A 72,089-nucleotide genomic window follows, 5' to 3' on the forward strand; every position below is an offset into this window, starting at 1 on the left:
TAAGTAGGAGTCATTTCCCATTGTATCAATAATATCAAAAATATTTGTAAAAAATTCGGGACTGTCAGAGTTCGTTCCATATATAGATGTCAGTGTGAGTATTGTTTCACCAATATTCAAATCCCCAAAAATATAGTTGCTGGATTCGTCACTTCGTACCTTATGTATTGTATACTCATTTTTTACAACAGTATTGCTACACCGCGCGAATTAGACGAGCCATAACTTAAGAAGCATTCTGATCACCATTCGGAGTAAATAGATTTAATTTGATCGTTAATCAAATGAGTATCTTGAAGGCGGTAAATATCGGGAGGCGGAAAACTACAACGGGCGAGGCATGGTATGATATTGCGCAAGGGGGGGGGGGGGTTAGAGGGTTAGGGTTTGGGTTAGTGTTAGGGGTCGGGTTACGGTTTGGGTTAGCCTAAACCCAACCCTAACCCTAACCCGACCCCTAACCCTAACCCTTACCCTAACCTTTTTTTGGGGTTATCACCCCTGACCATGCCTCGCCCGTTGTAGTTTTCCGCCTCCCGTAAATATCACATTTTGTTTCTTTCAGGTACTGAAAAACCTGTAATTGTTTCTTTTTCCCCTGAATACCTCTGCAGTTGACAGATAAAATTTTAAGCTTTCTCATGGAAAAGTAGTACTAAGAGAAAATTTAAAAGTAGCACTTGCATACATAGTAGCAACACAAAGGTACAGAACTGAAAATAGTACAAATTAATAGGAATCAAAAACAAGAAATATGAGATTAAAAAATAGGTGAACATTTTTGGGTATCTTTTTTACATCTGAAAATAACCGAATAAAAATACCATATACAAGTCAATAAATATAATCATAAATCACTATTTCAAGATAATATTCAATCCAAACAACTGAAGATACCATATACTTATTTATTTCTTTTTTTAGTAATATTTGAAGTTTTAACAATTAAATTTATCATAGTGTATTTTTATGTTCGTGTGTGTATGCATGTGTGCATAACTTTATTTCATTAAAATGATATTATGGGCATTTTCACTGTTGAATTGAGCTGAAAAGAATTAACAGGTCAAAAGAGTAAGTTAAAAGGTGGTAACTGACCAATTATCTACAACACATCTTGCTACCAGTTGTTTACAAAATATATATATTATATTCGATATTTTACATGACTCACCCAGTCCTCTAAGCCGAAATGATCCGTAAAACAAAAGTGTGTATTTGTGTCGTATGAACGAATCTGCATGAAAACTACATTTAGACTCACATCGTACATCGAATAATTTCTGTCGTCAGTTGTCAAAACGAAAGTACGGTTGATATTCAAATGAATTATTTTTTCTATTTCCTGGATATTGTTTTATTATGTTGATGCTACATTAACAAAAATAAGTGTATATGAAGTGAAAACACTAAAAATAAACAAGGGTTGCGATATACACCTATAAGCATAGCATATACTGTTAGATGCCCATAATATCACTAATAAAAAAAATCCCGTACATTGTGGCAACCTAGTGCAAGCTAGATTGCCGCTACGGTTACCAAGCAAAACAAGAAAATAATTATAACTGTTTAGTATGTATTAAGAGATGCCACTCTTTGGCAGTCTAAAACACGAAAATCGAAAGATTAGACAGCCATAATGACCTATTTTTAGTGGATGTGTCTATGTATGTAACAAAAATATGTTAAGTTTATGTGTCTATGTATGTTACAAAAATATGTTCAGTTGATGTGTCTATGTATGTTACAAAAATGGCAGTGCGTGTATGTGTCCGCGCGTGTGTGTGCGTGTGCTCTTAATTGTGTATGACTGTGTTTATTATAACATGCATACGCCCAATAGCTAATTTTTTTATTTCATTTTAAAGTATATATTGTATACATACATGTCTTTCATTTGCAAACAATGGTTTTAACAAATTATACAGAAATATGCCTTATAATGTTTTAGACCTTCGTTTAATTTCATTTCTATCAGTGAGAACAGGATGTGTTCTAATATATATATATATATAATCAATGATGTTATAAGATTTACAAAAAAACAAACTAAAAACAATATATGAAATGATAAACTAAAATTGAGAGAGAAGTATATGAAAGTGGACAAGCTAAAAAAATAAAAAGAATATATGAAATGATAAACTAACATTAAAAAGTAGTATATTTAAGTGGACAAGCATTGTGAAAATTTAATTCGATTAAATTTCTGTTAAAAAAATATGCAATGTATCATTACTGACGGCTAATAGCATATTGTCATCTCCTGAAATCTTATATATCTAATAGGATTGCACTACATAGTATACTATTAAATTTGACACGACTACTGTAGATCTACATAAAACATAATCTAATATAGCAAAAAATAATGTTTTCTTACAATCGCAACAATTAAAGTAAAAACACGTACAAGCCGTAACAACAACATTGTGTGCATAACTACAGTTCTAATATAGTCATACAGCCTGAGTGGTGCATTCGCTCAAGATATAATTAAGGTATTTTTTTAGTACCAATTAAATACATTTGTTCATATAACATTTGTTCAAACTTTAAGTATTTTACATATACTTTTTTTCCTTTAGTTAAATGTTTTAAAGGTTTGTACTGACACTTGTACCATACGTAAAATGATAATAAATAAATAAAAAAACTCAAATACATTGTTTTTCTAAATAGTCGCAAAATTAAGAAAAGAATATACATACAGAAATTATTTGCACAACAAAAATATTACTATTTCACAAACATAAAACAAAGCATAACAACTGTCAACTGTCGTGTGTTTTATAACCAGACGCACAATGCTTTTACCCAACGGATCCACATAACCCATTATATTATCAACTGTTTGCATTCAACTGTCTCATAATAAAAGCCCTTATTACCTGACTTCCACTTGTTTTAATCGTTAGTTGTGAACGGTTTATTACTCTAGATAATAGAAAGAGTACATAATTGTTGGTTGATGTACCGTGCGTTTAAAAAACTGTCAGTACAGCTTTAAATAGTACTTGTACATATTTTAGCGTAGCTTGTGTTTACGTTTACTTTTTATTAAAGTTCAAGTATCTTAAAAAATCATAATTTTTTTTGACATCGATCCCAAAATAGTCCTGACGAATAGTACTAACACGAATGAAGTATATAATCCAATATGTTTTCACAAACATTTATGTTATTTATGTTATCGTTTATTGGGCGTTATGTTATTAAACTACTGATATAGGAGAGATTGAATGTTTTTAGTTGGTCGCGTTAGCGGCCGACTAAATGTACAGACCATGTTGTGCAAATCAGTATGTGCTTAGAAGCCTTAGCTACGCTAAGAACCGTAACCCACTATGCTAGGAACGATTACCGCTGTCTGTTTGCACTGCATATAAGAATGCTTAGGAGCGTCTGCTCTACTACTCAGTGAGTGTATTTACCAGCTTGTAAGACGACATTGGCCAGTCTAGTGTTTATCATTGAAATCTGTACATATTAGCTGCTTTCAGGGAAAACGGGGTTTAATGCATTTCAAATAAGATTAGCCTGTGCACACTGATTAGCCTGTGCAATGCGCACAAGCTAATCATGTACGACAACAGCGAACAACTTCAGTGCCTTCAGCGCTTTGATTATGTATGAGCTTTTCACATAAAGTTTTAAACGCCTGCATACCAAACTAGTTTAAACAAGAGCTGTGTTTGTGAAACACAATGCCCCCTATTGCGTCGCATTGATTCCGATTTTTTGTTTCAACAATATTTAACCAGACTCTACATGTTCTGCATAACATAATAAATAGAAATAGAATTTATATTTCTTTCTTGATTACTTGAAACTACATAAACGCATAGGCGAATCCAGGGGGGGGGGCGGACGCGGCGTCCGCCCCCCCCCCCCTAAAAGCGCCAAAGTAAAGTCAATTCATTTGATGTTTCACACTTAACTAGATCTAAATCACCTATTTAAACTTGTCAATGCCTTCAAAATCACTTATATCGTGGAGCTTCCGGGGGGCTTTGCCCCCCTGAACCCCCCAAAACTATAAACTATGCACTTTTTTTGCATTATAAGAAGGTACTTTGATGAAAATATATAAGGCTTGACATGCTCGAGAAGTGGTTGTCAAAGCCTTCAAAATAATTAAAGTCGTGAAGCTTCGGACACCCTATACGATCAACTTTGAACTTTTTTTGGCATTATAAGAAGGTACTTTGATGAAAGTATATAAGGCGTGACATGCTCGAGAAGTGGTTGTCAAAGCCTTCAAAATCACTAAAATGGTGGAGCTTACGGGGGCTTCGCCCCCCTGGACTCCCTAGCAGGGCTTTGCCCTGCACCCACCAGGGGTCCTAGCGGCCCCTGGACCCCCAGCAAATCATTCAATATCCCGCCCCCCCCCCTAACCAGAAATCCTGATCCCGCCCCTGTAAACGGAAGACAAAAAGAAGCAGTATTGTGGCAAAATGTTAATGAATGATGCATTTTAAATATCATAAATTTGATATCAATACATATCAAAACACAAGTATACAAGGGAATTTACATGATATATCTATATAATATAATACAGATAAACTAGAAAAGTAATTATTTGTTTCTGCCTCATGTTTAAACAGTGAGAGGGGAAACAACAAGAGGCAGCCGATCCTGTACATATTTCCAGTAAATTAACACCTAAAACAATACTCAATACATACAGGGTTGTGATCAATATTTATACGAAAAATCCAATATGTAAATGTACATATTTACAAGTATATTTTTGTGTTTTGACCATGTTTATTGTATATAACAAGATAGAGAAAAACGTAGAGTGCAAACAATGCAGTATTTGTTTATAAAAGAAACATAATTGATTTTATCCTCAATTTTTTATACTGAATAACTTAATGATAAACTGACACGTCTGATTACAAGGGAAGTAACGGTGTTGATAAGTAGTGCACGGAAAGCTAGGACATAGCTTCAACATAAGTGCAATTGGTAAAAGATGAAAGAATTATATTTTTATTCTTTTACAAAAAGACGACCGCATTATATAGTAGAACAGCTTATAACTATACTTGATTTTCGTTCAATATGAACGTAACACCTGTTTGAGAAAAGGAATGCAAAAGATTAATTTTTCATAAATTCAGTGTAATTATACATTCATTTGACATCAATATATCATTCACATCGGTTTAAACTGTCAATTATTGCCTCTTGTTGGCCGTCTAGAGTTCGCCTGGGAAGAGGTGTTGAGAGATTGAGACTTTCGTGGCCAAGGCTTTGTTAACCAGTTTTTGTAATTCGCGTAAGCTATCTGTGTGGCGTGTTGGTTTCCTTTGAAATACGCGTAGATTTTGCCCTCAAAGGACCAGCATTTTTCAACGTTATCTCTATCTTAAAGTCGCACTGATGCCAGCACTTCTGAACTACCTGATTTCTGTTCAAAAATCAAATGTTCACATCTGCGTTTTTTATCTTAGAAGTAAACATACAAAGTTGAAACAAAGGGATTGGGATAAAATGTTTACTTCTGAATCCATACAAAAGTCTTGGATAATATTTAGAGACACTTTTGTATCAGTTTTGAATGAGATTGCTCCAATTAAAGAAGTGCGCTTAAAACAACGAACAGAACCCTGGGTTGACTCAAACATTTTAGATCTAATAAAAAATAGAGATCAATTTATTTATAAATACAAAAAATATGGTGAAAAAGATTTTTATAAACAATTTTGCTTTTATCGAAATAAAGTCCAAAAGGCAGTTAAAAAGGCAAAAGCAACCTATATCCACGAGCAGCTAGAAGAAAGTAAATCCAAATCACTCTGGGCTCATTTAAAATCGTTAGGATATAGTGACACAAGTAAATCTTCACCATATGTTTTCCTCAAAATAAATGGCCGTCTTTGTTTTGAAGCTAAAAATATATACGGTAGCGGCAAACTTCCAGCTGCTCAAAATTGTTTTCATGTAGCCTCTGATGCTTTTAAAGCTTTTTACACACAAAAAATCCTGAGTTAAAGTCATTTAAACTGCGTACAGTTTCCGAACAATTTGTTTACAAGGAATTACGTAAGTTAAATTGTTCGAAAAGAACGGGTTTAGCTGATGTACCTGTTCGATTTTTAAAAGACTCATCATCTTTTATTAAAATTCATATTACTTTTTTAATTAATAGCTCTATTGTAAATAATTCTGTTCCAGAAGCTATGAAAAGTGCCAAAGTTAAGCCTCTTTTTTTAAAGAATGATAGGTCTGATGTTTGTAATTATAGGCCAGTTAGTATCTTGACTTTAGTTTCAAAAATTCTTGAGCGCGCCGTATACAACCAGCTGGAGTCTTTTTTCGTCAGAAACAACATTTTGTACGAATATCAAAGTGGGTTTAGAGGGAGGTACTCTACTGACTCCTGCCGTATCCATCTTACAGATCACATTCGTGTACAGACCTCTAAGGGTATGTTCACGGGTATGATGATGCTTGACCTCCAGAAGGCTTTCGACACCGTGGACCATGATATAATGTGTCGAATGCTCCTGGAGATGGGCGTGGAGTCGGTGGAGTGGTTCCGCTCATATTTGTCTGGTAGGACTCAGTCTGTTCACGTTAATGATGCATGGTCGGACTTCCGGTCGGTTGTTTGCGGTGTCCCACAGGGCAGTATTCTTGGGCCTTTATTGTTCCTGGCATATATAAATGATATGAGCACAAGCATTAGTTCGTTTTGCAAACTTATTATTTATGCAGACGATAGTGCCATTTTGTTTTCTCACAAAGATCCATCTTATATCAGTCATGTTCTAGGCAACGAACTAGAAAATTGTAGTAAATGGCTAATTGATAACAAACTTTCTTTGCATCTTTGGAAAACAGAATGTATTCTTTTTGGATCCAAGAGAAAGTTAAGCAAAATCAAAAATTTTACTATTTCATGTAATGGCCAAGAAATAAAATCTACAAGTACAGTTAAATATCTCGGTTCATTTCTAGATGCAGTACATCTATTGTAGATAGTTTTTTAGGTAAAGTTAAATCAAGAACTAAATTTTTATATCGTCAGCAAAGTTTTTTTAAAATAAGTCCCTTAGGAAAACTTTTTGTAATTCCTTAATACAATGCCATCTAGACTACGCATCATCTTCCTGGTTCTATGGTCTTACACAAACGTTGAAAGAGAAACTGCAGGTGGCTCAAAACAAAGTGCTACGTTTTATTCATAACTACCATTGTAGAACATCACTTCCTGATGCAGATTTTAAGGATCTTACATTTTTGAATATTGAATATAGATGTAAACAATTGCGACTTAACCATGAATATAAGATTTTTAACAATATAGCTCCCAGTTATATGCGCAACAATTTTACTAAATGTAGTGATATCCACTCGTACGGGACTAGATCTAGTGATAAGGGTGATTATCACCTACATCCAGTTGATACTTTTACTTCCAAATCTTTTTTCCAGTATGCAATAAAAGACTGGAATGACTTGCCACAAAATATACGTTGTACAAAGTCTAAGAATACGTTCAAAAACTTGTTGAGAAGCATTTATTAGAAGAAATGGAAATAGTTGAGAAACTATAATATCTTTATTATTAGATTTTTATCATATTTTAGATTTGTAAACCATATTGTAATACATTTTTAAACTGTAAACCATAGTGTAATACATTTTTAAACTGTGTTTGTGCAATCCTGTCAATTTCATCATCATACGTCTTGTTATCTCATTTAACAATAAGAATAATTTTATTAATACTATAATATGACATTGAAAGACCGTTGTCACTTTATTCCATCATAGTATAGGTGTTTATTTCTATCCAATACGCCATAGTAGGCACATGAGGACAACATAAATTCACAATAAAATTAACAACAACGTAGGCAAAGCAAAATGCAAAAATAAATAAATAATAAAGATAATAATACACACGCACTCCCATACGCATACACCCATACTCACACACGCGCACACGAATACACCCACTCCCATACACACATGCCCACACTCACAAGTGAACTAAACATACATAAAACGTGCATGGACAACACAATAATCATGAAAACAAGCGGAGAAGCCCATTATGAGTGATAAATAATTATAATAAAAAAATACATTACAAAATAATATTATTCCCATAATTTCTGAAATGAGCTTAAAAGAGGCGATCAAGAAATAATTGCCGATCACAAGTAAACAAAACATACATAATTAGTACATAAACGGATGAGCCTTTAATAGAGGCGATCAAGATTTAATTGCCGATCACTCAGAATGAGTATATTTACGCATCATAATTTTCTGTGTACATTGGATACATGAAAACGTAAGAAAGAACAGTATTATGAACACCAGCAAAACATAGATAAGTTACTTTTCATATGAATATTTTAATTACCGGTAAACAGGATAAGCAACTTAAACAATTCGTAATGAAATATGTCAAGCTATAAATGCATGGAAGCTTTAATTTAATGTTAAGTTATACAATTCGTAATGAAATATGTCAAGCTATACATGTATAGGAGCTTTAGTTTAATGTTAAGTTAAACAATTCGTAATGAAATATGTCAGGCTATACATGTATAGGAGATTTAATTTAATGAATGACATTACTTATATAAAGGATTATTGTGTTAATTCTTAACTTTAAAACCAAGAAATGTAAAGGAAGCTAGTTTTCTTAATGTTAGTGCATTTTGTGAATTTATAAGTGCAATACATTTTTGCATGTTAGGTCGTAACCAATACTTTTTATCGATATATTTCTTTCTTAAGTCATTTAATAAAGAACATTCTAAAATAAAATGATATTCGTCATCAATTTTTTGACAATGTGTACATTTTCTTTCATTATAAGGAGTAGCAATGGGTTTATGCCAGCGGCCAGATTCAATTATTAAACGATGAGATGATACTCTGAGTTTAGAAAGAGCAATGCGATGGTTTTCATTTGAGATGCTTGTAAGGTACATTTTTAAATCATTGTTTATGTTAGAATATGTCGAATTTATGGCATACTTTTGAGTCACTTAGATAGATCTACAGATGACGGCTTTGGACCCCGTTGGAAATAAGTTTTGTACGATTTATCGTCAAAGCTTTACGGGTTATCCAGTGCACTTATATTTCTATAATTAAAGATAATGTAATATCGACAAATAGGTGTGATAAAATGTGATAGCGTTTGAACCATATATAGATGTTTAAATAGATCTCATGTAAACTGTCTGTGATATATATGAATTGTTAAAAATTGTGACTGTTGATTGTATTGATATGTTATGTGTACAAATAAAATTATTATTATTATTATTTTTATTATTGTATGCTTCGTATATAATTTAATATGCATATTATGTGATGTATTAGTATCAGTGCAAAATCATGTAGTCAATTTATTATAAAGTTACCCGAAAGCGATGGCACCCTACTTTACCCGAAGATATGCACATGAAATGTTGACGAATAAATGAATTAATAAACCAATGAGTTTAACGTGTTCTTTAAGAATTTACTGGTGTCACTGATTTGAAGTATTAAATTATATTCTATGATATTTTAATATATATATTTATATCAGCGAATCAACTTTCGTCATTCGCAAAATGTGATCTAATATTCTACCGTAATTGATGTGCGACAATTAATTTTATTTTATACTGTTGGTCTCAAAATAGTATCGTTTACAAATGACGAACGAACATTTTCCTGGCGAGTAGATAAATCATAGAATATCTACAAAAACATTTTTATAATTCACTATTATCTCAGTTATTATTCAGTGATTACAACAGTGAATTCCTAACTTTAAGTCACTAATTTTCAACTGTTATTCAATTATAAGAAGCCAGAGGGAGGCAAAGAATTAATAAAGTAAATTGATAATGATTATGATGATGATTTTCATGATGTCGATGATGATGGGGATGATTATGCTGATGCTGATTGTTATAATGATACTACTAATAATAATGATGGCATGGTGTATAATTCTGCTTTACAACATAACATTGTGGAAAATTTGTTTTCCATAACGTAAACAATCGTGTTCATAACAATTGTTTAGTATTTATAACGACAAGAACATTTCATTTATCAAGCATCGATCGTTTAAAGATTGAATATTGAATTTTATTCAAAACACAATCCTTCATTGTCATAGAAACATTAAATTAGTCAAATCACTTTCAGTTTTGTCGTTCAATATAAATAATAAGTTTATCATTATTATCATATATTAAACATGATTACAAACAAGGAATATTAACGCCTCAATAGACTTTCGAACATTTCAATAAATGTCTGTGTTCTACCTTTTATAGTATGAATTTCGCTCTGTGAAAACGGGGATAAATGCATGTGCGTAAAGTGTCGTCCCAGATTAGCCTGTGCAGTCCGCACAAGAAAATCTGTGACGACACTGTCCGCTTTAACTGCATTTTCGCTTTGAAGAGACTTCCTTTAAACGAAAAATACCATAAGTGGAAAGTGTCGTTCCTGATGAGCCTGTGTGCACTCCACATGTACATTCTTGACGAAACTGTGCGCACATGCATTAAGCCGCGTTTTCCCAGTGCACGGTTCATATGAGTCGTGTCCTGAGAAAACTGGGCATAATTCATGTGCGTAAAGTGTCGTCCCAGTTAGCCTGTGCAGTCCGCACATTCTAATCAAAGACGACACTTTCCGCCTAAATTTGATTTTTGCTATGAAGAGACTTCATTGAAATGTAAAATGTCATAAGAGCGGAAAGTGCCGTCCCTGATTAGCCTGTGCGGATTGCACAGGCTTATCTGGGACGGCACTTTACGCACATGCATTATGCCCAGTTTTCTCAGAACACGACTCATATAACCGAAAACTTGATTTGATGTGATAAATCCTGTACCTCCCATGTGTCCGAAGTTGAGTTTTACGACAGCTTTAGACGTACTCCCGTTATTTTATTTATTTTGTGTGACAAAGATTGTTTTTTCATTGGAAACAGAAATAGGTTAAATCTAAAATATGGATCCCTGCGACAACGTATACAGAACTTTAGCTGGGCTGATGCAAATCGGCATGTAGATAGAGGGTCCAATTTTCCGTATGCAAGGTATTTCAGTTTTTCTTCGACAGGCAACAAAATTGTTTCTATGTTTACTAAAATATTTGAAAACTAAAATTTGGTTATTCTAATAGCACAGAGAAATAAAGAATCTAACGAAGAAATGTGTCAAAGTGCAGACAGGCTCAAGTAGAGCTCGATTGGTGGCTCGGGTCCGACTTACATGTTCCCCGGGTACGGTAAATATACTTAAACGTACCCGGGAATTTTAACGCTAAATCGGTCGTTTTCAGCTATATTTTTTTCTAATTATTATGTTCACATTTATGTCAGTATTCTGTTAAATGGCCTCAATATTATCACAACTCAAACTCAAATAGCATTTTGATACAGTTTTTTAAAAGGTTTGTTTTAGATAAACAATATCGTTTTACGGTAATCGGTAGCGCGTTTTACGACATCGGAATTTGGGCGGAAATACAACTCGGGTACAGTCTAATATCGACCGGGTACGTTTAAGTAAATTTAACGTACCAGGGGTACATTTAGTATACTTAAGAGTACCCGGGGTACATGTAAGTAGTACCCAAGCCGACAATGACAAATCGAGCTGAAGTAGAGCGTTGGAATACACAACCGAAGATGGATGTCTTCATCCCCGGTCCGGACTGTTTACATATAAATGGTTGTTGATAATGAAATCAAACCTATTTCCATTCTCTCCTTTCCCCTGATCCAAGAAGGGCAAGGTGTCAGTTACAGGCATAGCCTTAAGTATTTATCTACTGGTTACTGGAATTGAGTACCCTTTAATGAGACAACCCATGAAAAATGTTATTTGATTAATTGATATGACAGAAACCGGTTGAAATTGGCAAAACCAACCGTCAAAACTTACTACCATAATGTTGAATCAATATGTTTACATAAATTATCATAGGCACCACTATCTTGAATGCTGTTTTAATTGTGTACACTATATGGTTAAAGAAATCTTTTCACGTTTTGGTAAATTGACAAAATAAAAATAAAATGTTTCAGATTCGCACATTTTGTTTCGTTGTAGTTATGATATTTGTGATGAAACAGTAATACTGAGCATTTACCATGCTCTCAAATATCCATTATATCCATCTTTTTACGATTTAAAAACCTGAAAATTAAAGCGTTGCAACGCGAAACGATTGAATAATTTGGAGAGTTCTGTAGCTGTCTTATATTTTGTAATACTACGATGATTGCTAATATAAAGTATAAAATACATCACTAATTGTGTGAGCCCGGATGGCCGAGTGGTCTAAGCGATAGACTTAGGGGTCATTGGTTTGAGCCTAGTTGAGAGATACTTTTTTCTTTCTTTAATTGTATTCTTGTTGTGTTAAGCTTTTAAGATCCAATGTTAACATTTATCAATATTTAGTGACAAACTTCAATAATATGTTCTATTCCGAGACGCAACCCTAAATGTACATACATGCGATTAAAGGTTTTGTCAATATTGGAAATGTGTCGAATGAAATAAATTCAGCCACAAAAAGATCTGATTGCATCAATTCAGTTCCTGATGATAAATAATTCCTTTCGACAGAGCGACACAAGATATTTCCAGCAAGCAGACAAAACAAATCGCGTGAATCACTAAGCAGTGAGTGGTAGTGGCAAATATTTGGTGCGCCGCTCGTATAAATCGCTCGGCTGTTCGCATATTCATACCACAGTGTGAATACTGCAACAGGGACTAAGACCACTTTAATTTGTGTGAATACGTTTCTTTACTGAAGAAAATATGTCGTGGAAAATTGTTCCGTTGCACACGAGGGATTTTGGGTTCTTCGACCGACAAAAAGACCTTTTCAACGATTGGGTCAAAGAGTTCGATGATGATTTTAAGACCATGGAGCTCCACGAATCGAGGAGCCGTTTCGATAGCGAGCTCGAGCGCATCCGGAGGGACTTGTTCAAGCTCGACACAGGATCGGGGACGCTCCAGGTGGACCAGCCCTTCGTAATGGACCGCACCGGTAACAAGAAGCTGGCGCTGCGCTTCGACTGCAGCCAATTTAAACCGGAAGAGATAGCCGTGAAAACGATGGACGGCCGCCTGTGCGTGCACGCCAAGCACACGGAAGAGTCCCCGGGTCGCAAGGTGTACCGGGAGTTTACGCGGGAATACACCCTGCCCGAAAAGGTGGACCCCCTGTTGCTGTCGTCAACGCTGTCACGTGACGGCGTTCTCCAGATTGAGGCTCCGGCGCCACACAGCGTCAGCGCTCACAAGGAATTCCTAATCCCCATTGAGAAGTTGCACCGATTTTAAGATACGCATTTGTAACACGTTTAAGCTGCTTAAAATGCCAATAAATGTTGGATTAAATTACTGAAATAGGAACATACTGGCAGCTTTATTGTGTATTTCAAAGCTATAAAAAAGGGTTCGTAACGAAAGTGCACGCTTTAGTGATATTAAATTGGACATAAATATCTACAAATACTTGTTGAATTTTGAAGTGAAGTTGTTTGTTCGATATACAATTTGAAATATACCTAGAATATATACTTAACGCTGTGCAACATCTACGGCACAATTGCATGTGACTCATTGAAAAATTAAAGCCATATGTAAAGTGATGGCACTACAATGAACCATGTTGCTTTAATAGAATCAATTGGTATAACCCTTAGTGACGATTGCCAAATATTTATTTTGAATATTTTGTTTTTAGATATGAATTGATGAAATATGTTTATCGTATATTTATTACTGTTAGCTTAGCAGCATTTAACTTTTAGCTAACATTATTTAAATTGCATTATTTGATTATTGTGCATTTCAGTAATGAAGTGTATATTTGTGTAAACATTATAATTAGGTAAGCACCTCGTGTTGGATGACATTTGTTTAATGCTAATATTAAAACGTTAACATATATTTTCTGTTTATTTATCCGTTATTTCACAAAATACCAAGAAGTGTACCAAACTTAAGTAAACTTTGTTATGCTTGTGAAAGTTGATTAAAATGTTGAATCGTTGTAAGACGTTTCTTTCAGTACATGGCTAAGGGCCATAAAACTTAATGGATGAAATGAGGGAGGGGGGGGGGGGGGGCTGGAACAACAACGACATGAGAAAACAAATAGCTCTCAAATAGGTAATGAGAGTCAAGTAGGTCGATAAGCGATCAGCCGCATTTTATTTGAATACGCTTCGTTTAATGAGAATGTTAGACTGTTTTACTTTTCAGCACGTAAATATCACGAAATTGCCTTATATAAACAAACAAACCTTGTGTTATACATAAAGTACTGCAATCACATGTTTTATTTGAACACGTAATACCTAAAATCCATTTTAGCTCTTTTTATGATCGTCAAGACAAGGCTAAATGTGTTCGACAATCAGAAACACTGAACTAATGTGTTAAATAAAGGTTAATACACCGGTAATCTGTATAGCTCGGAAACCTTTAAACCCATTTTATGCCTAGCGTCTAGCAAAAAGGCCTTGGCAAGCAGCGTAGACCCAGATGAGACGCCGCATGATGCGGCGTCTCATCAGGGTCTGCGCTGTTTGCTTAAAGGAACTTCTGTAAGAAATATTCTAAATATATAAATAAGTATACTAGACATCCCTAATTTTGGAAATAAATTGATCCAATTTAGAAGGATGGGAGAGTTCACTAGGCATAAATGGGTTCAAACCGAACGAATGCTTCGGTCCATGTCCCTAAACGTAATGTGATTACACAACTCATTGGAATGTTTGAGAACAAGAACGAACACGCAAACGCTCCTATAATTGTTCAGTCGAGAAGCATCGACAGGTTAAAACATCAACCTTTCGACTTGCCAGATAGGATATAGTTTCTCATTCAGACACCACGACTCATCCGAATAAGGTAGTAGCGATTTGTTTTCCATGATTCCGCAATGTATTATTGTTCAGAATTTAAATGGTTGTGTTTTTACCCGAGCAAGCGTGCGTTGGTTAACTGACCGCCATGATAATTATTACTGAAATACTGATGAAAACGGCAAAGAATCCACACACAAAACGCAAATTTTGATATGTGTTTCTTCAGTTAAGTGCATTAACTGTGAGTTTAAGTATCGACGTAATTCATCGGAGTATATTCCGATGTGAATGAAAGCGTATTCCGACAATGAGTATACCGTTAAACAATATAAATATAGATTTATAATTTTTATTAATTTTCTTACTTTGCAAAAACAACCTAGGCGCCAACTATTTTATCAATTGAGTCGCGTTCTGAGAAAACTGTGTTTAATGCATGTGCATAAAGTGCCGTCCAAGATCAGCCTGTGCAGTCCGCACAGGATAATCAGGGACGACACTTTTCGCCTTATCTTGATTTTCGTGTAGAAGAGACTTCCTTTAAACAAAAACAAAAAATACCATAAAAGCGGAAAATGTCGTCATTGATTAGCCTGTGCGGACTCCACAGGCTAATCTGGGACGACACTTTACACACATACATTAAGCCCCGTTTTCTCAGAACGCGACTCAATTGATCTTTTTAACTGCGGGTACAATTCATATTAAAACATATACAAACTTGAACCCATGACCGCTCGATAGTGCGCGAGTTCTACAAGGTGCGAAACAGATACCCGTCAAAGAATGTTATTATCCGGATCTCACACGAAATTCCACGGTAGCTACTAGTAACTGGAAATATATTTTCCTTCCGCTAGAGACGACTGGAATGCTTACGTCGGCAATAACAATTGCCTTGAGGCGAAAAGCACTTGCAGAGCATACCTGGTTAATTGCAGTTCGTTCTTATTATCGTCAAAAATCATTTTACTCACTGTTGGCATTTATTCGTTACATGCTAGTTCGGAACAGGGTTTATTCTTGTTTGCATATTCGTGTACTTTAATAGTAGAACAGTTAATTGTAAACAGTTGTCATAGTTATTCATTGAAGCAGTAACTCAGTCTAAATCTGAGTTTAAAACAACTATTGTACACATTAGATTTGACAATTGTATTACACATAATGTATCTCTTTCTTTTTTTATTTACGATTGATGAGGTCAAGTTTAAGATAGTCTTCCGATCATCTGTGTACACAGGATAAGCAGTTGATAAGCGAAACTTGAAACTAAACTATGATCAAATACGAATAATAAAAATTAACTTTGAATTTTATAAATGTTGTGTTACAATAATTATTAAATGTACAAGCTAATTTCCGAATTGATCGCTCAGTGACATAATTATGCAGCGGACAACAAATGAACAGTATTACTTCCGACGAAAGCAATGCTATACATAAAACAAGGTTTCGCAACAGCGTACTAGGGCTATTTGCTCGAGGGGTAGAGAACAAAACTTTCAGTAGCTACTCATTTCATGCTTGTTTGCCATAAATCTTTTTCAAATGTTTAAAAAAAAGATAATTATTTTTAAAAGCTATTAAATTCTACTTAAATAGAAATAAAATTCAATAAATAATTTTTTGACGTCACACATGGCCTTCCCCTCCCCTCCACCTGTCACAAAATGTAACACTGTCGTACACCCCTTCCTCCCGACTGGATCCTTTGTTTTATCCTTTATTTTATCCTAAAACTAAACAAAATTCAACATGTGCATCGAGCAAATATCGTTTAAAACATAAATAATTATTAAAAAAACAATATTCAAGTACGAATTAAAGCGTTAGTCACTGACTACAAAAAACACAATGCAGTCAACTCAGTAGTTATTGCATAAGAAAGCTAAATGCTCTGATGAGATAACACAAACAACGTGTGACATGATTTATTCCGTCATGTGTGAATCATGTTGGAAATAGCAACAGATGACATAACACAGTGCGTCAGCCATAATCTCAAGCAAAAGGATAGCCCTATTTGCCTTAAAGTGTGAATCGGCTAAATGTCGTTGTGATTTTTTCTTTTAGCCGAATATATACGAGCGATAAATAACTTCGATAAATTGCTAAAACAAAGTGAACGCTCATATAAACGTGCATTTGCATTTGAAATAGAAGATATGTCAACATCAAATCCGAATGAATTTTGGCGAAAAATGTAAATGTCGCCATCGTCATATCGCATTGTCGCCATGGTACTATCGTGTTGTCGCATTGTCGCCATCGTACTATCGCATTGTCGCCATCGTACTGTCGCATTGTCGCCATCGTACTATCGCACTATCGCATTGTCGCCCTCTGGATTTTAATGTGTAACCACGATGGCAATAACGGTATTCCGTAGGAAAGCTAATATATGCCCTATATTGAAAGACTCTACTACAGAGCATCGAATCCCAATAAATTATCGTGGAATAAGCTTGATATTGTGTATAAGTAAACTTTACGTCGTTCAACATACCTTGAACAAAATGACACGCTTTCTGATGAGCAAAACGGCTCTCGTAAATCAAAGCGCTGAAGGCACTGAAGATCTTCGCTATTGCAGAATCTTAGGCGCAACTCAGTTTTCAAAATTATGTTATAGCTTTTTATCTCGTACGTTTGAAATGAACACAACCTATTCAAATTTATAAAGAGTGTGTCTTAAAGCACAGGTCGAAATGTGTGTGCACTGTTTGTCCTCATATATATGTTATAGAGATAACAACAAAATAGCAACAATATGTCTCTTTTTTCGCAATTAGTTGCTGCGCTTGCAACCATCTTTAGAATTTGGTTGCTTTGCTAAAGAATAATAAGCCTAGAATCATGTACATGTTGTGTATCTAATACTTAAATTATTTTCTTTAAATTATTGAGCAACTTTTTTTACGACATAGCAGACTTTTAATGCATCATGTCTTGTTGTGAGCCGGCATTGAAACCTTTCCTAGGCCTAATTGATACACGATCGCCAATTTGTATTCTATGTTAAATTGGATTGAGTTGTTAAAGCTTTGAAAAGTTGCCCTGCTTTTTAGCCCAACTGTAGCCAAGTTTTGAAATTGAGTTTCCTGGGCTTAAATCTATTGGCCCCAGGCTAACAGGCAACCACTAAACCTGTAAATTATTCATGATGTAAGATCTGACAGTGTATTGAACTCATTCAATTTGCAAGTCTGAAGACATTAAATGGACCTTTTCACGTTTTGGTTAATTGACAAAATTAAACGATTTAATAATTTGGAGAGTGCTGTTGATGTCGTTATATTTTTTCATACTACGAGGATTTCTTATATAAAGTATAAAATACATCTCTCATTGTATGAGCAAGGATGTCCGAGTGGTCTAAACGATAGACTTTTATTCCAGGGGTCAGTGTTTCGAGCCCAGTTGAGGGTACCTTTTTTGTTTCTTTAATGTTATTCTTGTTTATTTTCTTAATGGAGCTTTTAAGATCCAATGTTTACATTTATCAATATTAAGAATTTAATTACAAACTGTGAAAGATCCCTTTAAGATGTTTACTAAAAATGACACAAGGTAAACATTTAGAACTCATTGGTTGTTTATTTGATTTAAAAGTGATTTGCCTTGTCAGCGAGGTTACACTGAAGTTATTATCACTTATATCCTTTTTTCAAATCATTAATAGAAAAGATAATTTAAGCTTCATTTTGGAAAAAACAGGGCTAAATGCATATGCATTAATTGTCATCCCAGTACCAGAGACTCTCTTTAAACGAAAAAAAACATAATACCAGAAAGTGTCCTCCTTGATAAGATAGTGTGCATTGCACAGGCTAATCAGTGTGCACAGGCTAATCTGAGACACCACTTATTTGACATGCATAAAGCCCCGTTTTCCCTGAGAGCAGCCAATATGTACAGATTTCAATGACAAACTGGCCAATGTTGTCCATCAAGCTGTTAAACACTATTGATTCCATACACACACTGCTGTCTGCAGTGTACCAGTGGTAGAATATAAACAGGCAGCTGTGGTTATCGTTCCTAGCGTAGTTAAGAGTAGACTGACTTGCAAAGCACACTCATAACCTTAGTCCTTCGCAAGCGGTCATGGTAGGATCATGCGTTTACTTTGCATAATAAAGAACAATAAGCAAGTGTTAACAGCCTTTATGGATCTCCGCCGTTGCATTGATTACATAGATCGGGATATGTTACTGTATAAACTTCTTTTGAATAAAACCGATGGAAAGCTAAACAACTCTATACAAATATATACCTAAGCACCGTATCAACTATACGCACCAACAATACACTTACCGACTGGTTTGATTGTGCAAACTGGCGTGAAACAAGGTTGCAACCTGGCGCCGACCTTGTTTGCAATTTTCGCGAACGACCTTGTGCAAGAGTTAAATGACCTTGACATTGGTATGAAAGTTGAAGAACGTAAACTTGGATTCTGATGTTTGCAGATGATATAGTGCTGATGAGCGACTCAGAAAAAACACACCTCAAATAATGCTTGAAACAGTGCATACTGGTGTAAGCGTTGGGGAGTATTAATAAACTGCAATAAATCCAAACGCATGCATTTCCGTCAAAGAAGAACCCAACGAACTACGTTTACCTTAAAAAATGAGGCAAATATTTTAAAACATTTGATAAATACATTTATTTGGTATGCTGTTCCAAAAGAAAAATGACTTCACCCATAACTTGGTGGAATTATTAATAAAGTATATCACCTAAAGGACGTGGCTTTCAAAACGTTTGATAATGTATAAAGATAGTGTGTCATACCGATTATCGATTATTGCACTTCGGTTTTGGGTTATAAACAGTTTCAATCAATGGACAATGTCCAACACAGAGATATTTTCTCGGCGTTTACCGTTTCACGCCAGTTTTAGGAATGATCGGAGATCCCTGATGGATTCCAAGTGTAAACAGACGTTGGCTATCAATGCGTCGGTACTGGAACAAGCTCGTGCCAAGTGAAGTTCACAGAATCACCAGAAAAAAATGGACAAATGACTTGAAAGAGGAACTCAGTACGATCGGTCTCACAAACAATTAGAAAATAAAACAGTGGTAAATCTTTCAAAAGCAAAAGATCAGATTCATCTTTATTATGCAAATAAATGGAGCCAGGATGTCCAGCATGTTCCTAAATTAAGGACTTACCGACGTTTTAAGAGTACATTCAAGACAGAGGAATACATTGAACGTAACTTAAAAAAAAATGAACGATCAATGTTGTGTCAATTAAGAAAGGGTATACTGCCATTAAGGGTTGAAACTGGACTATTTATAGGAGAACCTTTAGGACAGAGGACTTGTATATTGTGCAACGGTGATTGTATAGAAGATGAAGTACACTTCTGTTAGATTGTGATACTTACAACTATTTACGGCGTTAATATCATCTGAGCTGACGAACCACAATTTTATTTGCAAACTGAATAATCATATGTCTTTATGTCCACGAAAACTGTCTTAATTTATTGTTTAAGCATACTTAAAAAAGACGAACTGTTATCTATGCATAGTTCTGATTGAGTATGTCATCAACATCAATTCCTGTACATTTTTGGGTCATATTCACATTCGTTATATATTATTCACATAAAGTATGTGGTGATATTGTATATAATTTGAAATATTCTGTTTTGGTTACGTATAGGCCCATGGATCGGGTGCAAAACACATTTGTATATATATTTATATGATTTTTTGTTAAATTGCACATGTCACTATAATAAACAATTGACTTACTTACTTACTTAGTTACTCACTCCCTCCCTCCCTCCCTCCCTCCCTCCCTCCCTCCCTCCCTCCCTCCCTCCCTCCCTCCCTCCCTCCCTCCCTCCCTCCCTCCCTCCCTCCCTCCCTCCCTCCCTCCCTCCCTCCCTCCCTCCCTCCCTCCCTCCCTCCCTCCCTCCCTCCCTCCCTCCCTCACTCCCTCACTCACTCACTCACTCACTCACTTTACAAAAGATATTAAATGCGGGTCTGAAGCAGTAATTTAAAATAATTAGGAATTTAACAGAATTAAATGACCTCCAAAACGCACACATACAACTTAATTTAACAACAGGGAACACATAAATCTTAACAAATCACATGAAACAAAATATCCTGATGTCACCGCCTTGAAACAGTCAACGAAAAAAACATTAGGGACTAAACTCGTTTCTAATGAGATCCAAACCTCAACTTTGGCAAAGGATTACTCACAAAACATTACAGCGCAAATATGATTCGACACCAAAGCATCAAGATACAAATTACATAGCAATATAAGAAAATGAATTTCAAATAAATAATAATCATCATTAAAATTCTCAATAGCTGAATACAGAGCAGAGAACCAGAACCGTAACTTTGTACGGCACGATGAAATGAAACCAAAAAGAGTATCAACCACATCTTTAGTCTTAATCCTTTCCCCAATACAAAGTAAAGTGAAAATGGCTATGTGCCAACAGCATAATGACAGAACAGCCTGCGAAAAAAACTCGCAGACTGTTCAGGTTTTATGCTGTTTGCTGCTCATCAGTAACTACGGTTTGGCGATGAAGCTTTTAAAACTTGAATTTAGTAAGAAAGGTCTATTATTAAATCTAACTTTCTAAGGAACTACAAATGCGTAAAAATACTTATCTAAATGGTTTAGGGATAAAAAGAGCTACAGAGTCAGAGCGTCATATACATTGTAGTTTAATTTTTAGTAAGCTTCCAAATATTAAGCTCACATCGAATATGTTAAGAACATTCTCCATCAGTAAACTATATTGGGCCGTGCTCTGTGAAAAGGGGTTTAATGCATGTGCATAAAGTGTCGTCCTAGATTAGTCTTTGCAGTCCGCCTAAACTAGATTTTTGCTAAGAAGGGTCTTTCTTTGAACAGAAATATGATACAAGCAGAAAGTGTCGTCCATGATTAGCCTGTGCTGACTGCACAGGCTAATCTGAGTCGACACTTTACGCAATTGCATTAAACTTCCTTTTTACAGAGCACGGTTCAATTATATCAATCACACTTCCTTGACAGGCTATTTTATTCAAATATGTATTATGTTTCTAAATAACGATTGTATTCGTCAATAAAATTGCATGTTGTATGTTTTAAAATAATATTTATATATTATCAAGAATTTAATTAGAATAACAAACCATGCTTAAACATAAGTTTAAAAAGCTTCACAACTTCACACAACCCGCACGCACCAAAACAAACCTACTCGCGGCACATATTTAAACAATCGGTCTAAACAACGCGTCTAGACACTATAAGCATTTCTTTAAATTTGCTTCTCAATTACATGTAGCATACGATTAATTGCTATTGTTAGTATTCAAATTACTTTATAAACGTGCATGTTTATCAATCAAAGTACACATTAGTTTGGCATGTAATGCGTTACGTGCAAAACCCCTCAAAAGTGCATAAAAACTCGCATAGTTGCATACATGGTCGTATGCAAAATCTTCAACAAGATCCACATTATTTAAAGACAAGCGAAAGAACAGTTTTCAATATAAACAGTTATATAGAATTTTATTAATACCTCAATTAACGTACCGTGCATGATAAAAGGCACGTGTTCAAAGTTTGGAAATATGACACTTAAAACATTTGTGATGCATTCAAAAATAGTGTTTGCTATATATTCTAACAAGCAAATAACACTGTCGGAAAAGTAAAATATTACGAATATGTTTTCGTCTATGTATACTCATCAATCTCAATTGTTAAAATTATAAAGCGTTTGTATGATTTAGCAAAAAAGTGTAACCATGCGCGTGTGAACAACGTCACAGATACACAAGGCCGCATGATTCAATGGTAGCCAATTGGCTTTGGCTTCATGAGGCTGTGGGATCGATCCCCTGGTTAGACACATGTTTCATTAAATACAGAAATTCAAACGAAGACTGAAAATTAAGTAAAAACATGTAAGTCAACCGGCAAAACGTGATTCATCGATACATATTTAACATATTTATACGCGCGTTCATCAAACAGATCTGTGCTAGTTGTTTAATCGGACATTGTTATTTGATTCGATTATTAATAGTAATACTGTGCCATATGGAGAGGACGCACACAAACGATATTGACGTGGAGACTTGAGTGTGAAATTATTGCTAGCCGTTTAATTAGAAATAACATTGTTTCACGCTGGAATTACTCGTTAATGTAAAAATGGGATTGCTCTTTGAACACATGTTCAATTGCGCGCAGTTTTGGTATATTTAACTAATGCAAAAATGTCATGCATTTATTTGAGGCTATTGGTGGAAAATTGAATTAAAATTATGTTGGACGCTTACAAAGGTCAGCGAAAGTGAAAAGCTGGGTTAAAAAGTTACGGACAAAAAGTAGTGAGGACCGGTGAATTTTGTCTGTCTATATTATTACTTGCTGATTACATTTAATGAACATAGAGATTGTAAATCTAGCCCCATGTGAAGACCAACTGCCATATTTTCATTTATTTATCGGCCAGTATCCGTTGTCTTATCCAGTGTACTCGAGAGTAACAAAAATGGTGATTAATCTCCGGCATTGCATTAACCCATTTATGCCTAGTTGACCATCCCATCCTTCTAAATTGGATCAATTTATTTCAAAAATTAGGGATGTCTGGTGTATTTATTTCTGTTTTTATAATATTTCTTACAGAAATTCCTTTAAGCAAACAGCGCAGACCCAGATGAGACGCCGCATCTTGCGACGTCTCTTCTGGGTCTACGCTGTTTGCCAAGGCCTTTTTTCTAGACGCTAGGAATAAATGGGTTAAATACTGATTTTCAGTATAAATGTACTGCTATGTAATCAAGGGAAGCAAAATGTACCGTTCTTGTTTCGTTGGTTGATTCGAGTTGTCGAACCTCTGTATAACAGGCATTATTATTATTTTATAGAGAGACCATGTTTTCGTATACATTTAACTTTAAAACATATCCCTGATTTCCGATACTTTCGACACACGTGCACATAAATCCAGCGCGTAGTATTTGATTCATCAGTCACGCTTTGCATTCAGGTTTTCTGCCTGCATGGAAACGGTTGACTAGAATCGTTTTACAAGTACGTTTGGCTTGTTATGTATTTTGGGGTAAATAAGAGGTGAAGCTAGCTTTCAAACCTCTTTACGTTCTAATGTTATCATTATACCACTAATAGTGTTATCCCAGCTTTAATCAATTTATGTTTATCGTAGTGTTCTTTCATTCAAGTTATGGGCAAACGAAAAAGAATTCCTCTTCTTATATTAGTTTATTGTTTGCAATATGTCGTTGTTGGAAATAAATCTTGTTTTGCTTGATAAAAGCTCAATATCTTATGTCGAGTCTGACCTGGTGGAGTGACGGTCGACAAAACACTAAACAAAACGACAACAGAATAATGCACAAATGAACAAGCTGTCACTAGCGCGCATAAAATATATTTTACATGAATGTGAACGAATGCGGCTGTAAAGCTTCGTGATTAATTACTTCAACAACCATTACAGTTTACATTGACCATATACACGTTCATTGTTTCTAATCTGTATTCATTTATTTGAAAACAATGCAGCGTTCAAAATACGCTGACGCGCCCGGTTGAAGCCCGATCAGTATCGATACATCGGTTCATTCAAAAAGGTCTCAGTCCCAAATGAGGTCAATGCCAAGATCAATCTGAGGTATGGTGATGCGCGTGAGCCCAGTGTTGAATGCAAGTATCAACGTATCTAAGTAGTATTGATGTGAAGCGAACAGTGAAATCGTGTCGAACAATAATTATTAATCCAAAGGTAGTTTATAGTACCACTCAGTGGTGTAGCGGATATGGTGTCCGTCTAGCGATCGGGAGGTCACCATTTCGATCCCCATTATGGGAGCGTTCTTAAGATTTACCCCATGGACACCAAGTACTGGTTCTTGTCCTAGGAAACGGACTTTCGAATAAGCCTTCTATGCAAGCGAGCTAAATTATATAGGTTTAAACCAAAGGTAGGTAAATGTCAGTCAACATCAGGTCCGATGATGTAGGCGTGTTGAGAGTTTCATAGTAAGCATCCATGCAAGTATAAAAGTCCTGTATTAAGTATACTGTTATGTTAAACGTTTCAGACTTTTACGGACGAACGACCACACAGGCAAATCACTGTATGATGGCCGCATCAGTAGACCCCGGGGACCAGACGGATCAATCACTGTATGATGGCCGCATCAGTAGACCCCGGGGACCAGACGGGCCAATCACTGTAAGATGACCGCATCAGTAGATCCCGGGGACCAGACGGACCAATCACTGTATGATGGCCGCATCAATATACCCCGGGGACCAGACGGGCCAATCACTGTATGATGGCCTCATCAGTCGATCTCGGGAACCAGACGTACCAATCACTGTATGATGGCCGCATCAGTAGACCCCGGGGGCCAGACGGACTAATCACTGTAAGATGGCCGCATCAGTAGATCCCGGGGACCAGACGGACCAATCACTGTATGATGGCCGCATCAGTAGACTCCGGGGACCAGACGGGCCAATCACTGTAAGATGACCGCATCAGTAGACCCCGGCACCAGACGGGCCAATCACTGTATGATGGCCGCATCAGTAGATCCCGGGGACCAGACGGACCAATCACTGTATGATGGCCGCATCAATAGACCCCGGGGACCAGACGGGCCAATCACTGTATGATGGCCGCATCAGTAGACCCCGGGGACCAGACGGGCCAATCACTGTATGATGGCTGCATCAGTAGATCCCGGGGACCAGACGGACCAATCACTGTATGATGACCGCATCAGTAGACCCCGGGGGCCAGACGGACCAATCACTGTATGATGGCCGCATCAGTAGACCCCGGGGACCAGACGGACCAATCACTGTATGATGGCCGCATCAGTAGACCCCGGAGACCAGACGGGCCAATCACTGTATGATGGCTGCTTCAGTAGACCCCGGGGACCAGACGGACCAATCACTGTATGATGGCCGCATCAGTAGACCCCGCGGACCAATCACTGTATGATGGTCGCATCAGTAGACCCCGGGGACCAGACGGGCCTATCACTGTACGATGGTCGCATCAGTAGACCCCGGGGACCAGACGGGCCTATCACTGTACGATGGCTGCATCAGTAGACCCTGGTGACCAGACGGGCCTATCGCTGTATGATGGCCGCATCAGAAGATCCCGGAGACCAGACGGGCCAACTACTGTATGATGGCCGCATCAGTAGACCCCGGGGACCAGACGGACCAATCACTGTATGATGGCCGCATCAGTAGACCCCTGGGACCAGACGGGCCTATCACTGTATGATGGTCGCATCAGTAGATCCCGGGGACCAGACGGGCCTATCACTGTATGATGGCCGCATCAGTAGACCCCCGGGGACCAGACGGGCCTATCACTGTATGATGGCCGCATCAGAAGATCCCGGAGACCAGACGGGCCAATCACTGTATGATGGCCGCATCAGTAGACCCCGGGGACCAGACGGACCAATCACTGTATGATGGCCGCATCAGTAGACCCCTGGGACCAGACGGGCCTATCACTGTATGATGGTCGCATCAGTAGATCCCGGGGACCAGACGGGCCTATCACTGTATGATGGCCGTATCAGTAGACCCCCGAGGACAAGACGGGCCAATCACAATATGATGGCCGCATCAGTAGATCCCGAGGTCATAAAAAGTGCTTGCACATGTTCTTGCAAACTCGACATATGCCTTCAGATTTCGGCATATTGTCGTTATGTATTTTCGAACTAATCTGTTTTTTTTTCTGTGATATGTACGTAAAGAAACACAACCTCTCATTCTCCAAAACTTCAGGCTTAATCTTCTAGTCTTACGCCAGATCACAAAAGACTTTATACACGATTTGAATATCTGACAGAGACAAATTGTACAAATATATACAACTTATTTAAATGTTCCTTATTTAAAACAATATGTTCATAGTTTTATTTTCTAAGTTGGCAAGCAGTTACTCTGTGCATAACGTCAATAATAAACTTTGAGAGCTCAAGCTGTTACAAATTTGCCTAAATCTCAAAAAGAAAGTCTGCGTGTTTGGAAATCTATCCGTGTGGGGAGTTTTATGAAAAGGGAATTGTGATTTATTTTATACTTGCATAAATCCACGTATGCTCACAAAACATAACCATAACATCAGAAACACTATATTATTTAATTGCTACAAGTTGCAATTCTTTATAATTGTATGGATTTCTGACGATGATTTCTCATTAACGAGAATATTTTTTCTGTATTTGTGTTGCTCATATGTATTATATCGCTCCCTGGTATAAAGTGCTGATTAAGTTATTGCATGCGTGAAAATAAGATGGACACACGCTAATTCGAACAACAATTTATTATGAAAAGTTCTGCATACATGCGCAAAATATTCAAATTTGCTGTTGCAACCATCACCACAAAAACGCAACAGAAGACTTCGTTTTAAGAAGACAATACACAAATGACTCGCGTGATAAACGCACCAAAGCGTTTTTCCACCGTGTTAATATGTCGACATGGCAACACATTGGTCGCCATGTTAATTCCTCACAATTATTAAGGCACGAGGAACGGCGCCTGTCTTATCACAGGTTGGTAAAAATCGAAGTCCAAAGGCCGGGCAAAGTTGAAACATTTTAGTCACGCCGTACCACCAAAATAATTCAACACGTTGAGTCGTTGTCGGGAAAACTGTCCGCACGGCGTCGCCTCGCGAGACAATCTGTAACGAGAATAGGCATGAACTTGTGAACAATTGGCATTAAGAAAAAAGTTGTTATTGAAGGGTTAACGCTTAGCATAAGTTTTTAGGCACCAAATAAAAATGATCAGACAATTGTTTTTTTATCAATAAGAACGCCATCTCGAAATGTCTGTATAAAAAGTGGTGGTTGAGTGATAGTCGTTCATACATGTCTGTATAAGCGGTGGTTGAGTGATAGTCGTTCATACATGTCTGTATAAGCGGTGGTTGAGTGATAGTCGTTCATACATGTTTTTATATAAAAATGCATTGCTGAAAAAAACGTAATCTATTTTACTTTTGCCATGGCGAAACTGAAATATAAAAACCAAACACTAAATAGTTTTCTTTTTTCAGCCTGATTACTTTTGTCGAGTGAGAACCGATGTAAGAAATCGGGTTTGCGAAAATACACTAGCGATGAAAGCTATTATATTACATAATAGTCTCCTGGAAACTGCTTTATCGGACATTAGAAAACGTCATGAAATTGACGTTATTTATATACTTAATAATATTATATATTGAAAAAAGAACGCGGCCTTCCGGGGTGAGACAAACGTGCATGGTAATCAAGACAATTATAGGATCGCCGTGGTGTAATTGATATGGTGTCCGCCTAGCGACCGGGAGGTCACGGATTCGATCCCCACCGTGGGAGCGTTCTTTAGATCACCCCCAAAGACACCAAGTACTGGTTCTAGGCCCAGGAAACGGACTCGAGAGCGTTTATATAAGCCTAGGGCTTTCGATGCAATCGAGCTAAAATAAATAGGTTTAAGCTAAACTAAGACAATTATATAGTACTCAGTTGTTTCTAATACATGAGATAATCCAACAAAATTATCGTTTACGCAATAAGCAATTTATTTCAGAATGAGACGTAATGCGTGCTATGTAATTACTAATTTAATCGTAGATTGACAGTATGTTTTTACATTTAAGGACGTAAACACGTTCAGGGTCGATCTAATAATGATGAGGTCAACAACCCTTTCAATCGCGCTCCACGCTTAGACATGCGTTTAAGGACATATCACTTTCTGAAAAGGTCAGAAGTGGGTGGGGTAATGTAAAATAATAATTCCTTATATAAGCATTCTATATATAAATTGGAACAATATGCACAACTAAAATAACATATAATTCAGTGATACATGAACCAGTTCTAATGAAAACTTTCAAAAATAGTAAATTATCACATTTTTATACCTTATAAACCACTTTTTTCTTGGGCGTTCAAAGTCCTTATTTTCTCATTTTTTTCAAAAATCCGCTGATACCAGCTGGAACATACACCACTGTATAACATAGTGTTAGAGTATTATTAAATATAACACACTAGAAGCACTGAAAAAGCATCCTTTTTTGTAAGAAAAAATGTAAACAACTGGAGTAAAAAAATAGTACACTTGAACAAGTATGGTGGGCCAAAAATTATAATTTACAATACAAAATATGAAAGATATAGAAATATTGAAAACATTTCAATAAAATCCCTTTATTTTTATAGCATATTAATGATATATGCATACTGATATATAAATGTGTTTTTTAAAGTGATGTTATACACATTAAAAAAAGTCTTAATCAAATTTATATTTGTCTTTTCTGGTCAAAAATACTTTTTCCTACTATTTTAGACTCAAGTTGTTTACAATCTGTTTTTTACAAAAAAGGATGCTTTATTCAGTGTTTCAAGTGTGTTATATTTAATAATACTCTAACACTATGTTCTACAGTGGTGTATGTTCCAGCTGGTATCAGTGGGTTTATGAAGAAAATAAGGACTTTGGACGCCCAATAATAAAGTGGGTTATAAGATGAAAAAAAAGTGATTATTTACTCTTTTTGAAAGATTTCATTTGAACTTGTTCATGTATCACTTAAGTATATGCTATTTTAATTGTGCATATTGTTCCACACCTAATATAGAATGTTAATATAAGGAATTATTTTTTTACATAACCCCACCCACTTCTGACCGTTTCAGAAAGTGATATGTCCTTAAATATGTTTAGTGTTACGATAGCGCATGTTCAGTTAAATTCTTATCAATCCAACGGATAGAATGATTGTTTCGTTCCCAGAAATGTTATTACGCTCTAGGAAATAGGTTGATGCCTTTAATTAAATAAAAAGCAGCGCGTTGTAAACTAAGTAAATGTAAATATTGCACATAGTTGTATCATCTAAATATAAACATAACAATGGACACAATTGTCACAAAACCAGGTTTTCAACTTGAAAAAAAAATCTGATAAAGGGAGACAACTCAAACTGAACTAATTGTTAAAGTTACCCCCCTTGCTTGAAAATAAATATATTTTTAGTCGTGGCGACCTTGCCCTTGGATATATTGACGTAATTCTTTCGTGTGGCACACCGTCCAATAATGGTGAACAAATGTGCCAAATGATTTTAAAATCTCACAATGAATGACATAGTTATTGCCCGGACAAGCTCATTTATGACCATTTTGACCTTTAAACTCAAAGTGTGACCTTGGCCTTGGAGATATCGACGTAATTCTTTCGCGCGACACACCGTCTAATGATGGTGAACAAATGTGCCAAATGATTTTAAAATATCACAATGAACGACAACGTTAAGGCCCGGACAAGCATGTTCCGCCCGCCCGTCAGCCCGCCGACATTCGCCAATCTAATAACCAGTTTTTTTCCTTCGGAAAACCTGGTTAAAAATCATAAATTTGTATTATGTATGTAAAAACCAACATGCACAAAACAATAGCCACATTGTAAAGTTCGCCTAACATGGCTTCGAAAACTGCCGCAGAGTGCAAGAAGATCAATCACATATACACAATGCATACATAATCAACGATATTCATACGTGCCTTTAGCAAAAAACAACAAACAAACAAACATTAATGAGTTTATTTAAACAAAACATCCAACTATATCTACCTATTTCTTCTGATTGTTCGCGTTATTCGTAAATGTGTTGACAATTTTGCGCGTATGCCCGCTGGGGTCATCCTTATGATGCTGTTCCGCCTCCTTTTTTGACCGCCCCTTGCCGCTGTGCCCCGACGTCACATATTTGTCCTGGTTTATGTTATAGTCCTCGTATTCGTCCATATATTCTTTGTCGGCATCGGCGCTCGAGCTCGGTGTCTTAGTCGACATTTTCTTGCTGATTCAGTGATTGCCTATGATTCTCAATACCTTAGATCTATACAGTATGTCTTTTTCCGTGTGCACTTTGTATAGTCACCTTAACGAATTGTAACACGCAATAAATGTGTTTGTTTTTCAGGAAAGCACGATGTTTGTGTCTTGCTAGCCGCAAAACCGGTTTATGCAGTCAAGCTGTTGTGTTCTCTTTGCCACGTAGCGTTATGTGTTTACATGATGAGTAACTCGCATATATACCATGTTTACCTCTCACCGCCTATGTTTTTCAACTTTAAACTTTATGCCGATTGGCTAATTGCATAGCGCGGTCTAAATATGGATCTGTAAAACGCAGAATAAATCTTAAAGAGGCGAACGTAATATCGCCACTTTTGTGCGAAAAGTAGCATGTGACATTGAAATTAAAAGGCACATGGTACATTTTTGCACCAATGGGTTGATATTATGTTGAATGTGAATGTATATACATACATCTGTTATGGGAATATATATGAGCAGCGCTCTGTGAAAAGGGTATTTAATTGTGTGCGTAAATTGACGTCCCAGAATAGCCTATGCGGACTGCAAATAAGGGACGAGACTTTCCGCTTTTATTATATTTTCTGTGTAAAGAAAATATATTCTTAGCAAAAATCCACTTTAGGCGGAACGTGTGAAACTTAACGCACATGTATTATAACCCCTTTTCACAGAGCGCGGCTAAGATATAATTTTATGTAAAGCAAGTTATACCACTATTTTGGAGAACTTGCCCCAACAGATGTGGCTTTTTGTAGTAGGTTTATTATTACACCATAAACATCTTTATTAACTTCGATTGTCGCGAAGCGGAAGGAGAGGGTAAAATGGTATGTGCATGTTTGTGTTCGAATCTCCTTGATAACGAGCTCTACAAAATCTTGCTTAAACACTAGTCAATCATTACTGAGACAATGAGCGAAAAACGTGAGTCTGTCAAGCTGGATTAGAGTTTACCCATTTATGCCTAGCGTCTAGAAAAAAGGCATTGGCAAACAGCGTAGACCCGGATGAGACGCCGCATGGTGCGGCGTCTCATCAGGGTCTGCGCTGTTTGCTTAAAGGAATTTTCGTAAGAAATATTCTAAATATAGAAATACATATATTAGAAATCCCTAATTTTGGAAATAAATTGATCCAATTTAGAAGGACGGGAGAGTCCACTAGGCATACATGGGTTAAGCTCGGTCTCTCCTAAATGTCGATGGTTGAACCTACATTTGAGAGTCCTTTATATCCTCATCCTTCGAAGATTGTTAAGTAAACTTAGCTCACAACTTTGACGATGTGAAGCAAGACGAGTTAGACCCTAAGCGAATAATAATATACTTTTCATATATGTTGCTTTATTGCGATGTAAGTAACGTATAAAAAGGAGTTTCCTCACGTCAATACCGAGTTGATATTAGTGATACTTTATATAACTTTATAACAAACACTTTTTAAATATAGCACTGAAAGGTCCAATATTCGAGCATTCGCATTTCGCGCACGCCGTTTATCTTCCGTGTCTTTTAAATGATGCTTTTTATGAAATCTGGTTAAAAGATTATGTTATGTGATGTACAAAAGTCATAGGCTTTTCAAACCAACATAAGGTCAAGGTCACATAATAATCCAGGTTACGCTCTGAGTTTCCATGTTCGTGTCCGTTTTCCTGCCTGTTCTTCATTATCAATATGCATTCAAGGACATTTATAGAACCTATGTTTTTGCTCACCATGTGCGTAAGGCTTTAGCCGGTTACCTCAATTAAAGAGAATTGGTACACTTACAGGTTAAATGTTTGAGTCTGATATCTACATGCCCTTTAAAGGATTTTCAATAGACTTTCACGAGACATGCCTTCACTGTTTATATACTTTTCTAGGTAAGAAACAGCTAAGCCGTCGGATTGACCTTGAATTATGACACGTGCGATCTATTAAATATTGTGTACGGTCTTTTCTCTAATCGTACATAACACGCTCATGTCATTGACTGACTGGTCGATGCCCTTAAACATAAGATAACCAAGGGCACATGTTCGAAACAGACGATAAAATCGTGATAACCTACATCGATGTAATTATCAATGTAATTAAGTGTGCCTTATAAATGTTTTCCTGTAAATATTTTAGTCGCGCTGTGTGAAAATGGGGTTTAATGCATGTGCGTAAATTGTCGACAGATTAGCCTGTGCATATGCATTAAAAATCATTTAAACAGAGCACGGCTCTTATGTTTGCAAATATCGAATTGTTTTTACTTCTGAAATATGCGTTAGAGACAGGTTAAACCATTACAATAAGTAAGGTCAATTTTACAAAGGTTCGACTGTGAAACGCTATGTATAATAATGACATTAAGATGTTTACACCCATGTCGATGTTCGACATATTTGATTAGTCCATTGCATTAACCTCAACCATTATACCCATGCAGTTTAATACATTTTAATTGTATATAAATTAATTATTCGCACCGATCCAGTGAAATATATGAGCACGGTCTTTGTTAAAATTATTTATAATTCAAACGCATTAACATAATCGTTTTCATACAGTTTATATGGTTAAAATGGCATAACAATAAATTTAATAAATCAACGTATTGCGACATTGTCTTGTGTTCATTTTTCTGTAGCACGATACGACTTCAGTACGTGTATGTATTTATTGAAGTATTTTCGGGATGCATCTCTTAACATCTCTTCATTATGATTTGCACATAATCTGTATTTGCCACTATACATATATGGTAATTGAAAGGGAACATCAGCTTTAGCATCGTTTAATTGACTTTAGTCAGAGTTAATTCCCTTTCATCTTACTCTCTTTTTTTTCAACTGTACATGTATTTAAAAAGTCCGGTAAATACTTCTGTCATCGTGAAAAAGTTGTTTTACCCCATTAAGGGCCTCTTTGTTTGCAAATGTGAAAATTTAAAACATTAAATCGTCATATTTTAAATACATGTCTCAACAAAAGACCTTATTGTGTGTTTATTGAAATTACAATTTTCAAAACAAGTGTTTGTTATTTATAAGCAATTTATTGAAAAAAAAAGATGTAGAACAATACGTATTCAGGCTGATTGAACGATAAGCAATATTATTTGAACACATGCTGGTACCACGTGTACAATACAATTATAATAAACACGTCACATCATAGAAAACGAACATTTTCTCTGCGTCTTAATAATTGTACACACATATTGTTGAATATCACGACCTTTAATGACGGGCGCCAACTCTTTTAGTGATGCATTAACACATGAGCTAATTCATAATTCCTACAGTCGTATTTTCAACCAATCAAATAGCGGTACTGTATTCGCTGCCAGACAGCTTGTTGCTACAGCTTCACACGCCATTCGTTAAATCGAAATGAAAAGTGTTGCTAACGATAGTTTTCATCAAATAATTTCAAAATGGTACAAAGATGCATATGGGGGATATGCAAGGCCGATGCCCGATTCCCTGATAGAATGAACGGTGCCAAATTCATAACCTTCCCTAAGCCAAAAACTCAGTTAGGGAAATGTTTTAGATGGATTAAAGCGTGCGGTCGTCCACACGAGCAGCTCTATGTTACGAAGATGTATGAGAATAACTATTAAATAACAGCAAGAAACTTTGGTGCTGAAGGCATAAGGAACATAGAAAAGTCATTGAAGGGTTTATTTCTTTACTACACTGGAATAACTTATATCAATTTTTTATTTCTATTTGCCTTTCTTTTTCCTAACCCAGATGAAAAACGGAAATATGGCATGGACGACTTAACATGCTTTCAAATGAAAATACATTACTTTTAACTTTGTGCAGATTAAGACATGTCTTTGGTCTCAAGGAATTAGCAATGAGATTCAACATATCATTACAATCTGCTGGAATTGTGTTTAAAGTGATATTATGGGCATTTTTCACTGGTAAATTGAGCTGAAAAGAATTAACAGATCAAAAGAGTATTAAAGTTAAAATGTTGTTACTGACCAATTATCTGCAACTGATCTTGCTACCAGTTATTTATTAAAACATATTTTATATTCGATATTTTACGTGACTCACCCAGTCCTGTATGCCGAAATGATCCGTATAACAAAATTGTGTCTAAGTGTCGTATAAACGAATCTGCACTAAAACTAAATTTAGGTTCACATTGTACATGCGTGATCAGTTGTCAAACGAAAGTACGGTTGATATTCAAATGCATTTTTTCTCTTTCCGGGATATTGTTTTAGTATGTTGATGCTGAATTTACAAATATAAGTGAAGATTAAGTGAAAACACCAAAAATAAACAACGGTTGCGATAGACACCTATAAACTGTTAGATGCCTATAAGATCACTTTAATAATATGTTGGATATTATGTACATGTATTTCAAGTTTGGCCAAGTATCAATCTGGTCTCAGGGATGTTATTATTTCTAAAATGCCAAAATATTTCAAAAAAGATTTTCCAAACACTCGTATCATAATAGATGAAACTGAAATTAAAACACAAAAAAACGCTTTTGGGCTACACAGTCAACTTAACAGTGATTACAAGACATCTACAACCTTAAAGGCATCGTTTGGCTGTGACTCCAGCGGATCTGTTATCTTTATATCTGAACTATTTACATTGGCAATTTCGGATAAATCTATTTGCGAGGATAGTGGATTTTTCTTTCATTATTAAAGGTTTTTATTTAATCCCTGTAGTGCTTTTAGCAACCCTATGATGTGTGAACAGTGCCTAGTCAGTCTGAAATAATGTAAATATTCTGCTTTATGCAATATACATAAAACACTAACGATTAATAAAGATGTTACCAATAACCATGAATACTATTTAAATAATTGAATAATCATATAATAACTCAACCGACTTTACAACTGCAGTGTGATTCTGTAATCTTTTCATCGGACAAATCGACGTTTAAACGATATGGTTTTTCATTTTTCCTCCAGCAGTCAGCGACGACACGAAATGGTTTTCTTCATTAAAAATCGTTATATTATGAATGTATCCTTGAGTGTAATAATTGAGACCTTTATTTAAAATTCTATCAGCTAGTTTATCATAAATTTGGTAGGAATTTAACTGAAATATTGTCAAAAATATGTACAAGCGTATCAGATGCTTCAGCATCAGCGGACGCCATTTTTTATGTAGCGTGTGAAGCGTAGCAACAATCACTAAGGACTGGTCAGTGAGCGGAACTATGCATGCTCTTTCCGAGGGGGCGCTAAGGACCAAATGATTAAAAATTTCACAGATAATTATTCTACAGGGTGAGTCTTAGGTCTTGAATGCTTGTATTTCTGTGCAAACAGATCCATCTACATATTGAAATATATGTCTGTTTTCCGGTAAACTCCTTCAGAGAATAGAACTTCTCTCAGTTTCAATGGTAGACAACACATCTCGATTGGTCATTGTACTTCTGGTACTTCTTAAATATACCCCGGGTACTCTTAAGTATACTTAAATGTACCCCGGATACGGAAAATATACTTAAACGTACCCGGTCAACTTAGAATGTACCATAGTTTCATTCTCGCTTAAAATCCGATGGCATAAAACGCACGACGGCACGCATAACACAATTCTCTTTAAACAAAATCTGCATCTATATGCTTTTTGAATACGAGTTTCGATAATAAAAGGTTAAAGGTCACTGTCGCAATAAGTGTGAAAATCGTTTCCGATCAATAACTCGTCAACGAATTAACCCATTGACTTGATACTTCACATGTGCATTGGCCTTGGACAGTAGAAAACCCCTATTGAAATATGGGTTACTAGGTCAATGAGTGTGAAAATCGTTTCCGATCAATAACTCGTCAATGAATTGACCGATTTACGTGATACTTCACATGTGGATTGGCATTGGACAGTAGATTACCCCTATTGAATTGGGTACATTAGTTCAAAGATCACTGTGACAAAAAAAAAACATGCGTCAAGGCCCTGTTTGGGGAGGGGGAGGCATAAGTATCCGACCGCAGAGCTCTTGTTTACTTTATGTTTGAAATTAAGCATTATCCTTTCTATATGATAATACACATCTTATTGTCCATGGCTTTTTCCTTCTATGACTGGCCGTTTAAAAACACCTGAAAGCTACTCAAATTTTTACAATATACAACAGTTCATGACTTAAATATTCATAATTTTTAAAAGTTCATGACTCATTTGTTCACAATTTTGAACAGTTTGAAACACAGCCTGTCACACAATTATGCAGCCAAGTCCGCTTTTGAAAAAGGGGAAAAAATACATGTTATGAATTTACTTTGCAATTTAATTGGAGGTTTAAATTCAAATCAAATAGAAAGTAATATGATTGTTATGTGTAAATCATACTTTAAGATATTTTGAAAATAAAAAAACCAGTTTTTTTTTTATTTTCAAAATGTGTTTTTCTTTTTCCAAAAATCATACATTTCTGAAATCTAAAGCGTTCACAGTATTGTTGCTGTGGCAAAAATCGTTGGTTGCTAAATGATTAGATCATTGGCTAAAGCCAATCAAATATATTTCCGCACGTCTTGCAGTCGGTTGCGTGTTTATCAAGGGATAAAATGCCCGGATGTGGGATGATGGCAGACGAATTAGATAAGCTATCTAACTTATAATTGTCTTATTCTTACAGTTTGTCACTTATAATCTTACTGCGAAGATTTGATTGTAAGATTTTTTCTAAAAACAATTTGTGATCTTTCTTTCTAAGAACATTTTATGTGAAAATACGTTTTGAGACAATACAAAAATTTGTTCTTAAAACAATTTTGTAATCGGCCAAAGCTTGATAACGTTAACAATAGATAATATTTTTGGAAATAGGACATGCAAGTTAGAGTTGCACACTAGTAGCGCATCCTCTAACTATCCTGAAAACACTGGTTCGAATACCGGCTACGTCAGTGTTTTGTGAAATTTCGAACTATTTTTCGAACGAACATAACATAAGTGTAGTATACTCAAACCCGGTTGAGTCGCGGGTCGTTTTGACTCGCGGTATTTCATTAGCGCCCTCTGGATTGTGTTTGTAAACAAACCTGCGTGACCTACTTTTGAAATCTGACAGAAAACATCTTTTGCTGCCAGTATGAATAGATTTTTGGTAAGTAACTACCCCAAAACGATTTAAAACATAACTTTAAACCAAAATTATGTAAAAATCCATGTTAAAATCAAATTTCCCTTTCAACTTTTTCACTTTTTAAGTTCGTCTGCTTGCGGTTGCTTAGGTCAGACACAACCAATATTATTCTCTTTGTGAAGGGGTTACACACCACCGACTTTTTAAAATTATTTCGATAGGTCAGGCTCTATAAACACTTAAATATTTAGCTTATAGATTTGAGGGTTGAAGTTAGATGAAACTCAAATTGTTTTTTCAGATTAGAGAGTCAAATCATAAGAAGAAGCCTTACGATAAGGGATGAATGTAGTGTGTGTGCCCATTGGGTACATCTGAGCTTCTGCACTGATGTACGTTTCTTGAGGCGAGATAGCTTCTTCAGGTGTCCCCATTGCGCAGAAGAATGAATGAACATGAACAGTTATTTGAATATTGAGAATTAAAATTAGACACTGCTAAAACATAACTGTGATATTTATTTTATTTGATGTCTTAAATTCCATATGTTCTAATTGTTATTTACGTTATTGATTGTTACTTTGAATGGTATGTCAGATCTTTATGTTTATTCATGTTAAATTTAATATTAGTGTCGTTTAACCTATTTACCGCGAGTCAACCAGGAGGGAAAATAAAAACAATGGCGGACAGTGGTGTTGTTTTTGTTGATACCGCAGTTATAATTGAAGGATTTTTGTCATAAAAAGGCTATTTTCCAATGAAGTTAAGTCAGATATGTTTGTCTTATAAATTATTTATCTGATATTTGAACATGGTTTCTAGACGCAAATGAATATTCCTTAAGTACCGCGACTCACCCGGGTTGCAGGCTACACAAAGAAACTGCACTTTCGTTTTGCCAATGTAAATGACGTCACGGGTACAGTTAAAATTATTCTCGAAACGGCTGCGCGCGTTTCGAGGAGTTCAGTGCTCTTAGCTAATCGATTAATAGTGAATAAGACAGTTGGTTGCATTATTATATTATTCGTACCGTGAAGAATAAAATTTGATTTGAATTTAAATATAAAAAAATACATTACTTGTTTATAATAATAATACTTATATATAAATATAAATAAATAAAAACAATATTAATAAACAAAATAATTCGCGATCAGAAGTCTTAGCCAACATTTACCATACTGTAGCCATTTGTCAATTGAGCGTGACTTTCGGTAAAAGTTCGTCTGAAATGTTAAAACTCGGCATAAAAAAGGGTTCTATATTAAAATATCTGTAAGGTGGTGGAGACAGAGAACAGAAGGAAAGTTCATCAAAACAAGAAGCGAAAACTCAAAAGACTGAGGAAAGGACACAGGTGTATGAAACTTTAAGCAAAATAAACCAAATCAAACATCCGCGTCCACCCTCTCCCGGCTAGCTAAAACCCACCCTCTCCCGGCTAACTAAAAATTAACAGTTCGATATAATCTTGCTGGATGTAATGTAGTTCATTTGTTTGCAGTTTAGTGTCACTATGTAGGGTTAGTAAAAGAAAGAGTTTTAGTTGTGCATTGTGTTGCTAATTAACAATGAATATTACCCAACCCTCTTTCGCTTCTGTCTTCCTTCACGTCTTTCAAATGGTCTGGGTAAGGGATTGGGTATACTAAAAAGACAAATGTCTGGGAAACCTTTGCCGAATTTTATTTGTGAAAAGTTATTAAGGTCTCTATAACGCTCAAAATCACCGAAAATTTCGTTAAGTATTTCGTTAAATAAAGTTAACACCTTAACAATCAGTGTTCCGTATAGCAATAGGCAATATTTCAACGCTAGATGTGGTATGATTACATAGATTTTTGTAGATACAAAATGCTCGTTTTTATTTATTGTGGCCACAATTAATTCCCGCGAATATATCTATTCATACGACACACTAACACCATTTTAGTGTTCATGTGTCGTATGAATAGATATGCAAAACAATAATAAAAACGAGCATTTTGTATCTACAAACATCTATTTTACCAGACCACATCTGACGTTGAAATTTCGGCAATTGCCATAAGGAACACTGATTTTAAATTGGTCAAGTTTATTTTACGAACAATTGTACGAAATTTTTGTTGATTTTGAATAGAAATGTTACTTAAAGATTGTTTATAAGGAAGTCTCATTTCATTTCTACTATTTTATTAATCGACTCTGAATGTCAAACTGAATTTGGTACATGTACTGAAGGATATTTTTATGTGTGACAGTTGTTGCCGGCCAGTTCTATAAAATGTATCTTTTCTACATTCTAAATTCATTTCAGTCATGGCAAGATCAAACGGAAGAGAAGTGTTCATGATGCTTGGAGGGACAAATATGCATGGTTTGATTTCGCAGAGGATGGAAGTACCATGTTTTGTCAAGTGTGCAGACAATTTCCAGAACATTCTGACAAAGAGTCGTCACTCGAGGAGGTGTCACCATAAATTTCAAAAAAAGAAACACTGAAGTTCCATGCCAAAAGTGTGAAACATAAGCTTTGTGTGGACAGTAAGAAAGCATTAGATAACCCAGACCAGACACCCATCTCTAAAAGCTTCAAAAACGCTGAGGAGTTGAATTTCCGAAAGTATAAAGCACTGTGTTCAATACGGCTTACTATATAGCAATAGAAAATGCATCTTTTTTTAAGTAACCACAGTTACTATTTGCTAGAAAAATACAATTGATGGGTGAGTGAGAACTACAGAAATAACAAAGCTTGTAAAGAGTTTTGCGTTTGTTGTGCTGACGTTTTGAAAGAAGAAATGGCAAATGATTTGAAATCCACAAGATATGTTAGTGTCCTTTTAGGTGGATCAACAGATAAGGGTTTCATTGAACAAGAACTTGTACAGTAGACTCTCTGTAAACCGGACGTTTTGGGGACCGGCCTGATCGTCCGGTTTTCAGAGAGTTCCGGTTTACCAAGAGTAGGTATATTGCCGAAATATACATTGTATGCATTGTGTACAAGATGATATAAGAATAAAACAAACGATATACATTTACATGTACCATGTGATAACTGTACTCATATAATGGCAGCTGGAGTTTCACTTCTTTATATTATGTTTAAAGTATTCTTTAAAAAAATGTGTTTTTATTAGATTAAAAGCAAAAAACATTCCATACCGCCTTGTTTTGTTTAATCCCAAAATGAGCGTGGTGCTTTATACATGTACGTACATGTACATGCGTGCGTGACATTTGAAATATAGACGAATGAGTCGTGTTTGAGTTCGCTATAAATAGCTTTGAATTAATTAAGTTTTAATTGTTACAAATAAGAAGCGCTGACAAACAAACAAACAAACAAACATGAGCGTTTAAAACATGGCTATAAGATCTTTTAAACTACCCGTTTATCATAAGCTTAATAAAACGATCGCGTCAATTGCTTTTTGGTGTTTCCGCACGTCTATAACAGACATGCACATTTTGTTTTACATTATTTAATCGGACTTCAATAGCGCGGTAACGACTTGACACCTTTATGGTATGTTTAATCCGATTATCGATAATAGCGCGAGCGGATTGTGTGACACCGTACGCACCGTGCTGACTAGGTATTGTAATTTACACGCCTCTTGCATCTTGAGAATTTGGACCATCCGGTGTACTCAATGTATTTTACGTTGAAAATGACCAACTTCAAGGAGATATCCGCTCGGTTTCCGGTTTTGAGAGAGTTCGGATTAATCAACTTTTTAACAAAGAAATAGATGGGAAAAATACGGGACTGGCCCAACCGTTCGGAATCGGGATATTTCCGGTATTCGGAGAGTCCGGTATTGGCAGAGTCTACTGTATATGTCAGATACGTTGACTCAAATGGCAAACTTTAAAATAAATTGACAGAAAGTGTACAGCTTAAGCATGGGCATGCTGAAGGAGTGAAAGATTGGATTCTACAGGGCCTGGAAACAGTAGGTTTGAACGCAGATGTGTTAGCTAATTAACTTGTTGGCATAAACACAGACGATGTTGCAGTGAATCTAGGGTGGGTGGGAAGGGTGGGGCAGTAAAGCTACTGATTGAAATTTTAAATAAAAAAATGAATGGTGAAGATTGTAGTACAAACATGACTGTTGTGCACTGTGTAGCCCACAATCTTGAACTTGCTGTGTGTTATGCAAAGAAAGGCAGTCGCTATCTGGATGATTTTGAAATGGTTTTGAAAGGCATTTTCGAGCTATATTATTATTCACCTAAGTGCAGACGTGAGTTGTACGACAATGCCATACACCTAGATTTAGAACTGAAGCATTATGGTAGATTAAAGCAAATAAGATGGTTAGCAAGTCAAAATAGAGCACTCAAGGCACTCCTCGACAACTATGGCGTGACAGTTAATCATCTCCAGGAAATTGCCTCTGGATCAGATGAAAATTCTGAAAAAGCCAAAAAACTACCTGAAACATTTGAAAACAGAAAGTTACCTGATATTCCTCCACTATATGCTAGATTGGACTGAGATACGTAGTGAAATCTCCAAGGTTTTCAAAGAGAAATATTGTATCATTTCTCAAGTTTCTTCAAGAGTAAATGAGCAAATACAAAAACTAAACAAAATGAAAATCAAACGAGGAAATAAACTGATACAATTTCTGCTAGAAAAGCAGTTTGGCCAGTTCAGAGGATTGAAATTACTCAGCCACAGAAAATGGAGAAGCAGCAAGACACAACAGAAATAATCAGTAAAGAACTAAACAGCCTCTTGACATCCACCGAAGACTTCCTCGAAGAAAAATTCATCAAACACATCGCTGGGGAGCCACATTCCTTGTTCAGTGAATTCAACTTCAAAAACTGGCCTAAAATGATGAAGAACACACACAGGAGTTCCAAAATTATGGTTTCAGCTATTTCCACCAAGGCTGCTGTCATATACAGAAAAAGAAAATGCCAGTGATGAATGGCTAGATCTGAAATTGTACATGAAAAGAAAAACAAATTCAATCAGTTCTTGAAGGCTATGAAAACCTGTTGAAAAATAACGACACCACCCACATTAAGAATTCTGCCCTTGTGAAAATCATGCTGACAATATCACCAAGCACAGCAGAGTGTGAACGTTGTTTTAGTAAAATGAACTTGATAAAGACTGATAAGAGAACTAGTCTTCAAGATGATTCCCTGGCATCATTGGTCAGAATCAATGGCCCGAAACTGAAAGAGTTTAATCCAGGACCAGCGATTCGCAAGTGGTTGGATTCTGCTTAAGGAACTAGACACTCCTCAGGTCACAAACTTACAGGACCACGACCAAAGAATCTAGCTGCTATGGAGATTTCATCCAGTGCAGACTCTGACACTTATCGATTTTTTTGAATTTTTGCAAAATAAATACAACTATAGTGTTGACTTATAGATGTTTGTTTATTACAAGGAGACAAAGTTAGAAGATAGTGTAAGTTTAGAAAAAGTGTTCTAGTTGATAATTACTATAAATATATATGAAAAATTAATAAATGCAGGGCTAGCAGACTTAAGTGAAGGGCAAATGAATTGTCATGCCTATTCGCCCTGCGGACGAGTGGCTCTGGAAAAATTCTTCAAGGCCTAAGAACATTTGAAAAATACCAAAATATGTTAACAATCCCTTTAAAACGTGGATGAAAACGAGTTTCTTAAAAAATATCGTTGTTCCACTTTTTTCATAAATGCCATCATACCGATAAATTCCAATCAATATGTTCCTGACAAATTCTCGCTATTTTTGCATACTCAGTTATGTGTTTTTGTGCAAAGTGAATCTCTGTCGTTTTTGATTTTAAGATAACAAACCTTTTCAACGTTTGTTTTCATGGAGTACGTTACTTTAAAAAGTATAAATACTTATACTAGGTTTAATACTTGCCCTGCTTCTTGCAGAAGACTGTCGAACTTTTGCAGGGCTGTGATATCGTGAAACTTTGTGACCGCAATCACCTTTAACTTGCGATTTGGGGCGGCATGAGAGGAGATCTAATAACAGTATTGTGCTATTTATCTGAAAATTATTTGAAATTGAAACAACAGCAACAACAACAACAACACAACAAAACATTTATCTGAAAATTATTTGGCATATTATTTGAAATTATTGCTTTAATTTGAATAAGGATTAAAAACGACAGAACGTGTGCTGCAAAATATAGCGTGCATGTACGATTTTGTGCATGTAACGATGTCGGTTAATATAACAACAACAACAACACAACAATAACAACGATTTGTTAATTTCTGCTTGAGTGAAAATGAATCGATCGTAACAGTATAACGTTGATGATCATCATAAGGTTACATACAGAATTAATTCTGTTAGTTGCGTGTAAAGCTCAACAGAAGAGATCCTGCCATTTGCTTTTACGTATGGTGGAAGGATGCTATTGCATTAGATTTATGTGAATAGGTTGTATGGAGAACAAGACCTTAACTTGAGATATGCCAATAGAATTGAATTGTATAGTGAATGTATACGAACATGTCTGAGCATTAAGCATTATAAAATTGCACAAGGCATAAAAAAGCGAATAGAAGTCACACATTTTCTGGCTACAAGTACATAAATGTCATGATGTCAAGCATGTGAATGATTGCCATTTTGAAACAACGCCTTCCATAACGAAATAAAGAACGTATTACGCGAATAGCATGGGGACATTACTTTGTGTTACTCTCAAAGTAAACGAATGGTCCTTTTGCTAGAAGAAAACCCAACGCCAGAAAATTTCGGAGGAAAAACAGTGACACAACTCGTGAAAAATACTTTTGATTTTAAACACTTTGGATTGATGCAGCGGTTCATTTTATTGACACGCTTATATACGACATCCGGATTTAAACTTTATAAATCTGGCGCCTTAAGACATCATGGGGAACCACCATTGCTAAAACCTAGTAAGCACTTGGACCAAACGAAGACTTTTATATCCCAATAGAAACGATCGCACATACTCAACAACAACAGCAACATAAGCAACAACACGATGACAATAGATTCAAAAACAACAACAGACTCAATAAACTTTTAAGTCTTCTTAAATGTATATACAAATATACACCATATTTTAACGTCAAACTAGACGTAGAAAATGCATCAAGTATTGCCCATTGCTTGTTTCACTAATCAGTCATGTCTCGAGTAACATGCAACCCATTAATTATTGTATAATTTCATGTAAATGCCAGACGAACTTCCATATACATCAGTTGCATGCGTCAATTACGTCGTTACCTTTTGACACGTGATTTTGCATGTGTTCCCGTCGGAAATTGCACACGTCACAATTGTGTGTTCAAATGTATACTTGATGGAATTGTCATGGGCAGAGACCCTGCAAAAACATTCATGTGCGTCTTGGAAAAGAGATTTGCCTTTTGAAAGGCGCTTCGAGGTTCCTCCTAAGCCGTCACACGGGCTGCGCGAATGACTACGTTTAATTAAGTGCAATTATGATGTCAAATCATGGCGGCTGATGATCTTTTCTTACCACCCGCTGCACGACCAAGACGTTGAGGGAATATGCGTTTAAAAGTAATATTGGTGATTTAAGTACTGAAAGCCCCATTTTCCTGACTGATTAATGGTTATTGATCCATTACCATTCGTCAACGTTTTGCTGTTACTAATGTCGTTATTTTATGTTATTTTATTTTGAGCTTTTTTAAAATTATGTTCTCTCCTTTTTTTCCAGTTAAATATCATCACATCAAATCAGCCATTTAAAAAAAATGGTTTTGCACTCTAGAGTTCCCTTTGTAACAAGGCATCACCCAGAAGATTTTTCTTTCTTTCCCAGTATTCCCGCATTCGTTCTCTCTTTGACGTTGCAATTCTAAAAATATAATAATATAAACGATATATCAAATTAGAGTCAGGAATTACATTTCATGGCTTCTCAAAGAATGTTAATAGGCTCTGACTTCGTACTTCAGGAATACAAACTTTCACCATCATGCTTTAACTCAACATTCCAAAGAGATATTCAACCTATACAAATAAAAATCAGTTGTTATATGTAATATTTAATTATCAACCATTCGGTCACCTAGTATGACAAATGTTGAAATTTATATTGACATTATATCTATGGTGTCAGTTGTTCTCCCAGCTAGAGATGGCTTTAAAGTAGGGCAACATCCTAGATAAATTAAATGGGTTTTCAATTCCAGACCTACTCAATAAGACTAGTGCCAGAATGGAATCTAGATGCTGTTCTTTGTGCAATTAAGTAATCCATTTGAACCAACGAAGTAAGCTTCATTGAAATTACTTTTTTACAAGACTGTGTTTCTTATTTCCATTACTTGTTTCAGGAGATGTAGTGATCTACAATCCCTGCAGTTAGGAGAAGGCTCAGTAAACATACACAGTGGAGAAATCACCTTTAAAAGGCATGTACTAGCTAAACAGGACAGTGAATGTCTTGTTCGTACACATATCCTTATTTCTTTTTCCAAGGATAATAAAAAGCTGGATCCGGAAAGAAATCCGTATTATTATTTGAAGAAAACTGAAGCTTTTCGTAGGCAACCAGAAGGTTCGGACGAGAAAAATGTTTTGTCTGAGTATAAATGAACCTCATAAACTAGTGTCTTCACAGACAATTTCTTATTGTATTGTGCACTTTAAAACAAGCTCTAAATGAAAAATTATTAAAAGTGACAGGTCACTGTACCAGAGCAATAGGAACTTCATATGCTTTATATAAAGGTGATTCACTGAGTTCTATCCTCTTTGCAGCTGATTGGAGTAGAAAATCAACTTGATTAAATATAACTTAAGAGATATGAAGATATTGAGCTAAGGAAAGCTTGTATAAATGTTTAAACTTTAGCGAGTCGCAAGAAAAATGTTTTATTGTTTGTGATTACAATGAGTAATTACTGAACGGTTTTATTATTATTTGTTTACACTATTGATATACAAAAGAAGATATGTTAATTAAGGAAAAAGGTAATTGGTGAGGTCTAATCGTTAGTTACACTGTTAGTAATTGATGTATTCTAGTACACCCTCAATATTTCATACCATAACCGAGCTTTGCAGCAATAAAGTTTGTACACTTGTTTGGCATTTTATAACTTAGACTTTTTAAGACGTTGGTTATATGATTAAATATCTGACCATGAATTGTGTTATTAATATGTTCTTCTATTATATTCTCGTATTGACTGCATACAGCATGATACAAATGATTATATATACAAGGAAATTATAAGCAAATCAAAATCGACGAAGTAAATCATTATAAGCGGTAGTGAAGATTGTCCTTAAAATTCAATATTTAGTAACCTGTAACGAATGGATACATATTTATTCAGGTTAAAATACACACATTAAAAAAATATTACACAATTTATAAATCGGAATACACGAACTTGAAAGTTTTACAGCCGTGCCTTACTTAACAGTTTAGTTGAACTGTAACTATTGCATTTGTTCAATAGTTTGAATGTGTTAGAGGAACAGTTAGGAAGATGCAGTTATGAATTTTATAGAAATTTCGCAATAACATATGATAGCTCATACAAGTTTGAAAGCATATAATACAATATTAATTCTATAATAAATAAAGAAATGAACATTTTTAATTTATACACGATAAATGATAATAAGCTTTTGATAACGAGCGTCTGAAATATAGGTATGTACGACGCGTCTACACACAGTATTAAGCAAATAAAATATTAAAATACGATTAAGTATTGCATATTGAGTTTTGATTCAGTGCGTATATAAAACATATTTAACAATTCGTTTGTAAAAAAAAATACATGTTTTCATTATAAATTTATATTGTTAATGTTTTTTTCTAGTAGCACGGGACTGAACAGTCTATTGATAATGTGCGTGTTATGTATGGGTAAATTTGTTTTGACATATTCGAATGTTAATTGTAGTTTTTACCTGCAGCGGTCACGTTTTCTGCACGGAAAAATTTCGTCATTATTATTATTACTGCCTTATATTACTTTTGTTGGTGAAAACTTTACGGAGCTTTGAACGTTGGGTAAAGTTTGTTCAGATTTCATCTTGTTGAAATACTATATCAGTCGACAAGGGCATTAATTAGATATTAAAAAAATGGATTCTACCATAACATGCTCTTTCTTTGTTTGCGTGTATGCAGTAAGTGTTTTATTTCCGAAAAATGCTGCTGGTTTATGTAATGTTCCTTCATGAACTTCCCAACCTAGATGATGACTAATAATCCATCATATTATGATTTTTTTTAGCTCTACTGGCCGAAGGCCTGAAGAGCTTATGTCATGGCGTGGTTTCCGTCGTCCGTGCCTGCGTGCGTGCGTGCGTTAGACTTTTTCTTGTTTACGCGATAAAGTCCACAGTTTTCATCCGATTCTTTTCAAACTTGTTCAGTGTCTTTATATTAATGAAGACGCGAACCCTATTGAAAATGGGTTAAATAAGAGTAAAAAGTCCATAATTATCTCCCCTTGAATTTGAGAAAATTGTGAAATAAGGCTTGTTTACGCAATGAAGTCCACAGTTTTCATCCAATCATTTCCCACATTGCACAGTGTCTTTATCTGAATGATGAGACAAACCCTTTTGAAAATAAGCAATATCGGAGTTATAATTCCAGATTTATCTCCCCTTGAATTTGAGAAAAAAATGAAAATCTTTAACATTTTGCCATAACTTTTGCAATATTGAAGATAGCAACTTCATATTTGGCATGCATGTGTATCTCATGGAGCTGCACATTTTGAGTGATGAAAGGTCAAGGTCATTCTTCAAGGTCAAAGGTACAAAAAATATTCAAAGCGGTGCAGAAGGGGACATAGTGTTTCCGACAAACAAATTTCTTGTTTGTTTACATATAAAGATCTATCCTATTGAAACTTCAACGGATGTTTTATATCATCAAGGGCCAGGACCCCATTGAGAGTGAAGAAAATTTGTCCAACTTATTGTTGAAAAGGAGCCGTTTGAAGTTTAAATTTTACGTTTCTTCTTGTTTATGCGATAAATTTCCCATTTTGGGTCTCTTTATTTAAAACTTACACAGATTGTTCAAACTATCAAGGGCTTGAGCCGTATTGATTCCAGCCAGTAGAGCGATTCAGGCCCTCATGGGCCTCTTGTTTAAATATAAATATTTGGGTGTGATCTTATATTTAAAATTTCTTTGATCATTATTGTTAATTTTGCTAAAATGCAGGGTTTTCCTTGCTTGTCTACTCGCCAATTTAAGGGACTTTTTTACGTATTAGTAAATTGACAAAATTAAAACAAATGTTTCAGATTCGCAAATTTTCTTGTAGTTTTAATATGTGTAAGGAAACAGTAATACTTAACATTTACCATTTTCTAAAATATCAATTATATGTATCTTTCGACGATTTAAAAACCTGAAAATTATAAAGCGTTGTAACGCGAAACAATTGAATACTTTGGAGAGTTCTGTTTTTGTCGTTATATTTTGTGATACTACGAGGATTTATTACATAACGTATATAAATACATCCCACGTTGTATAAGCACGGATGGCCGAGTGGTCTTGTGTTATACTTTTACTCCAGGCCGGGGCTCCAGGGGTCAGTGGTTCGAACCCAGTTGGGAGTTACTTTTTTCTTTCTTTAATTTTTTTCTTGTTTTTTGGTGGATATGAGATCCAATGTTTACATTTAACAATAAAAAGCATTTAACGACAAACTTCAATACATGCCAAAATCTGTGAAAAGGCCGCTTAAATATTTCTGTTTTTGAACATGTGGGTCTATAAAATACGTGCGACGATGTTTATTATTATTTTGCTCATTGTCTTTGCAATACCTCGTCAATGCTTGTGTGAAATATACAACGTCAGCAATTTGATGTGGAAAGATCTGTTATAAGAATGGTCAAGTAGTCATGATACATTCCTCTTTAAGTTTTATAAGTAGCAGCATGATCATTAAGCAATTATAGCGCCTAAATATATATCTTTTGTTATAATGAGTGAATCAACTTAATGTGATGTCACGTTACTTAAAGAATGGCTATTATATCTTTTGAATATGTCAGATACTTTTTGAAAATATTATTTGTGTATTTGATTCATTATTTTCCTTGTAACAACCATCTCAAACCAAGAGGACTATGGCCCTCTTGTCGGCGATCGTATTATATTTGTAGTTGTTAATGTGAGGAAAGTACCATCTAGTAGTAGGCATTGTTACTAACGTTTAAATGTATAACTGATAATAATAATAATAATAAACAATAATAATAAACAACAATAATGACGTAAACGGCTAGAGGCTATTCTCATTGACGGAGCGCCAAATTCACAACATGCTCTCGGTCGCGCAAAATATAAAGTGCATAAATAGTAAAAGTAACACCAACTTACGACAGATAACAAATTAACAAGTTAGAAATAATAGCACCGTATTATTTAATGTCAGTGTCAGTGTTTCTTACAGTTGATTAAATACGAATGTTAATACTGATAGATTAATTGTGTCATATCTAGTTGCTGTATGATTATTGTAAAGCATGCCAAATAATGATGTTTAACATTTAAACACTTAAAGGACCGTCAACCACGACGACGAAGAAAAGAAAAGTTGTAAAATACCTAAATGTTTTACAATTATTAGTTTATATTGATTAAAATATCACGACTGTTATATTACATTACTTGAAAAATGTTATATAATATTAAAATTTCAATTTTTAAGTACGATTAAAATGCTTATTTCTGTAGTAATATATATTTTAAGTGTCGACCGGAAATAATTATCTACTTTATGAAATTCTGTAAGTGGTAAATTGAGATTCAGGGAGAAAAAAATACAACGGAGCATGTGATTCTTCACAAAATCCTTTGTGGCTACTAATGCGTAGCCACTACATTAAAGGGATCTTTTCACGGTTTGGTAAATTGACAAAATTGAAAAAAGTTGTTTCAGATTCGCAAATTTTCGGTTTAGTTATGATATTTGTGAGGAAATAGTATTACTGAACATTTGCCATTGTCTAATATAGCCATTATATGCATCTTTTGACGATTAAAATACCTATAAATTATAAAGCGTTGCAACGCGAAACGATTGAATAATTTGGAGAGTTCTGTTGTTGTCGTTTAAATTTGTGAAACTACGAAGATTACTTATATAACGTATAAAAGACGCAGCCTATGTATGTGTGGCAGAATAGCTCAGTTGGCTAATGCGTTTTTACTTCAGGATTCCGGGGTTCACTGGTTCGAGCCCTGATTTGGGCTACTTTTATTTCCTTTTTTAAATTTTATTTTTGATATTTTACCGGAGCTTTTAAAATTTAATGTTTATATTTATCAATATAAAGCATTTAATGACAAACTTCAAAACATGCCAAAATCTGTGAAAAGGCCCCTTTAATAAGATAATGGAAAACCTTCTTTATATTGAGCTTTAATTATAGGGAGCATTTATAATGTTAGCTCGGAGTGCAATTGGGCTGACCCAAAATCACTTGGTCAAGTTTAAAGAAGTTCGTACCTGCATCGATGCTGACATTTATCTCTGAGTAGCAGTTTAAGCAGAGTGATGATTCATGGCATGCTATCTAAAATATATAAGTAAATGACCTTAGTTCCTTCATTAGAACATAATTATACATGCTTTAGATCAACCGTTTCGCTACAAAGAACGTTAGTTAAAATTGTTTAAGCTCGTGTACTATGCGAAGATCTTTTGGGTGACTCGAAAACTGGAAAATATATGGTCATATAGACTGTACGCATCAGACATATCGAAATAGTTTCACATTTAAACAAAAGCATAATCATATTTCAAAGGAATAAGAAAATGTTTCGGTAATTCGTTTTTTATCAACGTTAGTAAATAATTGTTGTTATGTATTGCCTGCTTACTATAACGGTATTCCACGGCGAATTCTGCTTTTCTGATTCACTAAAAAGAGTGTTTTATATCTGGTAAAAATGTCGAGTAATCTGTAATAGAAGTGCCATTGTCATCGCGATGATCGGTTAAATGACAATTTGGCATCCGACTCTTTAAACATATGCATTTTATTAGATACGTTAGTAAACTAAAATGTAACATGGTGTAACATTAATGGACATATTGATCTTTTATTTCGAGTAGTAAGCACGTTCTTGATTTATTTTCCAAGTATTTGTATTGTGTTGAAATATGCACCAATCATCCAATTCATGCTGATTATCGATGGAATTTTATCCTTTTTTAAACAATCGACCGTTTTTCTGCGTTTTTTTTTCTCCGCAATAAAAAGTGCAATACCATTAATTGACCAAACAATGTTCCGTGTCTGAGAACCAAATGAACAGAACATAAATGCAAAAAAGCTGAAGAACTCGTCTCTCGCGCGTGGCTTTTGTTGTTCTCTGTTATCGAAGTGCCTCTGTTACCAAAGTATCCGCATACCGGGTGTGTACTCGTTCTCCTAAAAAAAGCTGGATAAGTAACGCTTTCCTCTTACCAAGCGCGTGCACTGCGTAAAGGCTCGCAGGTGTGGACAGTCTCCCGTTGTCTTCAGCTGAGTACTCACGAGGAAGTGACGTTATGCGGCGACGTAAAGCAGATGTGCACGTCTCAACGGAAACGGAAGATGTATCGTGCAATGTAATGCTGTGGTAGGTTATTATTCGTTGTCTTCCGAAACATAGTCCGTAACACCGCTTCCTTTCCGCTCCTTCAGGTAACCATACGTGTGTGGCGGTTCATTATGTTGATTCCTTCATTGCAGCTGAACGAGCTATTATTTGAATAACAATTGCTGAAAGATTTGATGAAGATTTGACTATTAATGTGACTTCTAGAGTGTTGACAAGGTTTTACAATAACCATGATGGGAAAACTGCCCCGCTCCTTGCGGCCTTGCTGGAACCATTTTCAAACTCGACAGATATAATTAGAAACAAAAACATTATGGCAAAGTGTCAGGAAGATTTTAAAATAAATTTGAATTCTAGACTGTTAATTAGGTTAATGTGTACGACACACGAAGAACGACAGCCGCCGGACGAGGTACAAAAGACGATCACAAAAACTCACTTTACTTTAATCCACAAATGTTATCAAACTTGAAATGAAATATTTTCCAATTGTATTTTGAAATAGTGTATAAGTTATCAGCCTATGATTGAACTTTGTGGTGCATTCCCCAGTTAATGCCTGTAAAATCCAAATTTTGGTCAATTGCGATCTCTGCTTTTTACCCCAAATCACATGTGTTTATATATATATATAATATAAGTCCATATTATAATTTTAATTAAAAAACAACGATACATTGACATTTCAACCCCATGCTCCCACATCGTTTGTTTAATTTAAGCACGATCAAATCGAGATTACTGTGTTTCTCCTGTTGACTTGTCATCTGTAGACACACATCTGAAAGTATAAAATATTCAGGCACTGTCAGTGATATTTAATATATATAGGATCTGGCACGAGTTGTCATGTCATACCATATTTTATTAAACGCGTTCAGGAATTTTGTTAGTAAGCGAGCTTTTGGCGAGCTTACTATCGAATTACCTAGGCGAGTTTAATAAAATATGGTATGATATGACGACGAGTGTCAGATCTTTTTTATCACATGCTTTTAAATGAGCACATTAAATGAATATTTACGCAAACATTATGATAAATCCCGAATGTTGTGTACATTTTGTGACGTCATTTGACGTTGAAACGTCATTTCAGCTAAATAACAAAATGCGATTGGTCAATAAACGAAAACCAAGCCAATGAAAACGCTTAAAAATGTTGTATTACACATGTGTAATAAAAAATAAATATGTAATGGTTATATTACATGAGAAACAGGGTATGGCATGTGATAAATATATACACGCATTTAATTTGAGTTCTTGCTAATCTCAAGATAATTTTTATTTTTGGGGTTTACCAACTTCGTTCTAACTACTAAAAACGCGCGACGACAACTGCCTGACACTGCCTTACGCTACTAGAAATTTGTAAATCTACATGAAACATCTCGAGTATGTAATCGTTTCAGTGTTAGATGATGATAAACAACATAAATATAGTAGATTCTAAGTGTCTGATATTATAGCATCTACTAGTAATTGAATTTAATATTTAACAATTTAGCCTCTATGGTAAGTAAATGTGTGGGCCATACCTTCCAATTGTTCCAAATCGAGCAGCTATGACGTCGACCTCGCCACAAACATGGTTCTCCATACAAGGACATGCGTATGGCACCATTCCTTCAGGTCTGCCGGTCTGATTGCTCAGTAGGCATTCTGCTCTCATAAACATTTAACAGTGTCACACTTTATAGAATCAATCATAAATGTGTACATTGTAAAACAACTCATTCTTGTCACATGTGTGGTGGGTATTTTTATGAAAAGAATATAAAAACGGTAACATATATTTCAAAATGATTTATTAACATTAAATGTTTAACTATATTTACAGCAATTGTAGGACTTTTATTTGTAATTATATGATTGTTCTGAATGATTTTCTGTCTTTGAAATTAACGTGCTCATTTTAAAACAATATGTGTTTAGTACAAAGCAATAACGGTCTTACTCGATTTTTGCTATTCGATTTCAGGCGGCAATTAATTAGCTATAATTATACTAATTGTTAACCAATTTGCCATCTTGGTGATATGTATATAATTTTTATATAGCATTATACGTACTTTCATTCGAAACTGCCATGGACTGGCATTTCCCAGAGCTCGTATTGTCTCCAACTTCACCATAGTCGCTGACACAGCATTCGTTTTCTTCACACATAGAAGTGTTTGTACACGGTTTTGAATGCATTGCACAGATGCCCACATACCCCTCTATAATTTGACCAAAAACACATAAATACACGTGTGTATGTGTATATCTGTATGCTATGTTTTGTTATTATAAAATACAATATAATTTACATTTTGTGAGTAATTTCGCATTTGTCTCATTTGATAGTGTCCCCTACCGGTTCCACCGGAGAGAACTTATGGTTTGCGCTCTGTGCGTCTGTCTGTGAGTCGTGTCTGTCACACTTTTCTGGATCATGCGATAACTTAATATTTGTTCATGAAACTTGCAACATGGATAGTTGGCAATATGGACATTATGCACGTCATTTCATTTTGTTTCTACGTCAAAAATTATGGTTGCTATGGCAACCAAAAAAAATAATCTGAAAATGGTGGAATTTCTGACAATGGTGGAGCCGGTAGGGGACCATATTGCTTTACAATAGCCTTGTTGCTTTATGTGACAAAGAGCATGTAATTTTGATTTTATTAGCTCACCTAAGCACGATGTATTTAAGATTGGCTATTGTGATCAGCCTGTTTCCTGCGCCCTGTGTCATGGGGTGTGAGATTTTAGGTATGTGCGGTGTGCATCGTCGATATTTTGCGAGTTACCACGAAAGAAGGAAGCTCAATCTTAATGAAACTTGGTCAGAATGAACACAATATCAATACATAATTCGAAACTAGGTCGTGTGTGTCCAAACACTTGGCTAGTAATTCATTGTTTTGAAAAACAAGTGTATCGACTCTTGGAGCAACATGTATGATTCGATCTTCATGAATTATAGAATGTTTAATTGGAACAATGACTAGCCAATATATATATCTTGGTTAAGATATAAAGCGGGGGACAAATTACTTCAACAGGTCAAATCTTTGGGAAAGAACACAACATATAACCACTCTAGAAGCCACATTTATGCATCAGTATTTTATCAAAGATTATTTATGTATTTCGCTCAAATCGGTTCACACACTACGTCATTAAGTAATTATTTTACTTTTCGCGAATCGTCCTCTCTAGCGTGCGAGGTAAAGCCAGCAATTATAATATGAATACGGTGTTACATAGTGAGCAGGCAAAGTGTGTTCTCATGCGACTTAATACATACACATCTATTAAAATTGAAAACATACCAACATAGTTTAACGTTACATATGAACTTTCTTACCGGGTGCTTGTACATTTTGGTCTTCACAATAAAGGTCTTTGGCACAAGGACACTGATTGAAATTGAGGCTACGATCGTCGTTTGGAAATACTGTAAACTGATTGCAACCTAAACTCAAGAAATATGTAAAATGGGATATGATTATATCAAGAAGCCATTCGGTAACTTTAAATCAAATTGGAATAATAATTTTATGAATAATATACTTGCTTGACATACATTTTGGATACTTTCGGTTTATTTGCTACAACTCGCCCTCATTTTATTTGGGTTAATTAAAATCAACCCAAATTCAGAAACCAGTCTTCCGGAAGTTAGTAAACGGTGTTCATATAGAAATACTATCCTTCGTCAGTTCTTTTCGGTTACCAAGCGCCTTACAGAAGGAAGGTAATTATGGTTTGTCAAGCAAGTATATTATTCATATAATTATTTTTTTATACAAAATTTCCAATTTCATTTCATCACTATACTTGCTTGACATACATTTTGGATATCTAAAGATTCCAACGCAATTTGAATGAAGGGTGGGATAAATATGAACTTAATAAGTTCTTACCACTGATTCCAGAAGTATCTTCAGGCCTTCATCACCTGCCTCATTGTGCTTTCAGTTTAATTAAATTTATAACAACTATATGACTTCAAAATATAGTCCCTCAACATTTTCTGTTCTTTCCTAGAACATATTCTTATAGCAATGTACAAAAACAATTCATATCCATAAACAGTTCTTTTCCCAACATGAACTCGCTAATATGTAAAACTCGAATTTTCTATTCAAGAAAATTAACATTTGCACTCTTTAAATAGAAACGCGTAAAAGTGGACTTTTTTGTCCAATCGGCTGCTTTTATGATACTTTTCATAGAAAGTCCTTTGTACAATGCCCATGACGGGGCTACTGCTCTAGTTGAGTGTCTTTTAACTTGAACATCCATATTCTTTTGTTTATATGCAAATTTAATAGTCTTTACAATCCATCTGGAAATAGTTTGCGACGATACAGGTTTATGAGGTTTCACGTACGAAACAAATAATTTTAACTCTTCTGAATTATTTATGTGTCTCAATTGCTCAGTTCTTCTCAAATATATTGTTAGTGCACGCTTTGGGTCCAACAACTTTGATTCTGGAAATGCAGGAATACAAATACTTAAACTAATATGGCCAATTCGATCCTGCTTACTTAAACCCTTTCTTACTAAAGTTACACCCTTTTTTTGTACAATAACATTTTCTTCTCCAAGTGTAAGAGACTGAAGATCACCACAGCGTCTAAAGGTGGTTTTTGCTATTAGAAACACAGTCTTCCACATCACAATTTCAGCGGTGCCTTGTTCATGGGTTCAAAGGGACACTCTTTGAAGACCTGCAAAACAATAGGTAAATTGCATTCAGGTACAATCGTATTTACTGGTGGTCTACTGTTAAAAACCCCTTTAAGCAGTCTAATAATAAATGAATGTTTACCCACTGGTATTTTATCTACAGGTGGTTAAACAGAGGAAAGCATAGACCTATAGCCTGCGATAGTCTTGTATTGTAGACTTGAATGAAACAAATCTGTTAAAAACTGAGCTGTTTCAGTCAAAGATATTGAAAAGGTATCAATTTCCCTTTCTGCACACCAGCTACAGAACTTCCTGAATTAAGCTGAGTAGTCTCTTTTAGTCCCTGACCTCCATGATTGTAACAATAATTTTCTTCTTTCTTAAGAAAACCCTTTTGTTGCAAACTGTTTGTTGATAATAGCCATGCAGTCAGGTTGAGATTTTTTACATTGGGATAAAGGATCCCTTCCTGTGATAATAGATTGTCCTGAACAGGAAGTGCTATTGGTTTTGCTATGAGAATTTCCAGTTACTGAGGAAACCAAAACCTCCTTGGCCAATGTGGTGCGATTAGAATGATCTGACACTGGAATTGTGTCATGTGAGACAGAACTCATGGTATCAGAGGAATAGGTGGAAAAGCGTATGCAAAGATTTGGTCCCATGCGACTGATAATGCGTATGTTGCATACGCTTGTGGATGGTATGACCACCTGCAAAATAGTGTTGTCTTTTTGTTTTGATTTGTCGCAAAGAGATCTATCAGAGGTTGTCCCCAAAAATATCCTCTCTGCTATCGCTGTATTCAATATCCACTCTGTTGGATAAAGAATACTGCGACTCAATCGAAAGGCTAGGTAATTTTTCTTTCCTGCAATGTGTACTGCCTTCAATTGCATATTGTTGGCAATTGCTAAGTTCCACAAATCCCATGTCTGAGAACATAACTGAATTGACTTTGTTTCCCCTCTGACGATTTATGTATTGTACTACAGTCTGACTGTCTGATCGAATCAAAACATACTGTTGTTTCAACTGGTGTAAGAAATGTTTGACCGCCTGAATTACTGCCTGCATCTCCAAACAATTTATGTGCCACAGCCTCTGATCTTTTGTTTTCTTGCCTTGAGCAATCCGATCGTTCAAATGTCCCCCCAATCCCTTCTTTGAAGCATCTGTTACAATTGTGACCCGTGTGCTTATATGGATTAAGGATTTGCCTGCTAAAATGTTGGCTTCTGATAACCACCAGTTCATGTGACATGACACATTGTGATATAACGGAATCTGTTTGTCGAAACTGTCTACTGAAGCTTTCCAATGCTTGAGAACATGCATTGGAATTGGTCTCATGAAATGTCGTGCTTTTGAAACAAGTTGTATACATGATGCAATCAAACCCAACAGATGTAAATAATCCTGAGCCATACTGTTCTGTGTTTGTAACTTCAGAATTGCTTGTTTGATAGCCATAACCCTGTTTTGTGTGGGATATACTAAACCCTTGTCGAGATGGAGAACAGACCCTATGTATTCTAGACATTGACTTGGAACAAGACTGGATTTTGACTGATTGACCATGAATCCTGGCTCTATTAATATGGTTAGAATTAATGTTCGATCCACAATTAGCCCCTGAAACGTCTGATTGAGAGCAATCCAATCGTCTAGATATGTGGCAAGTCTTATTGGCTGTTGTCTCAAATACGCAGCTATTACTTGAACTACTTTTGTAAAAACTCTTGGGGCTGATGTCACACCAAAGCAAAGTGCTTTGAACTGATAAGCCTGGCCCTGAAAACTGAACCTTAGATAACGGCGATGCTTCGGATGTATTGGATTGTGAAAATAAGCCTCTCTTAGGTCTATTGAAATACCAAAGTCTCCTTTCTTTACAAGATTGATTACTGTTGATTATGTGTCCATCTTGAAATGAACCTGCCGGAGATACTTGTTCAGAAGTTTTTAATTGATTACTTGAATTTTTTGCTGAGATCTTTGTCTCTTTGACACCTTTAAATTTTGGTTTCTCTAAAAACTCTAGTTTGTAGCCATGTTGAGTTATTGACAGAACCCATTTGTCTTGAGTTACAAGTTTCCACTTTGGTAGAAAGTGTTTTAAGCGACCCCCGACAGGTATTTCTGGATTGTACAACATTATTCTTACCGAGTCACTTTCGAGCACTGAACCCACTGCCTCGCCTAGCTGGAACTGGTGGCTTTTTGAATGGTTCTCTGGTAGGTCCTTCTGTTCTAGGTCTGCCTTCAAATGGTCTGTGTTGAGTACCTGTTCTTCTTTCAGAACGAAAAGAACCTGCTCGAAATGGATCATATGTAGTATATCTGTCAAACCTAGTTCCTTCTGATCTAAATTTCTTTGAATTATTATGATCAAACGGACTCTTTCTCTTCAAAGAAGACTTTTTGTCCAATTCTGGTAACAATTCCTCATTCTTTTGTTTCTATCTTTGCGTTGTTGCAAAATATTTTCAAATTCTATACCAAACACCCCATCATTTGAGAGCGGTAAATTCAAACCAGAATTGTCAATGTAATCTAAAATTCCTGTATCAGCAATAGCTGCTTTACGCCGCACTATATGATGGAATGCTGAACATCGTGCCATCTGATCAAGCGATTTTTGAGACATTGCAAATATGTCTTTGACTGTTTGTACCGCTCTGTCAAGATTTGGTTCACTGTCCTTTAAATTTGTCAATAACTGTCCTAGTGCTTGTTGAGTATACAATAATGATGAATTGCCTATTTTTGCCGCTATCTGTCCTGAATAGGCAGAACGTTCAATTCCTTTTTAAGGTTGAGTGACCAAACCAAAGAAGCCCCAGACTTAGAAAATGTAGCCTTCTTTGAACCATGTTTCTTAGCCAATAATGTTTCGATCAATGTATCTAGACTTGGTACATTGAGAAAGGAATCACACTCTTCACTCAATGGAAAAGAATCCTTAAAGGGGCCTTTTCACAGATTTTGGCATTTTTTTAACTTATTCATTAAATGCTTTATATTGATAAATGTAGACATTGGATCGTAAAAGCTCCAGTAAAAAATCAAGAATAAAATTAAAAAAAGGAAAAGAACATTTCCCGGAGCAGGTTTCGAACCAGTGACCCCTGGAGTCCTGCCAGAGTCCTGAAGTAAAAACGCTTTAACCTACTGAGCTATTCCGCCGAGAACACATGCTAAACGTATTTTATACGTTATATAAGCAATCTTCGTAGTTTCACAAAATTTAACGACAAGAACAGAACTCTCCAAATTATTCAATCGTTTCGCGTTGCAACGCTTTTTAATTTTTAGGTTTCAAAATCGTCAAAAGATGCATATAATGGCTATATTAGAGCATGGTAAATGTTCAGTATTACTGTTTCCTCACAAATATCATAACCAAAACGAAAATTTGTGAATCTGAAACAACTTTTTTCAATTTTGTCAATTTACCAAAGCGTGAAAAGATCCCTTTAATGGATTCTTGAAATGATGACACTTTCTCAGGGTTGCTTGAATGCACAGTTTTATCAAGCAATTCCTTCTGACAAGTATCCAGACCAATACCCTTCTTCTTGTCATATTTTGAATCATCACCAAATAATTCTACCAACACATATTTTGTAGACTGTGACAACGGTTCATCAGTTATATGACTATCTGTTGAAGACTCATCATAAGACAAAACAATCTGTCTTTCATCTTTTCCAACAAGTAAAGACAGTTCATCATCTGTTTGAGGTGAACAGTTTCCACCTGTAACAGTCCTTGTAGTCTGTAGGTGTAGTCATCGTAGGCATTACACACCTGCCAGTTGCAGAGCCACACGAATGACTTTCATTTTCAGAAGTTGCGGACAATAATTTTTCCAACACAGAGGAAAATTTGTCAATTTTCGTCTTCAACGAACTAATTCTATTATTAACTTTCTGTTCCAGTGTATCTACTTTTGACTTACGCTTCCTTGAAGATTAAGAGTTCGACGATTCTCCACCCACCGATTCTGCACGGTCCTACTCCATATCACTTCCATGGTTTGAAATATTGGCCACAGCTGCCTGAGCCATTCATTCGATAATGAGAGCCGTGCTTGCGCTTGGGCGCCGAAAGTAAAACTGACGAAGGATAGTATTTCTATATGAACACCGTTTACTAATTTCAGGTAGACTGGTTTCTCAATTTGGGTTGATTTTAATTAACCCAAAGAAAATGAGGGCGAGTTGTAGCAAATAAACCGAAAGTATCCAAAATGTATGTCAAGCAAGTATAGTGATGAAATGAAATTAGGATATATTTTTTATAATGCGTGTGTACGCATTTTAAATTCCGCAAATACTCAGCCTTCCAAATATTAATTTGTATCATGTAAACTCAAACATTATGTGGTTAAAAAAAAAGAAGTAATTTTATTCGCAAACAACGATCTGATATAACTAATAATATGTTGTTATATAATTGTTGCTGAAGGAATACATTTTCGTATAAATAATCATTATCATTTTACTTTTGAAAACAAATATACCTTTCCCTCTCGAAGATAAATGGTTTGTACTTTAAAAGATTGTAATAAACAGCAAAAATATATATTAATACCAGCCCCTTGTCGACTGGATGGTCTACATTTTCCCTTGAAGAATATCTTAAGAAGCGGAAGCATGTTCTTTGCCCATGGTTGTTCTTCGCCATCAGGTCTCATAAAGCTTACGCAGCATTTGTTCTGAGTGCAGTCATCGTTTGAAGAACATAATTGCGCGTGTGTATATCCCTCATGCTATTTTTTAAGACAGGAAATACGTTTAAGCATGCATCAAATATGTTGTTATATAATATTATTTTAAATAAAACAAATAAATTGGTACCTTTGTTTGACATAAATGCACCATATTTTAATATAGCTATATACAAATAATCGACATTTATGAAATTGCTTTGTCATAGACTTGAATTGATCCCTTGAATGGTTAATAGTAAAGCTAATATAAATACAAATACACGTATATTATTTGTTGTTTGACATTATAAGCGGTAAGAAACAATGCTATATACTCAGTTCTTACTTCAGAAACGATGACAGAAAATACAAAAAGATATACTATTTTCATCCACATGTTCAAAATCTATCACACTCAACGTTCAAGTAAAACGTGAAATGAACTGTTTTCAATACAAGCGTTTCCTTAAGAAAAAGTGACACTTGGTTAAGAGGATTTACTGTCTCAACCGGTACAATATATATCATTGAGTTGGCGTCTATTTTTTAATATTATGAGGTCTTCAGTTGTTGTATCATGGACTTAAGTACAAGCATAACATGGCAAGTATAATCAACCGCATACATACGCCTCTGTTTTTTTCGGATTTGTACCAGCTGTGGAAACTCGATGTCATATATAGTTTCCTGACATTTATATCCTGATGAATGATTCTTAGACGATTTAACGACAATAAAAAAGTACTGCTAAATAAGGAAGACACTGGCCGCCGTTATTTAGTAGGTTGTTTTGGCAATGGTAGGTCTAACCAGGTCTGGTAGTCCTCAAAGTTGACACGGGTCACTTGGTCTTGTACATTCTTGAAGAAAATAGCCCCATTACGAGTCCATACACTGAATACTTCGTCAGTCATTTTTTTACACTCATGAAGACCTCCAAATTGAGAGGCGTGAGGACTTCTCTAATAAATATACCTGATTGGCAGAGAATACGACCTTCCCTGAGCACAGTGTTGCGTAGAAGCCCGGACTAAATGCGCACAATGTCATTCTTTCCTTCCGGTCCTTTCTTTAAAATATGGGCGATATCGATTTCGTTGGTGGCTATCTGGAAGTCCAGTTTGGTGTTAAATGTTTTCATCATGTAATTTGTTGTTTCTTCAGCTGTTTCGAATTGCTTGAATTGCTTTCTATCTTCAACTATTTCTTCCATATGTGATATTCCACTGATGAGTATATTGTTACTTCGACTATATTAGTTCGCCTCATTTTCTCCTTTCGGTTTCATTTTTAACTATCAAATCTGTTAGTTTGGAGTTAATTTCTTCTTGATCCGAGAGTTTGTTGTTGAGGTCTGTGATTTCAACTTTCAGCTTATCATTCTTAACCTCGCGTTCAAAGATTCTAGATTCCAGAACTTTTATTTGCTTTGAAAGTGCCTTAACGATTTCATCTTTTATGCCCTATCGTAGATCTTTCATGGTTTCCCTCATTCGTGTATCGTCTTTTTCTAGTAATTGTTTGATTTTTGTATTTATTTCTTCAATTGACCTGTCAACCGTTGATGCAACATTTGCCAACTTGTGATTAATATCTTTAAGTTGAGTTTTAATGTCATTTATTTCGGAGGAAACGTTACAATCTGGTTTCCAATTTGCCTCTTCAACTTTCGACATTTTGGCTCTGCGCGTTGTTTACATTTTAGGTATTTTTTCGTTTTGTGATTGTGATTGTGATTTTTCAACTTCATTGATGCTGCCAGTGGAGCTAATTTCCTTTTTGCGTTTTGTGTCTTCAGTTGACGTCGTTTGAATCGCCTTATTAGTTTTGTACAGTATACTTTGATTTATCCAGCGTGGGTGGCCTTCACATTGAACCGTTACACAGGAGGTAAATGTCTGTGTATAACTCAGGTAACATCAGGTAAAAATCAATCTGGCCGCTCCCATTACATTATATTAAAAAAAGTTACCGTGTCATACATGCCTTGATTCGAATCCATGTCAAGCTGCCTTGTCTCTGGTGGTTACATTATTTATCCAGGATTGCACAGACATAGGAATCACACTGTTGCAAAATGTTTTATGGCATTAATTTAATATTGAATCACTAATTTTTCTTAGCGAAATGTTTTAGCGGGATAACCTTATTAAAGCTCTACTTAGTCCAGACATAAAGCGAAATTTAATACGAAATAAACGCTAATCACATGTTAATTGATATGACTGGAACGTGCGGGTCATTTAAAAATTAAACAACATTAATAAAGGGTATAAACGGGCGAAAAATAATTGTCTCGGCATGGACGTCGCCATCTTGACTATCACGTGATTTACCTCTCTGCAGTCGCTATATCGATAAAGGATTAGACACAATCTTTAGATAACGGTAAGTCTATATATACACAGTTAAAATAACCAATTTAATAGGTCTGAGCAAGGAATAACGTCCACATCTCATCATGCCATTTTCCATTGCCTCAGCCGAATACATGAGCATAATTTTATTTTCGTAGCCGTTATCATGACGATCCAATAATTAGTAATGGTCGTCAGCATGCTTTTCAAAACTCACTCGAATTGAATCGTTGATGAAAAAATATTGTTTGTTCATGTGGGATGCTGTTATTTGGAATAATAAAAAAAATATTATTAAACAATTTCAATAAAATGTTTGTCCTGTTTATCTTTGGTCTAAATCCTGTGAAATTAGAGTTTAACTGAGAGAGTAGTGATTTTAGTTTGATGTTTGACCACATGCTAACGGATTTCTTGAAAAGTAGGCAACTAGGAAGGTAGGGAGTACGTTCACAAAGTCTGTCTTACTTCGGCTCTTAAAGAATACACTCAAACCTGCTCAATCCAATACGTATAATATAAAGAATAGAGAAATACTCACACTCCGCTTTCCTACGACATGTATACAGTATCTCAGTCGTCGCCTGATCCACAGTCGTCGCTGGAGGCGATTGAACGGTGTTGGTTTTCAACAGTATTTGAGTCAAATCAAAGCGTTACATTAACCTCCTGTTATTGTTTCCTGATCATTAGAGAAAACTGCACTTCTTGCATCGGTGGAACGTTTTGCCAATTTTAAAGAGAACGATCAAAACATATTTTTTCGGAAATCACAGAGGGAACCCGGAATTGAACCATAAAAGCAAATATAAATACCAGTCAGTTATTTTATTAAGATAAAAAGTTCATCGCCAATTATCAATAGGCTGTGTCGTATACGTTTGATTTCGCCGTCATGTATGTGGTAATTGCAATTTGTGTGCTACATTAATATGTACTTACACGGCGCTCTCATGAACGCTTGAGAATCTCTATCATACGAGTTGAGTCGTTTGAAGCGTGTCTATTAGACTAGTTTGAAGTCCATACTCAAACATGAAGCCGTGCGATTTGAAAGGCAATGTGTGTGTGTGGCATTTTTTAATACTTGCTTTGCTTTCAATTCAGGTTATTATTTACAGGATTGTCATAAACCATTGTAGTAAATATATACGAAGATTCGTCGTTTAATAATATTTGCATCACTGTCATACTAACGTTTTTAAATCAAGCAAAATCAAGTTTAACCATATCGAATTGTATTACGTTATTCAGGGGCGTAGATAATGGGGAGGCAGGGGAGGCGGCCGCCTCCCCAATATTTCGGCTAGTCGTCGTTATATTAATGAAACGTAAAGTAAAATCCCCAAAAATCGCCGCCCCAAAACCAGTATTTTTGTTATCACGCGCCGTCAGTGCAGAAGCCATGTGTCCCCTCTCCGTCTGCTCCTAGGTTGCCAATAGTGATGTGTCAATATTCCTTGCTAGGTGTCATAAACCAGGGGCCCGGGTAAATGTCATTGCGTTAATTGTTTTTTAGTTCTTTTCCGTGATTGCACTGTTGGTGTTTTGATTAAGGACATGCTATTCTTTTAATTTTAATTGATCGCTTTAATTCAAAGGTAACTGCCACTTAAAACAATTTTGAGTAAATATACGCGTAAAAAAATAATTTGATTGAATATACTTTTGTATTGTATTGGTTGTTGTGTGAACAGAACAATACCTATATTTTATTTATTACAGTCTTCTCATTTCAGGTGGTAAACATGTCCATCAGTAATACAATATTAGTGTTGTGAATGTAATGATATTGTTATTATTTCTCATATCACTTGTTAAAATCCGTCATTAAAATACATAAACATTTTCTTTATTTTATGTTTTAATTAGAACGAGGTTTTGGAAAGAAAAAAATAACTGTTGAGATTTCTGGGTCGTCGTCTGCGGCATTGGACAAACTGATTTTATGACAAACTGAGAGTGAGACAAAAATCGAGCATTTATATCAACATGAAAGTTCCCCCAAAACGCACCGTTTTAATTACAATTGTAAATTTTTTCGGAACCACGAGAGAGGACAACCCTCTCAAACGAACCCCTTTATGTTCCCAATACAAATACTGGACCGCCTCCCCAATGTTTGGAGGTTATCAACGCCGCTGTTATTATATCTAGTTATTTAATACTTGAGGAACATAATCGTGGTTTACTTGAACATGTTTTACCTACTAGTAAGTGAAACGCTTTTTTTAGCTGTTGACTAAATCAAGAATCAATAAAAATGCTGTGTAGGAATGGATGATCTAGTCACATTTAACGACAGCATGCAGTAAATGACTCTTATGTCCCGTTTGTTGGACAAGCACATGTGCACACTGTGATATTTAGAACGCGAATTATAAGTCTTAAATTAGCAGGAGATTGAAGTTCAATGCCTCATATGCCAAACGTGTGTTCATGTTCGATTGAAATGTTCTTATGAATATCATTTTGTTATACAGCTTTTATAAAATAATAAACATATATAAAGAAGTGTACAACGGTGAGAGAAAACTATACATTATGGCAATCAGTATTCTGAAATGTTGAAATCGATGACTTTTTAAATCAGAACTTGATGGATACACTCAATTTATAATTATCATTATAAAAGATATTAGTAAACAACTATTGACAGACAGACAGACAGACAGACAGACAGACGGACGGACGAACGGACGGGCGAGTGGGTTCGGGCGGGCGTGCGGGCGGTTGGAAAGTCAGACAGACAGACTGACAGACAGACAGACAGACAGACAGACAGACAGACAGACAGACAGACAATTAATTTACATTTCTACTATTTCAATGAACATCTTCAACAACACGTAATGATCAAAGCGCTAAGGTCATCGCAGTTTTTCGCTCTTTGAATTTATTTAATATAGCAATCAAATGACACGAATTAGACTAGTATAACATAAGCCAATCGAACGGACGCGAAAACTCAATAACCAATTTAAATTTAATTGTATTGTCTACAGTGGTGAGGTCAGAATTTGCACAAACATCAAGGATTGAAATGGCATTGATTTACCATCTCTCATTATTGTATACCGGATTCAAACAAACTCCACATAAATTTACGAAGTTAAAGCTTAGTTTAAACAATACATATCTTTAAAGCAGACATTCGACGTGTAATTTAATATGTTTGCCGTAAGGAAAAAATAGTACGGTAGCTTAGTTTCAGCGATACAATGACGCTTTATCCATGAGTGTACCTGTCACTTAGTATGAGTTTAAGAATGAACCACAACACACTTAAATTAATAAACTTTATTCACGAGCATACATACCCGTAGCCAGGGGCGGTGCGTTGGGTGCGTTTGCATTTTTTGACGAGCAAAAACAATAATTTGTACGATGAGTTGCAGCCAACTTTATTCGACGCAAAACGTTTTCTCCACTGGCAGTAACCGCTTCTAAATTACTTGTCTTGGTCCCGTCCGTTTTTGAGTCGGCCTATCCTAAGGCCATCATGAAACTAGGCGAGGCATATAGGGATGACTTACGCTCACCTGCCATGCTAGAGAAAGAGTTAACTCGATGGATGTAGCTCTTCTCTTCGGAGTCTGATCCAAACTCCTCTTGTGCAAGGGTTTTACATGCTTGTGACCGGTTTTTATTTCCTATCACCATACCTTGTTGCAGATTGCAAGCACCTTACCGGTCACAAGTGCAGAGTGTGCACGGGCTGATCGCACACTAAGGCGTCGGCACCACTACCAGCGTTCGTCTATGACAGATAGTTGCCTGTCTTCATTGGCGCTTGTAAACATCAACTATGGATTCCAGCATGACTTGCCCATCATATCGCGATTTTCCAGCCTAAATCCATCCTCTCAAATTGGAATTTGCATTTTTGTTATTAAAAGATATTTGTTTTTCTGTATTATGCAAACTTATTAACCTGGCACTCTAATCCGTATAAAATCGATATAATATATATATATATGCATAACTTTTGTCATCGTTAGTAATGTCTGTAAAAGCTATAACTGTGATAGATATCATAACGTAAATGATGAAGCCTACTAATTGTGTGTTGAAATCCCAGTCCAATAACTTTTTTCAACAATCACCTAAATGGCTGGAAAAACTATTTGATTAACTTGAATAAATACTCCTATAAAAAGAAAGTAAATTGTAAATGATTATTAACGGAATGTTATGCCAGATTCCGAAAATGACTGATATTAAAGGACACCCTGTCGACTATTGCCGAAGACTATTGAGTGATTGGTCTATCATTTTGCATTATACCACGATTTATAACAATAGCACTCTGTGCACAGCATTTTCGACAGACTGCGTTGTCTTTTGTTATATCCCTGTACAACCATTTTCTTATCATCTTACGGGTTTTTCAGTAAAAAAAAAAAGAAAATCAGCTATGCTCAAGACATGATAATTTGTTTGTTGTATGACATGAAAACAAATCATGTCTACAAAGCCATGTAGCTGTTTTGTATTTTAACAACACACTTAATGACATCTGTTCTGCTCAACATACAGAACTTTCCACAATGTTTTTTATGATGTCAAACTTGAAACTGGAAAATATGTCCTACTTTTAAACAGTTGTTATAATGAATTTAAAACGTTATAACATATGATCAGGTGGACGTTAACGTTTAATGTTCATTAACTGTGACGGATCTTGAGCATAATGGGCAAAGAAGTCCTTCTTTTTTTTCTACGTCCTGGTATACATTGTTACGGACTTTGAGACCATAAGGCCAGTAGTTTGTGGCTATAGGGTCTTTATGAAACCTTAATTGTTATATGTGTCTGAAATTCGTTAAGAAAAATATAACTAATTTGTTAAAAATAGTTTTAAAAAAGGTCACAAGTTATACCATTTTGATTTATGTTTAGTATTGATGCAGAAGATACGTTTAATTTTCGAAATTTGCTAGGCGAAAGAGGACCTCCAAAACCCCCGATTGCAGGAGAGGGAAATACCCTTCCGCACATACCCCCTTCGCCACTTCGTTGCTCAATAATAATCGTTGATGGGAAAATTCGCACCCCCCCTTTTCAAAACCCTGGCTACGGGCCTGGCATTGCATTAAATTATCAGGCAAAGCACATTAAATTAGATATTTAATTATTTTTCTACGAACGTACCATCTACTGTATGTATTAGTTGTTAGTTGACGTATTAATTTTCAATAGTTTCAGGTGGTCAATACTCTCTTATCGTGTGCATTCATTCCGATTAAGATGCAACACGCACGCTTTTCATGCGCGGATCTTAAAGTGATATCCTGTGCATTTTTCACTGTTGCATTGTGCTGAAAAGAATTAACAGGTCAAAATAGTTAGTTAAAATGGGATAACTGACCAATTATTTACAACTCATCTTGTATCCAGTTGTTAATAAAAATATATATTATATTCGATATTTTACTCACCCAGTCCTCTAAGCCGAAATGATCCGTAAAACAAAATTGTGTCTTTGTGTCGTATGAACGAATCTGCATGAAAACTACATTTAGACTCACATCGTACATCGAATAATTTCTGTCTTCAGTTGTCAAAACGAAAGTAGGGTTTATATTCAAATGCATTATTTTTCTATTTCCGTGATATTGTTTAAGTATGGTGATGCTGGATTAACAAATAAAAGTGTATATGAAGTGAAAACACCAAAAATAAACAAGGGTTGCGATAAACACATATACGCATAGCATTTACTGTTAGACGCCCATAATATCACTTTAATAGACGACAGCAACAATTTCGCGCTTTTATTAAAACACAGGTTTTACAAGTCGTACATGTATAGTGAATGATGTACCCCGTAGATGCGTACGATGGGACTTGAAGAAGCATACATCATCACGTGGCTATAAAAAAAAACTGTTTCATCAGCTATATAAATGGGCATGATGCAATATACATGTTCTTGAAATAAATTCTTACCCCGTCAAGTTTTAAAAGGTTATTGTGTTCACAATTTACTCGGCATAAGGTTTCAATTGCTCACCGTTTGCTTTTAACGTTCATAAGTTATTATTGTTTATAGCTAAAACAGAGGGGGTAATCACGTGATTATCAAGATGGCGACGTCCATGCCGATGCCGGTATTTTTCGCCGTTTTATACTCTTTATTACTTGTATTATTGTTTTAATTCCGCTCACTTTCCAGCCATATTAGCAAGAAAGTAACTGGCGTTTATTTATAGCAATATTCGCTCTATATCTCGACTTTACTCGGTGCGAAATTTCTTAGCGGGATGACCCAATTAGGGCTCCACTAAGAACATTTGCGGGGAGTACAGTCGAGATATAAAGCGAATTTAAATACGAAATTAACGCTAATCACTTTTATACTTATTTGGCTGGACAGTGAGCGTTGTTTAAAAATTAAACAAGAGTAATAAAGGGTATAAAACGGCGAAAAATAACTGTCTCTGCGTGGACGTCGCCATCTTGACTATCACGTGATTACCCCCGCTGTAAAAGGTGTGATGATGATGCCCGACATAGTTTTTAAAGTTTGTATACAAGATTTTGTCAAATATTTACGAATTTATATACACCGTGTAAAATACTTATTTTACATATATTTCAATATAAATTAAAATAAATGTTAAGAAGAACATGTTTCGAAAACTGTTAAATAAGCCAGATATTTAAAGCGAGATTATACGATTTTGTCAAATATTAATGCATTTATATAAAATGTGTAAAAACTTTATAATGTATATATTTCAATATAAAATTAAATATAAGTTCAGAAGAACAGTGCGAAATAAGCCAGATATTTAATTCTGAAATCGAAAACGGCTGTACAGTCGAATTCGCCAGCATGTATATCATGCATGTACGATGTGAATCTAAACTTAGTTTAACGGTTTATTTTAAATTCCTACAACGATATATATTCATATGACACACGAACACTAACTCTGGTCCTAATAAACAGACGCATGCTTCGGTTATTGTAGGAAAATATGTTCGTCACAATCGGCTCGGGGCGCTAATTTGTTTTTGCTGCATTTTATGAAATTCGTATTTATTGTATATTTTTTCTTGCCTATTTTGTGTTATTGTAACATATTTTTATCAATAAACTACAATTTAACACATATAAAAATCGTATAATCTCGCTTTAATTCTGAAATCGAAAATGTCTGTACAGTCGAATACGCCAGTATGTATATCATGCATGCACAATGTGAATCTAAATTTAAATTTACGGATCATTTTAATTTCCTTCAACGATATCTATTCATACGACACACAAACACTTACTCCGATCCTAATAAAAAGACGAATACTTCGGTTATTGTAGGAAAATATGTAAGAAATATATTCGTCTAAATCGGCTCGGTGCGCTAATTTGTCTTTGTTGCATTTTATGAAATTCGTCTTCAATGTATGATTTTTCTTGCCTATTTTGTGTTATTGTAACATATTTTTATCAATATATTACAATTTTACACAAATCAAAATCGTGCATACCCACTTTAATGTATTGTTTAAGTTACCGATATATATAACGCAAATGGTAAAACTGAAATCAACATGTTAATCTTTATGCGGTTAACCCTTAACTCATTTACCGACGTCAATCGAAAATAATAGACGCAAGTTAACCCCGTCCTCATAAGAATTCTGGTAACCGATGGGACGGTGTACATCACAGTTTTGCGAGTAAAAAGTTAAATGAAAATTTCTCGTGACGCATCTGTGTGAGTACACATTATTGTGTAACATGGCTTGATTATCCGATGCGC

The 72,089-nt window shown here is 35.5% G+C and overlaps 1 protein-coding gene and 2 long non-coding RNA genes across 3 annotated transcripts; 2 read left to right on the forward strand and 1 right to left on the reverse strand.

Moving 5' to 3' along the window:
• The first annotated feature begins 12,696 nt into the window (after window positions 1-12,696).
• On the forward strand, window positions 12,697-13,979 carry LOC127867111 (alpha-crystallin A chain-like). The gene has a single exon (XM_052408137.1). It carries the CDS (start codon window positions 12,837-12,839, stop codon window positions 13,365-13,367), a length of 531 nt encoding a protein of 176 aa, XP_052264097.1. The 5' UTR covers window positions 12,697-12,836; the 3' UTR covers window positions 13,368-13,979.
• Window positions 13,980-14,857: 878 nt separating this feature from the next.
• Window positions 14,858-27,625, forward strand: LOC127849615 (uncharacterized). Its single transcript, XR_008034952.1, has 2 exons — window positions 14,858-14,948; window positions 25,037-27,625. It is a non-coding gene; the product is annotated as an uncharacterized LOC127849615 (long non-coding RNA).
• Window positions 27,289-31,163, reverse strand: LOC127849613 (uncharacterized). The gene is made up of 2 exons (XR_008034951.1): window positions 30,624-31,163; window positions 27,289-27,672 (listed from the first exon to the last, which is right to left on the reverse strand). It is a non-coding gene; the product is annotated as an uncharacterized LOC127849613 (long non-coding RNA).
• Window positions 31,164-72,089: the final 40,926 nt, after the last annotated feature.

This window comes from Dreissena polymorpha, chromosome 1, assembly GCF_020536995.1.
Source record: "Dreissena polymorpha isolate Duluth1 chromosome 1, UMN_Dpol_1.0, whole genome shotgun sequence".
In the NCBI taxonomy this organism is placed as follows: Eukaryota; Metazoa; Mollusca; class Bivalvia; order Myida; family Dreissenidae; genus Dreissena; species Dreissena polymorpha.

Excerpts from the sequence above, each read along its gene's own strand:
- LOC127867111 (XM_052408137.1), top strand. The coding sequence starts at position 12,837 with ATGTCGTGGAAAATTGTTCCGTTGCACACGAGGGATTTTGGGTTCTTC.